General features: G+C 44.8%; 1 protein-coding gene across 1 annotated transcript; it reads left to right on the top strand.

Moving 5' to 3' along the window:
• Window positions 1-31,656: 31,656 nt before the first annotated feature.
• On the top strand, window positions 31,657-59,729 carry ST8SIA2 (ST8 alpha-N-acetyl-neuraminide alpha-2,8-sialyltransferase 2; the record flags this gene model as incomplete). Its single annotated transcript, XM_081336959.1, has 6 exons — window positions 31,657-31,754; window positions 46,900-46,962; window positions 50,073-50,201; window positions 51,796-52,053; window positions 53,588-53,881; window positions 59,444-59,729. The coding sequence occupies 6 exons, from the start codon at window positions 31,657-31,659 to the stop codon at window positions 59,727-59,729; spliced, it is 1,128 nt and encodes a 375-aa protein (XP_081193085.1).
• Between the last annotated feature and the right edge of the window lie 12,211 nt (window positions 59,730-71,940).

Raw genomic sequence — 71,940 nt, forward strand, 5'->3', positions numbered from 1 at the left:
TTCCCAAAGAATATCCAAATAATCCCTTGAGAGTTGATGCTTTGGCTCATTTATCACTTAAAAGAAGTTCTTCCAATTTTTAATGTGCTAATTTTGGGGATGGAGATTTTTTTTTGGGGGGTGGGGTGGAGGGGGAAAGGGAAGAGGAGAGAGATTTATTTAAACAATGAGAACAATCCTACCGTGTGTCTGATTGAAAGAGACAAAAAAGAGAGAGAGAGAGAGAAAAAAAAAAAGGGGGAAGGCTGTGCTCAGTATATTTTGAGTACCGCATTCTGTATTTTTGCAAGCTTATATTTTCCAGATGAGTTTAGAAATCTGTGATGACGTGAAATTAAGTACTGTACTGTTTGCTGTAAATGACATTAAAAGTACTATTTTCATTTGTTGGCCGTGTCCTTCGGTTTGAGTCTTGCATTGCTGATGTTCCTTAACAGCCATTTCACTTTGGTCTCCTCTTGATATCTTAGAACAGGGGTTTCCAACCTTTTGAGTGCCAGGGACCCGTTCCGTGGAGAGAGATTTTTCCTCGGACCGGATGGAGTGTGGTTTTGTGTGCTGCCTGCATCCCATGGATGGGGCTTTGCTTGTTTGTGCAGACCAGTTGCTGGCATGCTGCGGCCCAGTACCGGTCCACAGACCGGGGGTTGGGGACCCCTGTGTTAGAAGACAATTATTGTCATTCAGGACAAGTGAAGGAAAGAATCATTCAAAGGTCAGAAGCAAGATCAAATCAGAGAGTAGAACAGTAGGCCTGCCAGTCAGGAAACAGCCAAAAGAAGAAAAACAAAGCGGAAAGCCTAATCCAGGGGTAGGCAACCTTGGCTCTTTTATGACTCGTGGACTTCAACTCCCAGAATTCCTGAGCCAGCCATGCTGAGGGGAGGGAGAGGTTTCCAAGCTGAGCCATGCTGGCTCAGGAATTCTGGGTGTTGAAGTCCACGAGTCATAAAAGAGCCAAGGTTGCCTACCCCTGGCCTAATCTAACTCCAGTTCCTAAAATTACAGGATGGAAGACTTCCATCCTTGGCACTCTCTGAGCTGGCTTGTTTTCTTGCAGACGTTTCATTACCCAAACTAGGTAACATCATCAGTGGTAGCCTGGCTAGCACTAGTGACTAGACTACTGCTTGTCTAGCTAGTCTAGAGACTAACACAGATGATGTTACCTAGTTTGGGTAATGAAACGTCCGCAAGGAAACAAGACCGCTCAGAGAGCACCGAGGATGCCACAATTCAACCCTGAGCTACAAATATTCTCCTTTATTGGTATTCCATAGAAGCAAGACAGAAAGGCGATCAAAAGGTGTATCCAAAATGTGATGTCTTTCCACTCTTCATTTATATCTGGTTGTTGGCTATAAAACGGTGATGAAGTTCCTTGCACAAAGGGAAGCCTATTCTTAAACCTTTCGAAAGGCCTATTTTAATGGGCCTGTAAAAGAGGCGTGAGGAATTATCCTTGCGTGCAGTTCATAGCATTACATGCTGCTGTTAACCCTGAAAGGTAGTCCAGACAAGAAGCACAATCAGAAGAGCTAGCTCTATCTTTGTTGTAAGGTTTCAGTAACAGACTCTTGCAGGGATGGAAGTATTCCCCCCCCCTCTTTTCTTTTGCTTTCTGGGAAAATAGGGAGGGTTCCGTGCAAACTATTTCCCATGCCCTCTTTCCTTCTGGGCGCTGAGATTCCATTTACACACTGATTGTCCCATCTGTGACACTCTCTCTGGTCTACCAAGGTCATTCCCGCATACCATTACAAACTCTGGTGCCTTTCCTACACAGTTGACCTGAATTTATCTCTACAATAAAATCATGAGAGGTACATTTATCCAATCACTTCCTTTCAACCTAGCTTACAGTTGTTCCTCATAAATCATGGAAGAGAAAGAGGGAGAGGAGGAGGAGGAGATGAAGGAGGAGGAGGAGGAGGAGGAGGAGAAGAAGAAGAAGAAGAAGAAGAAGAAGAAGAAGAAGAAGAAGAAGAAGAAGAAGAAGAAGAAGAAGAAGAAGAAGAAGAAGAAGAGGAGGAGGAGGAGGAGGAGGAGGAGGAGGAGGAGGAGGAGGAGGAGAAGAAGAGGAGGAGGAGGAGGAGGAGGAGGAGGAGGAGGAGGAGGAGGAGAAGAAGAAGAAGAAGAAGAAGAAGAAGAAGAAGAAGAAGAAGAAGAAGAAGAAGAAGAAGAAGAAGAAGAGGAGGAGGAGGAGGAGGAGGAGGAGAGGAGGAGGAGAAGGAGAAGGAGAAGAAGAAGAAGAGGAGGAGGAGGAGGAGGAGGAGGAGGAGGTGGTGGTGGTGGAGGAGGAGGAGGAGGAGGAGAAGAAGAAGAAGAAGAAGAAGAAGAAGAAGAAGAAGAAGAAGAAGAAGAAGAAGAAGAAGAAGAAGAAGAAGAAGAAGAAGAAGAAGAAGAAGAAATAATGATGGATGGATAGATAGAGAGATAGAGACAGACAGATAAGCAGACATGAGAGAGGGAGGGAGACAAATGGGTAGGATGTGGGTAGGGAGAAAATGCAACTCCTGTAAGTACTTTGTTCTCCCTTTTATCTCAGCTGCTACACTGCACACATTTCTCCAGGGAAGGAAAAAAAGGAGAGCTTTGTGATGGCCCAAAGTTGAGAAGACACCTCTTTGGGTTGCTAAGCAATTCCACGGTATCTTTTTTGACCTCATCCTCTGCCCCCCCCAGAAAGGTCCTTTTTGGACCTAATAGTAATCGAGCTAATAAGCCTCAGCAGCGGAACCAGCGGAGGGAAGAAAGAATCTGAAGGAGAGATCCCATAAAACGGAGAGAAAAAGATGAGCCCATTGCAAGAGAGCGACCTTCGTCCCTTACTGTGGTCCACAACCACCACCCCCTCCCCTGCCTTCCCTAATTTAGCCATGGCAATCACGCCAAGGGGTTGCCAGCTTCATTTGGCCCATTTGGGGCTTCTCCGTTCCAAGCCTTAATCGGCTTTCTTTGTTCCCTGAAATGCCAGCCTTGCTCGGTTCCACATGAGAGAAGCAGAGTGCTGGTGCTCGCTCTTCATTATGTCAGTACACAAAAGGTTTCTGTCTGTCTCTTTGGCGCTTCTTCACAAAGCAGCCAACCTCGGTGACCCCCCCAGGAGAAGCTGGGGCCGGGAATACACCTCTTTCTGATTTAAACCGGAGTCGTAGGGAAATAAACATTTGGAACTGTCCACTAAATCTGTGGTCAGGGGAAAAAAAGGCTGGGGAGGGTAGTTCTCCAAGCAAAGGAAAATTCTCTTGACTTCTTAGTAGCAAGATCTCCTCTTTGCGAGTCATAGTAGAGCCATAACTACGGGTAGCACTGATGAGGTTACCTAGTTTGGGTAATGAAACGTCTGCAAGAAAACAAGCTCAGAGAGCAGCAAGGACCCCATAGTCTCTTCCTTCCTTCCTTCCTTCCTTCCTTCCTTCCTTCCTTCCTTCCTTCCTTCCTTCCTTCCTTCCTTCCTCCCTCCCTCCCTCCCTCCCTCTCTCTCTCAATTACACTCCCTTCTAGCCCTGATGATGTTACCAAGTTGGGTAATGAAATGTCTGCAAGAAAACAAGCTCAGAGAGCAGCAAGGACCCCATATTCCCTTCCTTCCTTCCTTCCTTCCTCCCTCCCTCCCTCCCTCCCTCCCTCTCTCCCTCAATTACACTCCCGTCTAGCCCTGATGATGTTACCAAGTTGGGTAATGAAATGTCTGCAAGAAAACAAGCTCAGAGAGCAGCAAGGACCCCATATTCCCTTCCTTCCTTCCTTCCTTCCTCCCTCCCTCCCTCCCTCTCTCCCTCAATTACACTCCCTTCTAGCCCTGATGATGTTACCAAGTTGGGTAATGAAATGTCTGCAAGAAAACAAGCTCAGAGAGCAGCAAGGACCCCATATTCCCTTCCTTCCTTCCTTCCTTCCTCCCTCCCTCCCTCCCTCCCTCCCTCCCTCTCTCCCTCAATTACACTCCCTTCTAGCCCTGATGATGTTACCAAGTTGGGTAATGAAATGTCTGCAAGAAAACAAGCTCAGAGAGCAGCAAGGACCCCATATTCCCTTCCTCCCTCCCTCCCTCTCTCCCTCAATTGCACTCCCTTCTAGCCCTGATGATGTTACCAAGTTGGGTAATGAAATGTCTGCAAGAAAACAAGCTCAGAGAGCAGCAAGGACCCCATATTCCCTTCCTTCCTTCCTTCCTTCCTTCCTTCCTTCCTTCCTTCCTCCCTCCCTCCCTCCCTCCCTCTCTCCCTCAATTACACTCCCTTCTAGCCCTGATGATGTTACCAAGTTGGGTAATGAAATGTCTGCAAGAAAACAAGCTCAGAGAGCAGCAAGGACCCCATATTCCCTTCCTTCCTTCCTCCCTCCCTCCCTCCCTCCCTCTCTCCCTCAATTGCACTCCCTTCTAGCCCTGATGATGTTACCAAGTTGGGTAATGAAATGTCTGCAAGAAAACAAGCTCAGAGAGCAGCAAGGACCCCATATTCCCTTCCTTCCTTCCTTCCTTCCTTCCTTCCTTCCTTCCTTCCTTCCTCCCTCCCTCCCTCCTTCCCTCCCTCCCTCCCTCCCTCCCTCTCTCCCTCAATTACACTCCCTTCTAGCCCTGATGATGTTACCAAGTTGGGTAATGAAATGTCTGCAAGAAAACAAGCAAGCTCAGAGAGCACCCAGGACACCCCACCCTATAGCTACAGGTAATCCTTGACTTACGACCACAATTGAGCCCCAAATTTCCATTGCCAAGCAAGACAGTCCAGTGAGTTTTGCCCCCATTTTGTGGCCATTGTTCTTAAGTGAATCCCTGCAGTTGTTAAGTTAGCGACCTGGTTAGTTAAGTCATCCTGGCTTCCCCACTGACTTTGCTTTTCAGAAGGTTGCAGAAATGATCCCATGACCCCCGGGAGACCGCGACCGTCATAACTACGAGTCGGTTGCAAGCGTCCAAATTTTGTCACATGACCCCTGAGCCTGCTGCAACAGTCGTAAGTGTGAAAAGGGTCCCGAGTCACTTTTTTTCAGCGCCGTTGAAAAGTTCAAACGGTCCGGAAACAAAGGGTAGGGCAAGTTGAAGACTGTCTGTAAATGCTTTTTCTCCTCTTCTCAAAGTGTAGTTCCTTCTTCCTTTCTTCCTTTGTGGATGGGAGGAAGTGGGAAAAATCAGAGGGAGGATCTGAACATGAAAGACAAGCAAGGGCCTTTGGGGGGGGACTGGGGGGGGTGAGGAACTAAAAAAAAGGTCAAAATTGGTGCACAAAACATGTGGTCAGGGAGAGTCTTCGATGAGCTCTCGTGTGGGCACTGCTGAAGACAGAACATGTATACCTGCTCCTTGGCCCACTGAGTAACACTGCAAGGATCCACAATCTGCCCAGGATAATTGAGTCAAAACAATCTTCCCTTTCGGGGAAAAAAAAGAAAATCTGTTTCCTTTCAAATGTAAAGAGAAAGACGAGAAAAATGCTATAGCAATGTGGCATATGATACTGTCTCCCATATCCGTTACTCACTAGTGTTTGTTATTGGAGAACGTGCAAGAGGTAGGACCATTGGGCCGCAATGTCCACTCACCAATAGTCGACCAAGCCATTGCTAGGACTGACCCTGGTTTCACTGAGTAGGTTTCGCAACTTGTTGAAATAAGTCAAGAATCTTCTCTTTCTTTCCCCTTCCTTCCTTCCCCCTCTCTGTCTCCATCTTCCTTTCTTTTCCTTCTTCTCTTTCTCTTTCGTCTCCTTCTCCTCCTCCTCCTCCTTCTCCTTCACCTTCTCTTTCTCTTTCTCTGTCTCCATTTTCCTTCCTTTGCCTCCTTCTCTTTCTCTGTCTCCTTCTCCTCCTCCTTCTCCTTCACCTTCTCTTTCTCTGTCTCCATTTTCCTTCCTTTGCCTCCATCTCCTTCTCTGTCTCCATCTCCCCTCCTCCTCATTCTCCTTTTCTCCTTCTCCTTCTCTTTTTCTGTCTCCATCTCCCCTCCTTCTCTTCTCCTTCCCCTTCTCCTCCTCCTCCTTCTCTTTCTCCTTCTCCTCTTCTGTCTCCATCTCCTCTCCTTCTCTTCTCCTTCCCCTTCCCCTTCTCCTCCTTCTCTTTCTCCTTCTCCTCTTCTGTCTCCATCTCCTCTCCTTCTCTTCTCCTTCCCCTTCTCCTCTTCCTCCTTCTCTTTCTCCTTCTCCTCTTCTGTCTCCATCTCCTCTCCTTCTCTTCTCCTTCTCCTCCTCCTCCTTCTCTTTCTCCTTCTCTTCTGTCTCCATCTCCCCTCCTTCTCTTCTCCTTCTCCTTCCCCTTCTCCTCCTCCTCCTTCTCTTTCTCCTTCTCCTCTTCTGTCTCCATCTCCTCTCCTTCTCTTCTCCTTCTCCTTCTCCTCCTTCTCTTTCTCCTTCTCTTCTGTCTCCATCTCCCCTCCTTCTCTTCTCCTTCCCCTTCCCCTTCTCCTCCTTCTCTTTCTCCTTCTCCTCTTCTGTCTCCATCTCCTCTCCTTCTCTTCTCCTTCTCCTCCTCCTCCTTCTCTTTCTCCTTCTCTTCTGTCTCCATCTCCCCTCCTTCTCTTCTCCTTCTCCTTCCCCTTCTCCTCCTCCTCCTTCTCTTTCTCCTTCTCCTCTTCTGTCTCCATCTCCTCTCCTTCTCTTCTCCTTCTCCTCCTCCTCCTTCTCTTTCTCCTTCTCTTCTGTCTCCATCTCCCCTCCTTCTCTTCTCCTTCCCCTTCCCCTTCTCCTCCTTCTCTTTCTCCTTCTCCTCTTCTGTCTCCATCTCCTCTCCTTCTCTTCTCCTTCTCCTTCTCCTCCTTCTCTTTCTCCTTCTCTTCTGTCTCCATCTCCCCTCCTTCTCTTCTCCTTCCCCTTCCCCTTCTCCTCCTTCTCTTTCTCCTTCTCCTCTTCTGTCTCCATCTCCTCTCCTTCTCTTCTCCTTCCCCTTCCCCTTCTCCTCCTTCTCTTTCTCCTTCTCCTCTTCTGTCTCCATCTCCTCTCCTTCTCTTCTCCTTCCCCTTCTCCTCCTCCTCCTTCTCTTTCTCCTTCTCCTCTTCTGTCTCCATCTCCTCTCCTTCTCTTCTCCTTCTCCTCCTCCTCCTTCTCTTTCTCCTTCTCTTCTGTCTCCATCTCCCCTCCTTCTCTTCTCCTTCTCCTTCCCCTTCTCCTCCTCCTCCTTCTCTTTCTCCTTCTCCTCTTCTGTCTCCATCTCCTCTCCTTCTCTTCTCCTTCTCCTCCTCCTCCTTCTCTTTCTCCTTCTCTTCTGTCTCCATCTCCCCTCCTTCTCTTCTCCTTCTCCTTCCCCTTCTCCTCCTCCTCCTTCTCTTTCTCCTTCTCCTCTTCTGTCTCCATCTCCTCTCCTTCTCTTCTCCTTCTCCTCCTCCTCCTTCTCTTTCTCCTTCTCTTCTGTCTCCATCTCCCCTCCTTCTCTTCTCCTTCCCCTTCCCCTTCTCCTCCTTCTCTTTCTCCTTCTCCTCTTCTGTCTCCATCTCCTCTCCTTCTCTTCTCCTTCTCCTTCTCCTCCTCCTTCTCTTTCTCCTTCTCCTCTTCTGTCTCCATCTCCTCTCCTTCTCTTCTCCTTCCCCTTCTCCTCCTCCTCCTTCTCTTTCTCCTTCTCTTCTGTCTCCATCTCCCCTCCTTCTCTTCTCCTTCTCCTTCCCCTTCTCCTCCTCCTCCTTCTCTTTCTCCTTCTCTTCTGTCTCCATCTCCCCTCCTTCTCTTCTCCTTCTCCTTCCCCTTCTCCTCCTCCTCCTTCTCTTTCTCCTTCTCCTCTCCTGTCTCCATCTCCTCTCCTTCTCTTCTCCTTCCCCTTCTCCTCCTCCTCCTTCTCTTTCTCCTTCTCTTCTGTCTCCATCTCCCCTCCTTCTCTTCTCCTTCTCCTTCCCCTTCTCCTCCTCCTCCTTCTCTTTCTCCTTCTCCTCTCCTGTCTCCATCTCCCCTCCTTCTTTTCTTTCCCCTTCCCCTTCTCCTCCTCCTCCTCCTTCTCTTTCTCCTTCTCTGTCTCCATCTCCCCTCCTTCTCCTTCTCTTGGTTTCACCTTTCCTCCTCATTCCCAGGTCAGTGGAGTAATTAGAGGGGATACATTTTCAAGTACAGCCTTCCGTTCCCCTCTCCAGATTGTACAATCTGGATATAGGAAAATTGGTTGCATTCAGGGAAAACAAGCAAATATGAATGGAACCTCATCGATCGGATGGCATTTGAAGAAAGAGAGACTCTCATGTTAAATAGATCGCCCATCCAGTTAGTCTGCACATTCTGTCACGTGCTCACAAGCAACCGCATTAAAATCAAGAACATGCGTTCGCTGTTTCCACTTATCCACACACATCAACAGACACTGAGAATTCGGAAGTCGGCTCTCATCCAGATATTCCTTCTTAATGCACCAAACATGCTCCTGAATCTAATTAAGTTTGAAGTTATCATTGTTTCTATCACGTTAAGCTCCCACTTGGCTCTTGACAGCATGGCGCGCCAAGTCAACAGCAAATCTTTTAAAGAGAAGCAACAGATTTTTGCTTCAATTAAAAATTCATTAAAATGCAAATTAGCTTGCCATCTCCCCTCCCCTTTGGATACTTTACTCAGTGTGGCATTTTTAATCGCAGAGGGAGATAAGTGGCAGATTTAACAAATGGGGGGTGTCTCTCAAGGTTTCTCCATGCACATACAACATATTAAATGTATATAGTATATTAAATTGAGGGTCAGTCTCTGTCCCCCACCCCCCACCCCCATGCACCGTTTCCATTTTATCTCAGTAAGACAGATTTTTAAAGTTAATTGCACTGAGACTTGCCAAGTTGTTTATCATCCTGCTGCAGATCTTTTAACTTCAGTTCGATCCAGAAGCTTTATGAGAGAGTTAGCCTTCAGGATGTCTTTTTAGCAAATGTTCTATTGCTGGCACATGGACCCACTCCTCAAAATATTATTTCAGTTTCCTCACCCTGGCAGCACTTGACAAGTGCAGCAACTGGATCTTTTAAGTCATGTTCCATTTTTCTGCATTTGTTCTATGGCGGCTCTCTGGGTGGTCCGTTAGGATGCCCTCTGAGTAAAGGCAGAGGAGTCCTAGTGGCTTTTACTCCGCTAGTTATTCCTGGGGTCGGTGATCATCTCTGTTTCAAGGCCATTGAGCCTGCGCTGTCCGAAGACATTTCCGTGTGATCATGTGGCCGGTGTGACGTCACAGAGAGCGGTTACCTTCCCACCTGTGGTACCTATTGACCTATTTGCATTTGCCTGCTTTCAAACGGCTAGGTGGGTAGTTAATGGATCAAGGGCTATTATGGGATAGCCCAAAGGATATCACTCTGGAAAGCTCAGAATCGAGCTATTAACCAGGTTAATAGCTTTGGCTCAACCTCCACAAGTTTATTCTTGCAAGTACAAAAATGAGCACTGAAAATCCCATATACAGTATATATTCAGTATATATACAGTATATATTCAAGATACTCTATTCTTAAGCAGGTAAAGTGCTGCTGTTTAACCTGCAGTCATTGTTCTCCCTTTGATTTCCAGGCACAGAGGGAAGGACGAGAAACAATGGTTGGAAACTGATCAAAGAAAGAAGCAACCTGGAATTAAAGAGAAACTTCCTGACAGTGAGGACAATCAATCAGTGGAACAGAAGTTGCCTCCAGAAATTGTGGGTGCTCCATCACTGGAGATTTTAAAGAAGAGACTGGACATTCACCTGTCTGAGATGGCATAGGGTCTCCTGCTTGAGCAGAGGGCTGGACTAGAGCAGGGCTTTTTAACCAGTGGTAAAGGTACCACCTGTGGTACATTGTCACCTGGCAGGTGGTATGCGACCATCCTAGAAAAGTAGTAGCGGGGGAGAGGAATGAGCTGAACTGGTGGCAGCACCGCACAAGCCTGAGCGAGAGACGGCTGGAGCTTCAGGGCTGTCAAGGCTCAGCAGAAGCGCCAGGATCAGCGCCAGGCTCCAGCAGGAGCTCAGCGCTGATCCTGGAGTTTCAGCTGAGCCCAGAAGAAGCGCCGATCAGCTGGAATGTTGCAGCATCTCCAGGGTCTTGTGATTTACATTCAGATGCTTGGCAACTGATTCATATTTATGACAGTCACAGTGTCCCAGGGTCATGTAAAATGACCAAAATCTGCTGCAACCACCAAGCAGATGGGGGGAATAAAAACCAAATACCCCCCCACCCCACCCTGCTGCCAATCCTCAACAGAAATGCTCACAACAGTGAAAACCTTGGACAGGAGGAAGAGTGTCGCCGGGCGGGCGGGCAGGTGTCTTGCCTGGCTGTGGCTTGGGGGGCACTTTTTCCAGTGCCATTGTAACTTCGAACACTCATTAAGTGAACTGTTGTAAGTCGAGGACTACCTGTACTTCATCACCTTTTTCCTCTTTTTTTGGTCACGTTTTTGACACCTTGCTAGGCGACTGGTGGTACTCGGATGTTGCCATATCCTAAAAGTGGTACAATGGGTGAAAAGGTTGAAAAGCCCTGGACTAGAAGACCTCCAAGGTCCCTTCCAGCTCTGCTCTATTCTATTCTATTCTATTCTATTCTATTCTATTCTATTCTATTCTATTCTATTCTATTCTATTCTATTCTATTCTATTCTATTCTATTCTCTATTCCATTCCACTATTCTATTCTATTCTATTCTATTCTGTTCTGTTCTGTTCTGTTCTGTTCTGTTCTGTTCTGTTCTGTTCTGTTCTGTTCTATTCTATTCTATTCTCCATTTCACAATTCTATTCTATTCTATTCTATTCTATTCTATTCTATTCTATTCTATTCTATTCTATTCTATTCTATTCTATTCTATACATTATTTTACAAATATATTAAGTAAATTAGTTTAGCCTTGTTTTAGTTCATTGTCAATAAGCCCTGGAGAAACATTTGACTGAGAAACAATGAGTGAAACTTCAGAATAAACAATGCAATTGCCATCGCTTTTATAGACCCTGGACAAAATTTGTTTTTTTTTTACTTGCTGGGCCCAACCTGCTGTGAATTTCCCCATATTCACACTTTTTGAATAATGGAAAGCTATCCACTTTTGACATGGCAGAATATTATCAATCAATTATCAAGTTGTGTTTATTTCCCCTCTCTTCACATTCGCTGTCGTGCATCATCCGTGGAGTCAAGCAAACAGACATTACAAAGCAGCATAATGAAAAAGCCATAAAGCCACACCGGAATGGTATGAAATATTTCCCTGGGCGAATAATGTAATCTTTCGGAGTCCCAAACAACAACAAAAAAGTGCTTATTGCACTCTTTCCATGTTAGCTAAGAGCCTTTGTCTGCATCTTTGGAAATGCCAAATATATTGCCAGGAGTCTGTTTTCAGATTTCTGTAAAATACCAGGTTTATTCTCTGCAACTCTTCAGAATTTGGGGGTTGGGTTGATTTGAAACATGCATGTATTCTGGCTTGCTGATCTAGGGCAGAAATGGAATCATCTCCTCCTCCTCCTCCTCCTCCTCCTCCTCCTCCTCCTCCTCCTCCTCCTCCTCCTCCTTCCTTTAAACTTCTAGAATGAAGCCACCTTCTCAGCTTTGCTGTCGGCCAAAAATAAGTCATTATTGGTACATGTTTCTGGAAGTAGCTGACATACCAGCAGGTGGGTTGGGCTCTGTGTCTCCACATTCACACAGTGTGTTGTTATCCACTAAGAGCCTCCACTTCAGCATGTCAGTTTTACATTTTGTCCCTCCCACTCTCAACCTACTGAGGGTCCTCCAAGTAGTATAAGAGAGGTCAGATCCTTCAGCCATATCCTCCTTTAACGTTATTCCTCACTCAGTGGTCTCCTTCCTCCATCTTTTAATTCGATTTTGTTCTTGTGTACCCTCAAGAATGTTTGTTCTTGCCATACAAGCTGTGCCTAGATCTGTGCCCAAGTCCATTCAAAGGATGTCAAGGGTCGTTCTCTAGCTTAATTCTCTCAGCATCTGCTGCTACTTCTCTCCTGATCTTAGGTGGGCAATGCCAGCAAGAGGATCTATTTTCTCAGTTGTGCAGGCTTGAGACGGCCTCTCGCTAAGCATGCTGCTTCACTGACAGCAATATCAACTCGTTTTCCAATTTGGGATAATTTCTTTTAAGGACATCTATGGAGATTCTTCATCATCCAGGCATGGCTGGCCCAGAGGTGTTTTTTTCAAACAGCAGCTGTACTTTCTTTCTTTTTTTTTCCTTGATGATGACAGCTAGACCTCTACATCAAATGGAAAAAGAGCCCTGGGTCTTCCAACCAACACGAATGCCAGCTGTACATGTACAACATATAACCCATTCAACCACATCAGTTGCAATACCTGGGCTGCTGGCTCTTCCCTGAGTCCCTCGGGAAAAGGGCGGTATATAAATCGAAATAAATAAATAAAAATAAATAAATAAACCTAATAGTAGTGTTAACCTTGGTTATTTCTTTGTGGCCTTGAATGTAGTAGAAACCCAGCCAGTTGAGCTGATTGATGGCTTAATATCAGTTATGTAACTTGGCCACAATGGGTAAATTTGGTGATTAAGTCAAGCACCTTGAGGGAACCCATAGCCAGGTATGCACTTATGTATATCTTTTTTCCCCCCTTGCTGATGTTTCACTTTTCATTCAAGAAGCATCCTCAATTCCCCAGCATTCAGTCAGAATTGAGTACTTGAGGGGTTGGCATAGAGAAGAGGGGTTCAATTTATCTTCCCTAGGGCAGGACAAAAAGTAATGAGTGGAAGGCCATCAAAGAGAGATCTAACTTGGAACTAAGGAAAAATGAGAACAGTTAACCAGTGAAACAGTTCGCCTCCAAAAGCTGTGGATGTTCCATCACTGCGAGTTTTCAAGAGAAGATCAGACAAACTTTTGTCCGGGTTGATACAACATCTCTCATTTGGGCAGGAGGCTGGACTAGAATACTTCTTAGGTCCCATTCTGATGATTCTATGATGGCCACTACCTTGAGTTTTCAATTGGCTTCTGAGGACACCCTGACAGAAGCTTGGTGCTGTTGAAGGAAAAATCTTCATCAGGGTCCAGTCCAAGCCAGGAATAATCAAAATGGAGACTGCTTTAGATTGTAGTTTATTGAAGAGGAGAGCCAGACAGAAAGATGGCTGTGGAAAAAGTTGACCACAGGGAGTGGGTTTTTATACCTTCTGGGCTTTTGTTTGGAGTTGTCCCTGTGGCATGAATTTTGACCTGAGTCTAAGTGTGCCTTTCTAGTATTCTGATGGTGGTGGATTAGTCTTATTATGTCCCAAAGGTCATATCCTGCTTCCCTGGCACTGTGGCTGATGACGGTTGGATTTTTTGGTGTGAGGGATTCTTGATTCTAGGGATCTTTCTTTCTAATCCCAGCTTCCTGACTCCAATCTTTCTGACAAGATGATCACATCTGCATTTCTGCAGACCTGGTTTCTGTTTGGGGCAGAGAGACTTGGTGTGTGTGTGTGTGTGTGTGTGTGTGTGTGTGTGTGTGTTGGTTTCTGCCTTTAAAATCCTTTGGGGAAATATAAAGATAAAGGTAAAGGTTCCCCCGCACATGCGTGCTAGTCGTTTCCAACTCTAGGGGCCGGTGCTCATCTCCGTTTCAAAGCCGAAGAGCCAGCGCTTGTCTGAGGACGTCTCCGTGGTCATGTGGCCGGCATGACTAGACGCCAAAGGCGCACGGAACGCTGTTCCCTTCCCACCGAAGTGGTTCCTATTTTTCTACTTGCATTTTTTACGTGCTTTCAAACTGCTAGGTTGGCAGAAGCTAGGACGAGTAACAGGCGCTCAGTCTGTTACGCAGCACCCGCCAAACTGCCGACCTTCTGATCGACAAGCTCAGCGTCCTAACCAACTGAGCCACCGTGTCCCTGCCCATATATTACATCTGTGCAATTGAGTCCTTGGTGCAGGATCAGGACCCACAGCTTTCTCATTTCTAGCCTGTTGCTGTAACCGCGTCCTAACCCGCTGAGCCACCACGTCCATCTGGGGAAATATATTCTGCCTTTTTAATATTTCCCAAAATATTTCTTTCTCTGGAGACTTCCCACAGTGTGTTAAGTTTTGTCCCATTCTGAGCTCCATATTTTAAAAGACACCAGAAAAGGATCAGAGAAGAGCAAGAAAGGATTGGACTGAAAAATGAGCTTTGCCAGACGTCTAATAGCACCTTTTCCAACCAGCCGCTTTTACTAAAAAGCGTCCATTTTAATGAGTTGCAGCTCTTACCTCAGATGCATAAAGTGGCCCCATGATGGGTTTTTAACACATTAGACTGGGTAATTGATAAGGTATTAGCTATCTGTCTCACAGGTAGCCTTCATCAGCATAACTGCTTGATCTTCTTTCTCCTCCCTTCCCTCCCCCCACCTCATCCCAATTTAAATCCTCTATCAGTCCTCCGGTCTGCATCTGAGGAAGTGAGCTTCTGTCTTTTCATCAGACTTGTTAATCCAAAAAGGTGTCATGAGGCCCCATCTGATTTCTTGCTGGCCTAGAGGGCCCACAAGGTCCCTTCCAACCTTATTATTCTATGTTCTTTTGGTTCATTCTGTTTAAGCAGGAGCTGGACAGTTCTCTATGAAGAAAGTTTTAATTTGGATTGCTGCCTCAGCAAAAACAGAAACAAAACAAAACAAGACGCAATGGCAAAACACTTCCAAAAAAAAAACTTGCCAAGAAAAGTGCAGGAATTTACCCAGGCAGCGATCAAGAGTCAACATTCACTGGAAGACACAATAAAGAAATAAACTCACAGCTGGGTGGACTTAATGTTCTTAAGGGCACCTTCTGAGTCTCAGATTCTGTGGGTTTATACCTGTTTATGGCAAGTCTTAAATTCTTCTTTAATTTCCTAAAAGATTTAATTGCTAAGTAACAAGATAATTATAACAAGTCAATATGCTTGCAATTAAGCTTCATTTACCATACATTAGGAACGCCTTCACAACAATTAAGGGCAGTAATGAACTCTCAGCAGTGACTGGATTTACACAGAGAAATTACGAGGACTTTTACATGGCTTCCAAACACATACCCTCTGATCAACATTTACTCCAGAGGCTGTAAAGAATTTGTTTTTTGATGTCTGACATATTGACATCCTCACTTATAAAAGCAAAGTGGAGGGTGAAGGGGGGAGGAAATTGCCTCTTTTGTATAAATTCCATGCTGGTGACAACTACAGCAATGCTGTCAAAATGTGTGCGTTAGGTAATTGTGACATTTGTGTGATTATGTCATCATGCATGGTTACAACCCCAGATTGGCAGTGAAGACTTTTCTTTTAACCTCCAAAGGAGGAAGAAAGTGCTCCTATTTCAAAGAGATTTATCAATGGTTGGGAGCCTTCACAATCAGAATTAATGTGACTTATTGAGTTGAGCCCCTCCTGCAGGCCTCAGGCCATTTGCAAAATACAATTCGTCTATCTTTTTTTTTTTTAAGTGATGTTTCCACGATGCAGGCTTTGAAGAAAGGCTCCGTCGGTTTGGAAGGACGTTAATTTATTTTATTAAATGCGCTTATTCATTAAATCGTTACGCGACCCATCTCCCCTGTAAGGCAACTCTGGGTTGGCTTAACGTCTATGGAGATTCTCAGGTCATGGTTGTCCCAAGGGGGCTTTTTCAGTCAGAACTGAAGAAGCTTCTTGGACGCGAAGTGAAATGTCTTCAAAGAAAAAAAGAAAAGAAAAGAAAGTCGGGTTGCCTTTTGAAAAAGCACCTTTGGGTCTGGGTGGCTCACAGATGATTAAAAAAGCAAATAGAAAAGTAATTAAAACATTAAAACTGTGCAAAGTAAGGTCTTTAAAAAACTATGCAAAAAGCCTCGAACCATGAGACCGATGGAAGAGGGATGAGGTCTTCTTACCCCATCAACTAGCTCCAGTGGTGACTGCCCCACCGGTTGATTCCAAGCCAACTGGCAAAGCCAAGTTTCAGTATCCTTGTGGAAGGCCAAAAGGAAAGGGGTGGTTCTTACCTCCAGTGGTAGAGTGTTCCTTGATTCCTCTCACCCAATTTCTGTGGCCGGTGGGGTCCATAGCAGGTCTCTTCCACTGGTGCGAGTGGACGGGCTAGTCCCATTGGGGTGAGACAGCTCCTCAGATACCCCAGACCCATGGCATATAGGGCCTTAAAAGTAATAACCAACACCTTGAATTGAACCAGTGTAACCAATGCAGTGTCAAGCACCTGGGAAAGCAGGGGATTCAGGCAGTTTAAATGAGTATAAAGATTTATGGCAAACATGAGCTCTTTACAAGAATCTGGCCAACTAGCGGTCAAGGGAAATGAGCGGGAGATAAGAAAGGCATTCAAGGTGGGCTGGACTTAGATCTCTTGTGAGCTCGCGGGGACTCGTGACTTATGACGTGTTTGACCCCTCCCTCAGGCTCAGCCTGGTCATCTCCTACAGCAGCTTGCTCAACAGGTGTGCAGTTAAAGCTTGCTCGGAAGAGGAAAATCTGGCTAGATTGAATTGATTCCTTGCAGAAGAATGAGAAAATTGCCATCTTCATTGTTAAAACTGAGCTATTTTGTTTATTCAGTTATACAAGGTCAGGCAGCTTTTATCAGAGACTGCAAATCATCGTCATCATCAAAGTATTTTCCAGTCTTCGGGGACTCTAGGTAATTCTCAGCCTTTTCTTTCTTTTTGAAATTAGTTTTCTCTCTATGAAGGGAAAAAAAACACGAAATTAGTTCGTGAACGACTTGCAACCCGGGAATAGGGTTGCCTCCTCCTGGATTTTTCCAGCGATTTGCCAATGGTTTGGCATGCTTAAAAACTAAATCAGAACACTGAGCAACAATAATAAAAAGATTAAAAACACACACAAAGTGAATTAAAGAAATAGATCAAAAACACAAGAGCCACATTGGAGCACTTTAATGCCTAATATGAAAGAACAGAAGCAATTTATTTATTTATGCCTTTGTGTGTGTGTGTGTGTGTCTAGAGAAATCTTTCCTATCGGTGTACATCTGTTGCCCTCCGGGGTAGGGATGCCCAAACCCATAGTCCTCAGCCAGCTATTGAGTATGAAGGCCACCATGTTGGGAAAGCTGGACCTCTACATTAAAGGGAAAAAGAGCCCTGGAACGTCCAACCAACATGAATGTCAGCTCTACAAGAACAACATATAACCCATTCAACCACATCAGTTGCAATACCTGGGCTGCTGGCTCTTCCCTGTTAAGTAAACCTAATAGTGTTAACCTTGGTTATTTCTTTGTGGCTTTGTGTGTAGTAGAAACCCAGCCAGTTGAGTTGATTTATGGGTTATGCAACTTTGCCACAATGGGTAAATTTGGTGATTAAATCAAGCACACTTTGAGGGAACCCATAGCCACGTATGTACTTATGTAAAGTCTTGAGTTTCTGGTGTGTGTGCATAGGGGGGAGGCAGGTCAAGATCAATGTATCCTGCCACATAGAAAACAGTAGGGTTGGAAGGGACCTTGGAGGTCTTCTAATCCATCCCCTGTTCCAGACAAATGGCTGTCCAGTCTCTTCTTGTAAACCACCCACAACTTCTGGAGATAAGCCTTTCCCCTGATTTATTGTTCTGACCGTCAGGAAATTTCTCCTCAGCAATAGGTTGGTTCTCTCCTTGATTAGTTCCCATCCGTTACTTCTTGTTCTGCCCTCATTTGCTTTGGAGAATGACCCCCCACTTCTGTGTGACAGCCTCCCAAATATTGGAAGACTGCTATCATGTCACCCTTAGTTCTTCTCTTTATTAGACTAGACATAGTTCCTGAAATGGCTCAATGTACTGTATAGTTTAGCCTTCACTCTCCTTATCTTTGTGATTCTTCTCTGCACTCTTTCTGAGGCTTCAGTATTGTGTGTTTTTTTTTGTACCAGGATGACCAAAACTGGACACAATATTCCAAGTGTGGTCTCACCAGTGTGGTATAAAGGGGTACTATCGCTCCACTTTTTTTTGATACTATCCTTCTGTTGATGCAAACTAAGACTGCATTAGTATACAGTATGCATACCTTAAATATACTACACAGCTCTCCTATTCTATATAAAAGGAATGTTCTTGTGTGACACAAGTGGGCCAGTTCAACTGCACCCTGTTTAGGTTGAAATTTAATAATTTAAAAAAAAACCTCTTCTTTTTAAGCTATCAAAGTGAAATGATATATTTTTTTAAAAAAACAAGAAGGGGACAGATTTGGAGCGTTGCTGTTTTGTTCCTGATAATAGTTTCCTTCCTTGATCCCCAGATTCTTGGGGAGTGGGGAGCAGAGATTAAGGGAGCCTTTTTAATCCCCCCCTTCTTTATCACCCTTGGCGCCATTGGTGATATGTGCATGATATTCTCAAGATACTTAAAAAACTTTAAAACGAAATCAGAATGTAGAACGGTAAAAGCACAGAGTAAAATTAACATTCAGTAAGTAAAATGGAAATAGCTGTGCATAAACGCTGGCCATTGCGGTTTATAAATCACATTATGGTTTAGCGATGCACGAACATTACCTTTTATATACACTGTATAGTCCAGATCACAAGAACGTAGAAGGCTTCTACTGTGGATTGCCCTGCTTTGCTAGATTTGAACTGTTTTTCAGGAAAAAAAAGGGGGGGCAGTCTCACAAACACCGCATGATCTGGATCAAGAAAGGGAATTTGATCATATGGTTGTGTGTGTGTGTTGCACACACCACCACTTAGCATGCTAGATGACCCATCTGCTAGCATTCTCTCCTCTGAAGCCTCCTTCTGAAGCTTGCCTTCAGAAGTTGTGGGTGCTCCATCACTGGAGGCTTTCAAAAAGAGACTGGATAACCATTTGTCTGAAATGGTACTATATGGTCTCCTGATTGACCAGCAGGTTTGGACTAGAAGACCTCCAAGGTCCCTTCCAACTCTTATTGTTCTATGTTCTAACCTCAACTGGGAAAGTTTCCCTGGGAGCAATTTCTCTGGAGGAAGAAACTGGGGAGAATCTAAATTCTACTGGGACTCAACAGAAGTATTAGAGCAGTGATGGTGAACCTTTTAGAGACTGAGTGCCCAAACTGCAACCCAAAGCCCGCTTATCAATCGTTGGGTGCCGGGTGGGCATGGCCCATTGGGTGGGTGTGGCCCATTGGGAGAGCAGGGCTGCGGTGGAAACCGCAGACAGGGTGGGAATTAAAAAGTTCAATCAATCTATTCCAACTTTGTGAGATAATTTTTTTCCCCCGCGAGAAGTTGAAATTCATTGATTGATTGAATGAACCTTTTTTTTTGCACATGGCGGCAGAGGCTTAAAGCAAAAAGGTTTTATAAAACCCAGCTGAAGGCCTAGGACTGGGGCGACGCCGCACGTGCCCACAGAGAGGGCTCTGCGTGCCACCTGTGGCACGCGTGCCATAGGTTCGCCACCACGGCCCTAATTCATTAAGTGTAAACGCAATCCCACTCTGCCCAGGCGAATTGCACCCGTGTTCTCTTCTCCTCTGAAAGCATTTCCAAAGCTGATTCTCTTTCATCCAATGGATTGAGAACTGGTAAGGAAAGGCATGTTTCAATTATTAAAGGCACTATAATGAATTATTCTTTTAGTTTGCCCTCCAGTCTGTAATTGGGCAAGGCATTATGTGGTCTGGATTTAAAGATGAGTGTTATCTTTACATACAAGCTACTCTCCTTGCCTGGTTGCCCATGTGCCTCAGATATTCTGGAACTGTGTTTCTTTTGGGAGATGTCTGTCCTTTCAGGAACCAGTTCAGTGGCAAGTCCCTTTTGCCATCCTGGCTGTAGGACTGCCTTGCCATTGTTTGAACTGTAACTACGCAACAGAGCATAATAAAAGAGGCAGGAGTTACTTTCTCTCTTAGTACTGATTAAATTCCTAAAGCGAAGGACAGTCTTATTATTAAGAAAAATGTGTAAGGACTCTGCTCAGATCAAGATGTTCCTTGCCTGTATCTTCAAGAGAAGTTTGATTCCACCTGATTCTGTAGCGATATTGCCAGTATTTGCAAACACCCATTTCAGTACAGTTCTCCTTCCCAGCTGCTATCATTGTCTATCAGGAATCTTGGTTGCTAGTTTTAGAAATTGATGGGTGTCACAGGGCGATTGTTCGTGTTATGATTTTACAAGTGCAAAAAGAGACGGGTTAATCACAGTCTTCTTCACATATCAAAAGAAGTCTTCCTTTGGTTGAACTTGTCTCTCTTTCTGTGGAGAATTGTTCACTGCTCCCAACCACATCTCCTGCTCCCTAAGAATCATGAATGGTCCTCTAAAGTCAATGCAGCCTTTAATCACTAGGAGGCAACTGAAGTTAGAACATTGTTGTTGTTGTTTTGTCTCTGTCCTTCTTAAAGGAATAGGAATAGGAATATTCTTTATTAGCCAAGTGTGCTTGGACACACAAGGAATTTGTCTCCAGTGCATAAGCCCTCGGTGTACATACAAACAACAAAGTGATAGGTTATAGATCATAAATCATAAGATACAATCATAAATCATAAGACACAAACAAGTGATAAATCATAAGATACCAATAGGAGAAGGTAGCAGGAAAAATGAGAAGAAGATGGAAAGGATGAGAAGATGACAAAAACGAGAAGATGAGAAGGATAATCGCAATACAGACCTACTACAAAATATCTTAGAATAGAATAGAGCTGGAAGGGACCTTGGAGGTCTTCTAGTCCAGCCCCCTGCTCAAGCAGGAGAACCTGTACCATCTCAGACAAGTGACTGTCCAGTCTCTTCTTAACAACTCCCAGGGATGGAGCACCCACAATTTCTGGGGGTAAGCTGTTCCACTGGTTAATTGTCCTCACTGTTAGAAAGTTTCTCCTTAATTCCAGGTTGCTTCTCTCTGTGATCAGTTTCCAACCATTGTTTCTCGTCCTTCCCTCTGGTGCTTTGGAGAATCATTTGACCCTCTTTTCATTGTGGCAGCTTCTCAAATACTGGAATACTGCTATCAGGTTACCCCTATTTCTTCTTTTCTTTAGATTAACCAAACCCAGGCCCTGCAGCTGTTCTTCATATGTTTTAGTCTCCAGGCCTTGGATCATCTTAGTTTCTCTTCTCTGAACTTTTTTCCAAGGTCTCAACATCTTTTTTGTAGCACGGTGACCAAAACTGGTTGCAGTATTCCAGGTGTGGTCTCATTAGGGTTTTTATAAAGTGGTACTAATATTTCACGTGATCTTGGTTCTGTGCCTCTGTTTATCCAACCCAGGACTGCATTAGCTTTTTTGGCTGCTGCTGCACACGGCTGGCTCATGGTCAAGTGATCGTCCACTAGGACTCCAAGGTCCCTGTCACAGTTACTGTTTTTGAGCCAGGTCTCACCTAATCTGTATTTATACCTTTGATTTTTTCCTGCCTAAGAATCTTTAAGCATAAGACAGTGCTGAGGGATTTAAGTGTTTAGCAGAGTGATGGCACAAGGGAAAAACTATCTTTGTGTCTCGTTGTCTTGGTATGCAATGCCCTGTAGTGACATTCTGAGGGGAGAAGTTGAAATAGTTTTTTTTATGTCCAGAATGTGAGGGGTCTATATTATTTATTATTTATTATTTATTTATTAATTTTATTTGTATACCGCCCTTCTCCCGAAGGACTCAGGGCGGTGAACAGGGCAGTGCTTGTTAAAAGACAAAATACAAAATACAAAAATTAAAAGAGAATTAAACAAAATGCCCGCAACTCTTACGATTAATTAAAACACATTAAAATAGGTTAAAACACATTAATAAAACCCAACCACATCCCATCAGGCCAGGCCAGCTTGTTCGAAGAGGTGAGTCTTTAGATCGCGCCGGAAGGAGATGTTTTCTCAGAGAGACAAGGCAGTTCTGCCTGGCAAGTCAATATGTGGACTCTTCCGTGAAAAAGAATTCTCTTCTCCTTTGTCCGTCTTCCTCATCCTTAGTACTTTGAGACAAAACGTATCTATGAAGACGCTCTTCAAGAGGCAACTGGACTTTCTTGTTTTTCTTTGAAGACGTTTTGCTTCTCATCCAAGAAGCTTCTTCAGCTCTGACTGGATGCAGTCCAGTTGCCTCTTGAAAAAGCACCTTTGGGACAACTATGACCTGGATGACTGAGAATTTCCATAGACATATCTATGGAGATCTTTTCAACCAGTGTTTATAGGTGAGGTTTTCTGCATCTCCATCCCCCTGTTGAATAGCACTTGATACAAAGGTCAAGAGCCAAACCATTAATCCCACATACATCAGTACAAGAGGGCTCATCCTTGTTGCCGCAGTGTAATTAGTGCTTTGATCTAATTATGTCAAATTCTTCAAGGCTGGCAGGATCAGGAAACACACACATACACACACCCGCCCTTCTCACAAATCCGAATTTCTGGAATGAATTTCCTTGCTAATAAGATAATTTCTTGGAACTTGGAAGTTTGCCAAAGCAACGCATGTCTATTAAGGTGGAACCCTTTGCATCTTCTGTCAATGCTCTCCCTTCCCTTGGACGAAGGCATCTTTTCTATAAGGGTTCTTCTCACTTGTGTAATAGTCTTAATCTCCTCCTCTACATTCCTGGGGCCTGTTGGGTGGTCCATCACAAAGTGAAGAGAGGCAGAAAAAGAGGAAAGGGAGAAAACAGGATCCTAACAGAGAAGATGCAAAAGTAAGAAATGTTGAGGGTGGGTCCAAATGGAAGGCAATTCAGGGTCCACACAGTTGAATATTTGTAGTTCAGGGTTGAACTGTGGCATCTTTTGTGCCCTCTGAGCTTGGTGGTTTCCTTGCAGACATTTCATCCCCAAACTAGGTAAGAGCCTTGGTGGAGCAGTGGGCTAATGCCTCCTTAAGTAACACCAGCTGCCTGCAATTAGTGCAGGTTCGAGTCCCACCAGGCTCAAGGTTGACTCAGCCTTCCATCCTTCCGAGGTAGGTAAAAATGAGGACCCAGATTGTTGGGGGCAATAAGCTGACTTTGTAATAATGCCGCTTGGGGGGTGTGTGTGTGAAAGCCCTAATAAGCAGGCATATACATAGAATGAAGGCTACTGCTAAGCTTGTAAGCCGCCCTGAGTCTTCGGAGAAGGGCGGGATATAAATGGAATTAAAATAATAAAAAAATAAAACTGAATAACAGAGTTTGAAGGGACCCCTATTCCACTTCAGACGAGTGGCCGTCCAGTCTCTTCTTATTCTCTATCAATCCTGAACATCAAATCTCTTGTTCTTTTCTGTGGGCACCAAGGAAAGGGCAACAAACATGAATATTATCTGCTAGGAGGAAAGAGGGAAGAGGATGAGTTCCTGAAAACAGCCTCTAATTTAGGCCAATTTAATTCCGTGTCGACACAGCTTTAGTGGCCTTTGCTTAATGGGGTTTCCCCATCACATTAAAGCAGGGGTGTCAAAGGGCCAGCCCACGGGCCGGTTGCATCATACGGAGGCCGCGCCCACCCCAGCAATGCAAAAAAAAAAAGTTGCGATACGTTGCAACACGTCACATGATGCAGCGAGTTTGACACCCGTGCATTAAGTACATGGCTTTAGAAAGGCAAGCGGCTAATATAGAGGGCTGTATGCTTCACACATATACAAATGCCTGCTTACACACACACACATGCACACAAAGTCTCCACACACACACACACACACACACACACACCTACCATTTTTTGAGCAACAATTGCATTGCTGTTCTTTATTATTCTTTCTCCCCGCCTGGCCATATTGAGATGTAAAGGGCCAAAGATGGAATCTGCAAGAGCCAGCAGGATCGTTCAGCCTTTCCATCACCTTGGTGTGTTTGACTGATGCCATCCTAAGTGAGAAACTGGCCCTTTTTTCCCTGACTCCATCTTTCTCCACCCCCACCCACCCCATTACACCCCGTCTTCCCCGATAATCCCTCCCTGAGAAAAGGAGAAATAACACCTTCCTGACTTTGCAGAGGAGAAATGAATGCTTTTCACAGCAAGGAGAAAGAATCTTCCCAAAGGCATTAAATGTAAGGCAGATACACACACACATACAGTACATGCCCAAACAGACAAGTCTCAAAATGTTACTGAAGAAAAAATTGGAGGGGGAGGAGGAATCTAGAATTATACAGCAACTGTTTTTATCTGGAAGGAAGGGGCAAACAAGCAATAGCACTTAAACTTATATACCGCTTTGCAGTGCTTTACAGCCCTCTCTAAGCAGTTTGCAGAGTCAGTATATTTTCCCCAACAGTCTGGGCCCTCATTTTACTGACCTCGCAACATGGAAGGCTGAGTCAACTTTGAGCTGGTAGAGGATCGAATTCCTGGCAGTGGGCAGAATTAGTCTGCAATACTGCATTCTAACCACTACGGCACCACGGCTCAAACCTATGGACCACACACAAGCAAGCAAAAGCCTTGGTGGAGCAGTGGGCTAATGCCTCCTTAAGTAACACCAGCTGCCTGCAATTAGTGCAGGTTCGCATCCCACCAGGCTCAAGGTTGACTCAGCCTTCCATCCTTCCAAGGTAGGTAAAATGAGGACCCAGATTGTTGGGGGCAATAAGCTGACTTTGTAATAATGCCGCTTGGGGGGGGCGAAAGCCCTAATAAGCAGGCATATACATAGAATGAAGGCTATTGCTAAGCACATTTGATTTGTGCTTAGATTGTAAGCCGCCCTGAGTCTTCGGAGAAGGGCGGGATATAAATGGAATTAAAATAAAATAAATAAAATAAAAAATGTGAAGTTAAGTGGCCTGGAGTCATATTGGTGGGCAATTTTGGAACTGCATCTCCAGCAGATCCGGTTAGAGAAGGATACATTGAAGGTGTTTATTCATAAGCTCCCTTGTGTAAACACCAAAGCTCTGCATTTTGTTACTGCTGAAAGTTAACAGGATTTGGATGACTCTTGGCACTTGCTAACATTTGAGAACTGAGCTGCTGGGATTGTTTTTTCTTGTTCCTCAACTGTTCTAGATTTTTTTTAAAAAAAAATTCTTGGTTTGGACCAATGGAGGTTTAGAGTTAGAAAAGGATCTTAATGAGTAAGCCACAGCCTCTTTGTGGTCAAGAGTTTCCCATGGCAAGCGTCTCCTTTAAATTTCAACCATTCCCATAGCTTGTTCATTCTGCTTTCAATGGGGCATTTTCATGGATACCTGATGCATCGTCAACTTCCTTGTGGTCTTCTGTTTGTCTGTCTCAGTCTGTTTCCTAACACAGAAAACCTGAAACAGGAGAACAGAGGCCTTCCAGTAAAAGAACAAAAAATAACAAAATGTGTATAATTTTCACACATCCACCTCATATATATATATATATATATATATATATATATATATATATATATATAAAAGGTAAAAGGTAAAGGTTCCCCCGCACATGCGTGCTAGTCGTTTCCGACTCTAGGGGCCGGTGCTCATCTCCGTTTCAAAGCCGAAGAGCCAGCGCTTGTCCGAGGACGTCTCCGTGGTCATGTGGCCGGCATGACTAGACGCCAAAGGCGCACGGAACGCTGTTACCTTCCCACCGGAGTGGTCCCTATTTTTCTACTTGCATTTTTACGTGCTTTCGAACTGCTAGGTTGGCAGAAGCTGGGACGAGTAACAGGCGCTCACTCTGTTACGCGGCACTCGGGATTTGACCCGCCAAACTGCCGACCATCTGATCAACAAGCTCAGCGTCCTAACCCACTGAGCCACCGCGTCCCTATATATATATATATATATATATATATATATATATATATATATATATATATATATATATATATATATATATATATATATATATATATATATATAAAGAAAAAGTGAGATTAGATCACCCTTCTTTTGTAGCTCGGAGACCTTAAACCTCCAAGTTTTTTTTTTAAAGTGCCCATTTGCCCTTTTCCATCTTTTAAAGGTTAAAATGTGTGCAAAAGAGCATCAATAAAATTTTTAAAAAGATCATTTTTTTAAAAAAAAAGCTACACAGAAATTCTCCCAAAAAGCTACTGGATGTACCAAGAGTCCAGTCCAGCGGCAGACAAAGAGGCTAGTTGACGCAATGGCAAAATTAGTCAACCACAAGACTCTGCAGGATTTAATCCCTGACGATTAATAAGGGGACAAACAAGGCATTTCTCTACATAGTTGAAGGTCCAAAGGATCTGATAAGCCAAATAGGCAGAGGCATAAAAAGAAGAGCCCACCCCCCTGAAAAAAAACTTTTCCCCCAAATCATATAAGGACTGAATAAGGGACGCGGTGGCTCAGTGGGTTAGGACGCTGAGCTTGTCGATCAGAAGGTCGGCAGTTTGGCGGGTCGAATCCCGAGTGCCACGTAACAGAGCGAGCGCCTGTTACTCATCCCAGCTTCTGCCAACCTAGCAGTACGAAAGCACGTAAAAATGCAAGTAGAAAAATGGGGACCACTACGGTGGGAAGGTAACAGCGTTCCGTGCGCCTTTGGCGTCCAGTCATGCCGGCCACATGACCACGGAGACATCCTTGGACAAGCGCTGGCTCTTCGGCTTTGAAACAGAGATGAGCACCGGCCCCTAGAGTCGGAAACGACTAGCACGCCTGTGCGGGTGGAAACTTTACCTTTTATAAGGACTCAATAGTGTTGATGGTTCTCTCTTCCTTTCCACACCCGTAGAATGATTGTTCCCTTGAAATATTGCCCCGCTATAATTTCATCCTTTTTATCAGCAGTTCATTTCTTTGCTTAACTGTTCCTCCCCTCCCACTGTTTATGATAATTGAATAATGCTATAAAAGAGAAGGATGGCCTCAATTCCAGCTTGATTCCCGGGGGTTTCACAAACTGTGAAGTTTTGCTTGCACAAAAACACAGAAGGGACTTACGTATTTGGTCACTGCTCGTTTTCCAGGACTTACTTATTTATTTATCTTTGCAATTTCCTGGTATTGCAGCAGTACAAGGACTCTTGATGGTCTCCCATCCACATATGAACCAGGGTTGACCCTGCTTGGATTCGGAACTTGGATAAAGATTTTAAGACACCACGAGCTAAGGCTAATTGTGCTACTCTGAGACACCAGCAAAGATGAGAACGGACAAAAGCTTTTTCTCGTCTAACCTTTGGGTTCTCCTACCAGCTAAACTGGAGGCTTGCAAGCAGAAGATGGAGACTTACTCTGTTCCCACGGCTAGTCCTCTGCAATGCCTCTTGGGAGGTTAACCATCTCCAACCTGGTGTTAAGTCCAAGTTTTTGAGATTACAGGTAGTCTACGACTTATAATCACAGTTGAGGGTCACCATCAGGTCTTATGAAACCACATCCCCCGGTTTATACAGAAGGTGAAGAACAAATACTTTATCAAAGAGGGGGGGATCTATCTTTCCAATCAGTTCCTGGAATGACCCCTGTTCTTACAGCTTCTAAGAGAGAAAGGAATAAAATCTCCTTATTCAATTTTTTTTTTAAAAAATTATCCTGCCTAAACTCCACTCTACCCATTCATGCCTATACCTCTGATCTCTTAAGATGTCGATTAAAGTCAAGAAATCCACGACTCCTCACAGCGCTTAAGCTGCTGGCCGAACATCAGAGCACTATACAAAAGTGGATGGAAGCATGGAGTAGCTATACCTCCCAAGATATTTCTGAGCATATTAATCCTAATAGTATACCTCCAGGATTTAATCTACCCCGACACGTATGGGTGACATACAATAGAATTAGAACGACTCATGGGGTGTGTGCCGATTCTCTGTATAAATGGGGAAAAGACACCTTCAGCACAATGTGATTGCGGGGCTCCCCGACAGACTATCCAACATATAGTGAGGAAGGGAATGCACTAATAGAAGATACCCAGGAGATTTTAAGGACTTCCTCTGCGTAATGACGGCAGCTACTGACTAGATCTCCAAACTCGACATTAAACTCTGAAATGTTATTTTTGTTTTCCTCTTAGGTTTTATAATTGCTTCTTTTTTTAAAAAAAAAAAATTGTTTTAACTGTTTTAACTTGTAAATATGAAGTGCTTTTAATTCGGTGTGTGACCAGCCATACGCTAAATAAATAAATAAATAATCCTGCCTCTATAAGTAACTAAGGAGGTGAACATACCTAATATTTCCTTCCTCCTCCTATTTTCCCTATAACAGCAACCTTGTCAGGTGGGTTGGGCTGAAGGAGAGTGATTGGCCCAAAATCATCCAGCTAGCTTTCATGCTTCTTTTAGATGCTTGCTCCTGGGGAGGAAAGCCATGGCAAATCTAGACAGCACACTAAAAAGCAGAGACATCACCCTGTCAACAAAAGTGCGTATAGTCGAGGCTACGGTCTTCCCAGTTGCAATGTATGGCAGTGAAAGTTGGACCATAAGAAAAGCCGAGCGCCAAAGAATTGAGGCCTTTGAACTCTGGTGCTGGAGAAGACTCCTGCGAGTGTCTTGGACTGCAAGGCGATCAAACCGGTCAGTCCTAGAGGAGATCCACCCTGACTGCTCTTTAGAAGGCCAGATCCTGAAGCTAAAACTCAAATACTTTGGCCACCTGATGAGAAGGAAGGACTCACTGGAGAAGAGCCTCATGCTGGGAAAGATTGAGGGCAAGAGAAGAAGGGGACGACAGAGAATGAGGTGGCTGGATGGAGTCACTGAAGCAGTAGGCGTGAGCTTAAATGGACTCCAGAAGATGGTAGAGGACAGGAAGGCCTGGAGGAACGTTGTCCGTGGGGTTCCGATGGGTTGGACACAACTTTGCAACTAACAACAACAGTTTCATGGCCAAGGTAGGACCAGAACTCATTGTCTGCTGGTGATTTGCCTAAAGTCACCCAATGGTTTTTCAGGCTGAAGGCAGGACTAAACTCACCATCACCTGGTTCCTAGCCTGATGCTTGAACCACTTCACCAAACTTTCATTCAGTTTCTCCACGATGCCCCAGATCTCTCCATTCACCCCTTTGTCCTCTGATGGCCCAACCACCTACTTCCTGGGTGATTTTTTTTTCTGCTTGAAAATAATTTGAGGAAGTTCTTGGTGTTTTTTTTCCTCTTAACCCTTGATCTCCTTGGGATGCCCTCTTCAAATGTATTGCTGTAGCTATTTATGTTGCATTTGTGACGCCCATCACCCACTTTTTCTTTTTTTATATATATAAAATAAATCTTTATTTACATTTCGTGTTAAAAACACACCATACACCAAAAAAAAAAACAAAAAAAACATTTACAATATACAGAAAACGAAGAAATCGAAAAATTGAAAACCATTTCAAAATTTTCACATTATATCTACTTCTAAACTAACAATTATATTCCGCTCATTAAGTCTCTTATAACCATCCAGCTCCAAAGCTTATTCATTAACAAAAACTATATCACTTCATTTTTGACCAACCTCCAAGCCACCCTCATTTCTTTAATCTTTTATCCATCCAAATATACCATTTATTCCATGATAGAAATGCTGGTGTCTCTTCTTTACCCTTCAACTTCTTGGTCAATGTGTCTGCTTCAGCACAATCAAGTATTCTCCTAATTATAACTTCATCCGGCGGGGTATGATTTGCCTTCCAAAATTGAGCATACCCCATCCTTGCCGCCATTAAAATATGTAAAACCAAATACCATATTCCCCTCTTAATATTTCCAGGCCTGGAGCCAAGCAGATACGTCTCTGGTTTAAGATCAACTAAACACCCTGTGATTTCCTCTATCCATTTTTGGATCCTCACCCAATATCTAACCACTTCCGGACATGTCCACCATAAGTGGTAATATGTGCCAATCCCTTTACCACACTTCCAACAATCGGCCGACAATCCGGGGAACATTTTTCTCTTCTCCTTTCTGCACTCCTCTTTTGGATTTAACTTTCCTTCCCGAAGGAGGCATTTTAGAGTATCCCTGGCCATCCTGTCTCATGCTGGATTTGGCTGACCCTTTCATGCATTGTGGAACGCAACTCTTGTGGGGGAAGGCCTTCTCTGTGGGAGCACCAGCCCTTTGGAACCAGCTTCCCCCTGAGCTTCGGATGGCCCCGGACCTCCGGTCCTTTCGCCGCGACCTCAAAACTTTTCTCTTCCATCAGGCTGACCTGGATTGATGATGGGTTTTTAAATATGTTTTAATTTTTAACTGTAGTTAATTTATTTTGGGGCTGTTATTTAATTCGTTTTTTAATTTTTGTACTGTTGTTTTTTATTGTTGTAAGCCGCCCTGAGTCCTTTGGGAGATAGGGCGGCATATAAGTCCCAAAAATAAATAATAAATAAATAAATAAAAGGCGTCTCTAGCCAATAGGAAGACACGCAGTTCTTTGGGTTCGTTTCTACAGTTGCTGTCCTTTTTAAAGGACCCCCCCCCACCCCAACAGGTGGCCAGGTTGGAACCCCCCTGTTGCCCGTTGGCTACAGGTAAGAGAGTTGCGAGTCCCTTTCCTGTTCCTTCCAGAAGGCCTACAAGTCTTCTTCCCCTAAACACTAAAGCGCAGCATCGAACGCTTCCTGGAATTGGCACTTGTGTGAAAAATGGCCGCGAGTCGATTTTTTCCCCCCAGTGATGTTGCAACTTTGAACGGTCACTAAATGAATAGTTGTAAGTCAAGGACTACTTGTAATGAGGATTCCGGCAAGGTCAAGATAGCTGCAAAGCTCGATCCCAAGATTGTTACGCCTCTGAATGGGCTGCTGTTGGGTTCCCCCAGATTGATGGGTAAGCGTACATGAGAAAGAGAGAAAGAGAGAGAGAGAGAGAGAAAGAGAGAGAGAGAGAGAAAGAGAGAAAGAGAGAGAGAGAAAGAGAGAGAGAGAGAGAGAAAGAGAGAAAGAGAGAGGGAGAGAAAGAGAGAGGGAGAGAAACAAAGAAGAGAATGAGGGAGAAATAGAGAGAGAGAGAAACAGAGAGAGGCAGACAGACAGAAAGAGAGAGAAACAGTGAAAGAGAGAGAAACAGAGAGAGAAACAGGGAGAGAGAGAAACAGAGAAAGGGGGAGAAAGAAAAAAAGAGAAGAGAGAGACAGACAGAAAGAGAGAGATAGAAACAGTGAAAGAGAGAGAAACAGAGGAGAGAAACACACACAGAGAGAAACAGAGAAAGAGAGGGGGAGAGAGAAGCAGAGAAGAGAGAGAAACAGAGGAGAGAAACACAGAGAGAAAAACAGAGAAAGAGAGAGAGAGAAAACAGAGGAGAGAAACAGAAAGAAAGAGAAACAGAGAAGAGAGAGAGAGAGAGAGAGAAGAGCAGCGAAAGAGAGAGAAAGAAAGGGGGGGCTGAAACTTTGCAAAGGGGCGTCGCAGAGGGAGGAGAAAGCAGCGAGGGGGGGGAGGGAGGCAGAGAAAGCCGCGCAGGGGGATCCTGAGACAGAGAAAGAATTCCGATTCATCCTGGACGGAGATGGAAGTTGGATTTACCGGCCAGAAGATGCGGTGAAGGGGGGAGGCGTGGGGAGGGGGGGCGCGGCTGCAGGGAGAGGGACCCTCGGCAAGCAGCCGCAGCTTCCAGTTTCCAAACTCCAGAGCTCCGAGACCCCCTTCCTTCGGGAGCGGAGGGCGTTCGGGATCAAAAGGAAAACCGCCCCACCTTCTTCGACAAACCCCACCACCACCCTCCCCCCCCCCCCCGGCAACACACCGTTTTCTGCAGTTCAGCCTCCTCCCCCCCCTCCTCTCCTCCTCCTCCTCCTCCTCCCCCCCTCCTCTCCTCCTCCTCCTCCTCCTCCCCCCCTCCTCTCCTCCTCCTCCTCCTCCTCCTGCTCCTCCTGCTCCTCCAGCCGCCACTCGGATCTTGTCGCGGCCGGGCTGGCCCCGGAACCATGCCGCTGCCCTGCCGGAGCTGGACGCTGGCGCTGCTCACCCTGCTCGTGGGAATCCTGCTTTTTGCGGACATCGCCGAGATCGAACTGGAGATCGGGTACAAGAAGTGGCGCGCGAGAGGGGCAGCCCACCCAGGCAGCCGCCCACCTAACCCCGCATCCTCCCCGCCAGCCAGGGGTCTCTTCTCTTGGGGCTGCTTAAGAACAGTTTGGGAGGCAGGGGAAAATCCGGAGGGGGGCGGGATTGGGGGGGGTGGCTGTGTGGGGAAGCTGATAAACGGGGCGGGGGGAGGTGGGTGGGTGGGTGGGTCAGACAGGTGGGGGGCAAGGGAGCGGCTTGGCTTGCCTAGGCAGCAGGGGGGCCCGGGGAGGTAGGTGGGTGGGTGGGTGGGGGACACAAAAGACAGGCTGCTGGAAGAAAGGGGGTGCCAAGAGGACTTGGGGGAAGGGCGGGGAGGGGGCGCCGGAGTTTTCTTTGTTTCCAGCGCCGCCTGTTCTGCCTCGGCGGCTGGAGGAGGGAGGGAGAAAAGGAGCTTGCGGGGAGGTGGGGGGGGGGAAAGACGCTTTCCTTTTATCACACACAACCCCCCCCCTCCGGGAGCGAAGAATCGGCGGCTAGCCAAAGCAGGGAAGGTTTTTTTTGGGGGGGGAGGGCGCGCGCGAAGGGGGCGTGGAGGAAACCACCCCGCCCAGCGCGCTCCTCAATTGCGATTGTTTCGGGAAATTCGCGTGGCCGGTTGGGGGGGGGGGCCCTCCGCACCCCACTTCCCGGGCTCCACCTTGGCGTCGGCTTCCACTGCCGGCCAGGGAACCTCGACAGTGTTCCTCTGAGCAAGTGCAGAGTTCAGCTCCTTCTGGCCGGGGCAGAACCATTCCGGGACTTCGCCAAAGACGGCCGATCAGCCCCATCCCCGCAAACCCCACTTTTAGTTGCCTTGGCAACCCCTCCGCGCTTAGACCCCTAAAATGGGGAAGGGAGTCTTTTTGCAAGCAAGGGAGCTGACGACCCCTGGGAAGAGTTTGGAAAAGACCCTTAACCTTAGCCCAGGGGAGACCTAGTCTGTGCGCCCCGAACCGGGCCGGCAACCTGCGTTCGCACCGGGAGCTAAGCCCGGCTCGTTTGAACGGTGGTGACTTGTTTGGTGGCTTCACGTGATGATGTGTGAACCCCGCCGGTTTGATTAGTTCATTGTTCAGCGGATTGTGCAGACCTACCTACCCTTCCCACGACGCCTCACTGCCACCACAGAATTTAGCACAGAAGCGAAAGTGAGTTAAGTAAACGAGATGGGATTTGCATGGCAGCCCCGTGCTTATATAGTGGCTTTAATTTGGGTGGGATTCCGGCGCCCCGCCCCCCGTTGTGACTTCTATAAAACCACAGTTAAATCAACCCTGCCTTAGTTTGACTAGCAACCCTATCTTAGAAGGAAAGACCAGTAGCTCATACCCAGGCAGGGCTAGTAAAGGACCGGCTGTGGACAATAGGGTTGGGAGTCCAACCCATTGAGGAAGGCTGGTGGCTTATTAAGGCCTATTAACAACAGCAAGGAATGAGTCAAGAATCTGGGAAAAATAATTAGCTCTCAGCAGGATCCTGGAAGTGACAGGAAAAAAAACCCCAGTCAAATGGTTCTTAGTCAGCCTTGTTTGGAAAAAGGCACTTCTTGGTATCTATGAAGATGGAGGTAGAATTCAGGAGGGGGTCACTTGTGGTCCAGAAGAGCAATTCAATGAATGAGAAAAGCTTCAAGGGGTGTCTGTCAACATCCAGAGCACTTGTGGCTCTGGAAAACCAAACAGAAGCATTGTTGGATCAAATCTGATTTGGGACTGGGGGAACTCAATATCTCAGGTTTGAGTTTCCACCACACCCTTAACTAGAACAACAGAATGACAGAATTGGAAGGAACCTTGGAGGTCTTCTAGTCCAACCACCTGCTCTGGCAGGAAACCCTACACCATTTCAGACAAACAGTTGTCTGATCTCTTCTTAATAACTTCCAGCGTTGGAGCATTCACAACTTCTGGAGGCAGGTTGTTCCACTGGTTAATTGTTCTAACTGTCAGGAAATTTCTCCTTAGTTCTAGGTTGTTTCTCTCCTTGATTAGTCTCCATCCGTTGCTTCTTGTCCTGCCTTCTGATAATTTGGTAAATAGATTGACCCCCTTTTCTTTGTGGCAGTCCCTCAGATATTGAAACACTGCTATCATGTCACCCCTAGTCCTTCTTTTCATTAAATTCCAGCAACCGTTCTCTATATGTTTTAGCCTCCAGTCCCCTAATCATCTTTTTTGCTCTTCTCTGCACTCTTTCTAGAGTCTCAACATTATTTTGACATTGGGGCGACCAGGGCAAGAAGTTTTATTATTCCATGTTGCTTAACACTCCTTGGCAAGGGTGAAGATTTCATGATTTGGGGTTTAGTCTGCTCTGCAAATTAAGTCTCTTTAGGCAATGATGGCTTGGTGTCTTGTGTGAACCCAGGACTTGGGTTAATTGAGTAACTAGGTTAAATGTATCATGAGGCAGCCCAGAGGGACACCAGGTTTTACAGCTCAGTTCTTCTGTGTGAGGAAGATGGAGAAAGAAAAGAGCGTATTTTGTCTTGCTGGTGGACTGGTTTCTATAAGAAAGAGGAATCTAGGTACATGTAAAAAGAGGGTGTTTTTTCTGTCCCATGGTTGTGGCTGCCATCTTGACTTTTTTGACCCCATTCCTGCAAACAAAAGTTCTTGAACCTTAACAACGTCCTGGGACCTGGTTACCTGCCATCAGCCTGGTTTATTGGGATGAACCGCGGAGGGGTAACATTGGAGATCGAAGGAGGACTTCGAAAGGTGGAACAACTCAGCTCTGTTTGGACAATTCTGGAAGGTGAGGGGTCTTCTCCAGAAGTTTTGAAGGTGATCGTGGCAGAAGTCAACTGCTGTTCTTAGAGAGATGACTTTTATCTATGGCAACCGCTCGCTCCATCGTCTTAGGTGAGCAGAAAGAACATGCAGGTGAATAAACAGGATGAGAGCAATGGAGGGGCCTGGAAACTCCTACACACCCCCACACCCCGACACACGGAGAGACTCAGAATTGGCAGCGCTCTGTGCTCTAGTCGACAGGAAAGAAGGGAAGGGAAGGGGAAGGGGAAGAAGAAGGGAAGACTGGAAAGGGAGGGGCGGAGAGGAAAGCAAGAGGGAAAGGGAAGGGGAAGGAGATAGAAGGAGAAAAGGAAGGGAAAGGGAAAAGGGAAGAGTGGAAAGGGAGGGGAGGAGAGGAAAGGGAGATGGGAAGGGAAGCGAACCCTTTCACTGGCCTCTGTTGTTGAGCGACTTTTGCTTTTAAACGACATGCTTCGCCAAAACTAAGGCAAGGAGTGAAGGCAACCCCGAGCAAAAAGTGGTTAGGACCACGAAATCTCTGCCCCCCCCCATCTCTGATCCTCTTCCTCCCTCCCCTTCTCTCTCTCTCTCCTCTCCTTCCGAGCAACAGCTGCATGGACGGAGCAGGATTTCCAAATGACTTTTTGGAAGGAAACCGAGGCCTGTGTAGAAATGGGTCAAGGGCCAGACTTAGCCTAAGAGCTAAGGGTTGCCAGCCCCTCTCGTGAACCTGTGAGACATCTACAGATGGGTCTGAGAGCTGATTTCCTTTCAAGCGCAGTGCCTTACTTTGAATTCAGAGAGAAAGCACCTGAGCTGTTAAACTCAGCGCTTCCCCAACCTGGAGAGTCATTGATGGTCCAGGTAGATCAAGTTGGGGAAAATTTTCATGGCTAGGAGCATGATCTATTTTGCCAAGACATCAGAAACATTTGCTAAGGGATCTAAGAAAAATCCAGGTTGCTTGTAGGGATGTTTGTAAGAAAGGCCATTTAAGGAAGCAACGTCATCTCTAACACCGTGGGTCAGTGGTGTTCGCATCAGCTGGTTCGCACCAGTTCGGCAGAACCGATAGCTAATTTTGGTGTTGCCCGGGCCCAGAACGGACTTCCAGAAGCGGCATCCACACAGAGAACCAGCTGTTCACCTATTTGAATCCCACCCCTGGCTAGGAGTCCCCGAAGGTGACACAGGTTTGTGGTGGTGGGGGTTTCACAATAACCTGGGCTGTCAGGGACAGCACCATGCCCAGGTTGCAAAACTCTAGTCAGCTTCTGAGGACAGCTGAAGAGATGACAGAGGACAATTTACGACCCCAATTGAGCCCAAAGTTTCCATTGCTAAACGAAACGTTTGCTTAAGCCAACTTTGCCCCATTGGATGACCTTTCTCGCCACCGTTGTTAAGCGAATCACTGCAAACGTTAAGTTAGTAACACCGTTGTTTACTGAAATCTGGCTTCCCCGGTTGAGTTTGCTTGTCGGAAGGTTGCAAAAGCTGATCCCATGATCGGGGACCCTGCAACCGTCATAGATACGAGTCAATTGCCAAGTGTCGGAATCTTGATCCCGTGACGCTGGGGATGCTGCAACGGTCGTAAGTGTGAAAAAATGGTCCTAAGTCACTTTTTCCAGTGCCGTTCACTTCCGCTCTGGTCACTTCCTGTGTGAGAAGTAGTAACCCTTGACTGTATTTCGGTAACCTGTCTGTGGTAAGCAAGACAGAGTAACCTCATCAGGATCACATTCGGCTGGAAGAGGTGAGGTTTTCCTTTTTTGAAACTCGGTCTGTTAGGATGGATGGTGTTTTCTATAAATGATGTTAAAGATGCCTTTTTCAGGAGGCAACCGGGCTTTCTTGTTTTTCTTTGAAGACGTTTCGCTTCTCATCCAAGAAGCTGCTTCAGCTCCATATGCTGGAGGGTTTGTGTTGTTCCCCTCCCAAAATGTTGGAAAACTCTGCTTTTGATTGTCAGCAGGAATGGCTGGAGAAGATCCAAGGAAGAGGGGGAAAAAAGGGAAAAAAAGAAAAGAAATTTGAGAGCTCCATGTATTTAAGAAATACATAAAAATTGGGCAGGGAATCCAGACTATTGAAAGGAAAATAACTTGGTTTGAAACTTGTGGCGAACGTTTGAATTATTACTACCATTATATATGTTTCTGATGTCTTATAAAGCATGCTGTTTTCCCTCTGTATTTTCCCCCTTTCCCTGTTCTGGAAAGCTGAATCTATAGCATATGAGTTGGTTTTCTTTCCCAGTACTTCCACATGCGACATTGGCTTCTGTGTGGTTTCTTATTTGCTTGGGATGAATTTCTCTTTGTGTTCAGAGCAATTCATCTTTTTTCTGTTTATTTTCTGAAAAATCTTTACCCTTTTGATTCAATGGAACAAAATGGGTGGAATGGGTGTACGGCCCATTGTCAAGCTGGTGTAAAACCAACAGCTAAGACGAACTAGTGGAAACAACGCTTCAGATTGGATCGGAATATTTTTGGATGTTGACTTATTTAATTATTCATTCATTCATTCACTCATTCAATTTCTATAGCAAGTGACTCTAGGCAGCGAGCTAGATTTAAGACCCGTTATGCCCATTTTTACCTGAGACGATGTAAAAGCTTTCATCTTGTGTTTATAATGCTAGTTTAACCTTCAGTTGGAACAGGATACTTAAGAGTCTAATAAAAGAAGAATAAAATAAAATAAAAGAAGAAGCAGAGGTATCCATAAGGAGGGGGTTAAAACAGTCAGGATGGCTGCCACCACCACGTGATGAAAGCCTTAACCTTTTTATATATACAATGTGATGTTAAAAAAAGGTGGGCTTTGATCATATGGTTGGCCACCATCTTGACACTTTGAGCCCTGCCCTCTTGCAGACCCCCATGACAAGAAAAGGTCAAGAAAAATTGGGTGATGCTTAAAAATCCACTTTTTTTCTACGAAAGTGAGAAATTTTCACCTTCAGAAGGAAGGAAGGAAGGAAGAGAGGGAGGAAAGAAGGAAGGGAAGGAAGGAAGGAAGGAAGGAAGGAAGGAAGGAAGGAAGGAAGGAAGATCAAATTGCCAAATCAATATATGAAGGAAGATTAACTAGGTTGGGAAAACAGGAAAACAAAATCATGGTTGGATTCCAGGCACTGTCACAGTGTGTTGACTGACCTATTCTCCAAATCACCTGCGGGCAGGACAAGAAGAAAGGATAGAAGCTTATCAAAGAGAGATCCAACCCAAAATTAAGGACAAATTCCCCCACAGTGAGAACAATTAACCAGTGGAACGGTTTGCCACCAGAAGTTGTGGGTGCTCCATCACTGGAGGGCTTTAAGAAGAGAATGGAACAGCCACTTGTCCGGTATGATATAGTGTTTCCTGCTTTCACAGGGGTTTGGATTAGAAAAATCTCCAACGTCCCTTCCAACTCTGTTATTCTGTATTTGGTATTCTAATCCAATCCTAAAAATAAAGTGAGAGGATTAAAAACAACGATCAGTCTATGAAGTGGTGAATAGATGTGTTAGAAAAAAGGATGCTTTGCAGAGATGAAAGAACTGGAGAGATTTAATGAACGGGGTTGATATAAATCAGATTTTGTTTGATTTCCTTTTCTTATCTCTTATTTTTCATTCCTCTGGTTTGCTTCTTCTCACTTGTCTTCTACCCTTTGCATAACACGATTTACTTCAAAAGGGAAAAGTGTAATGCGTATCTAAGTTTATAAGTATGATTGGAATGTAGTTAAATGTATGGCTTCACCTCTGCTTTTTTCCGACCCTGTGGATTTCTTTTTATGTTTACACTTTCAAGGCAAATACCTATTTTTTTTGTACAGAATAATGTGCTTTATTATGGGTATACATTTGAGAACTCAAATCACAGTTGCCCCCTGAAAGCTTTAATGTAGCTTTCGGAGCCCCTCCTAATATAATGGTCACTAAATTGTAATGTTTAATGTGACAGAAAGGGGAAGGAATTGTCAGATTCATGGGGAGTACCCATTAGCTGTCTCTAATGTATTGTAAATGACTTTAATTTAAATTAAATGGAGTTAAACCCACATTCTTATCCTGAACCCAGTATGTTTGGGAATTTGTCCAATGCCTATTCAAAAGCCAAAGGTGGTGTTTAGATTGAAAAGTGATGTGTGTACCCTTGCATTTGAGGGGGGGAAGGGACAGAAAGAGATGGAGGGGAGAGAGAGAGAGAGAAAGAAAGAGGGAGGGGGAAGAGGGAAAGAGACTGAGTGGGGGAGAGAGAGAAAGAGAGAGAGAGAGAAAGAGAGAGAGAGAGAGATGGTCTACAGGGGGGATATGCAACCTTGACAAATTTAAGACTCATGGACTTCAACTCCCAGAATTCCCTTGCCAGCCTGGCTGAGGAATTCTGGGAGTTGAAGTCTATAAGTTTTAAAGTTGCCAAGGCTGGACATCAGTGATCTACAGCAAGCAAACAACAATACCTTGTTGACGATGGCTAATTTCAGAAAAAGCTAGGCTGGGTTGGATCAAGACAGTAGCTGAATGAGGGTTCCTGGGAAATCCCCGGGTTGTAATCTAATCCAATTGTAAAGCACTTCCATGCTGTGGCCAAGAAAAAAATATGTAGACCCCCACATGAAGACCCCAGTTAATGAGAAACTCAGAAGAAGAGATGGGTCGATCTGAACACTGGAGGTAAAAGTCAGGAGTCATTTGCTCCATCCTGCCTGCTTGCAGACGTCTCAACTGTAAAATGCTGGTCTAGGGGCATCTTTTTGTTTGAAAAGCTTTGGGGATCACTGTGAATCAGAGAGCATCCTAGTAACCATTTGGAACTGTTTTCCCAGAAGCTCTACAAAAATTGTCACTGAATTTTACCTTTTAAAGACAGGAAATCATTGGATGATGTACCCCCTTTTCTTAAGCCAATGAAGGAGAACCAATGATGTCACCTTTGTGCCTTCCCTTCTCTCCTCTCCTTTCTCCCTCCCCTTTCCCTTTTCCCTTTTCCCCTTTCCCCTCTCCTTCCTTCCTTCCTTCCTTCCTTTCTTTTTCTTTTTCTTTTTCTTTTTCACTTCTCTTTAGGATGAAACTCATGTCTTCCTAGGAATGTTTCCTTTAAGTTAATGCTGGATGCACAGTATGCCCCTGGTTATTTCTTTATTTATAATCAACATACCTTTCTCCTTCTCCTTTTTTATTATTATTATTATTATTATTATTATGGAATGGTACAGTATGAATGATGCTGTGCATAATGGAGGTTATCGAAAGGACAATAACCTCCCACTGAATTAAGTGGGAACCATAACTGAACAGCCCAGGATGTGATGCGGAACGCACGGTGGCCTGTTCTGTTCTAACAATCCCAGCATAATAATGAAGCCGCACGTTCCCCACCCTAACCCAGGAAACATGCTGTTCGAGTGCCGACCCATCCTTCACCTCTTCCCTTTCCCTTCTCTTTATTCGGTTTCCTTTAGCTCTTTTTAAAAGGGATTCCAAAAGTCTTAGGGACACAATTTCCACTCTGCAAGGGTCCCAGAACAGGAGAGGATAGGATTGCGAGGGGGTTTTTTTTTTCCCTTTTTCTTAAGTAGGAATTTCTTAAGAAATCCATTGTTCCTCTTTCCCAGAGATGCATGACACAAACACAGAGAGATTGGGTTTATCTGAGATAGATAGATTGGTTTGGATTAGATTGTTTTTTTAAAAAGCATGACATAAAAAGAGAAAGGGGGAGAAAGGGAAGGAAGTCAGTCCTCCTAGCACCAATTCTTAGGTTCGTTTTGCCCCATTTTAAGCTTACGTTTTTGAGTTCTAGTTCTAGCTCTTTTTGTGGCCTAGCACGCGGTTACAGCAACAGGCTAGAAATGAGAAAGCTGTGGGTCCTGATCCTGCACCAAGGACTCAATTGCACAGATGTAATATAATAATAATAATAATAATAATAATAATAATAATAATAATAATAATAATAATAATAATAATAATAATAATAATAATAATAATAATAATTGTATACCGCCCTTCTCCCGAAGGACTCAGGGCGGTGAACAGGGCAAACATATAAAAGTACAAGAATACAAAAATTAGAAGAGATTAAACAGGGTGCCCAAAAGCTTACAACAGTAAGTTAAAATACATTAAAACAATAATAAAACCCAAACCCATCACCCATCAGGCCAGGCCTGCTTGTTCGAACAAGTAGGTCTTCAGATCGCATCGGAAGGAGCGAAGGTTGGGTGCCATATATGGGCAGGGATGCGGTGGCTCAGTTGGTTAGGACGCTGAGCTTGTCGATCAGAAGGTCGGCAGTTTGGTGGGTCGAATCCCGAGTGCCGCGTAACAGAGTGAGCGCCTGTTACTCGTCCCAGCTTCTGCCAACCTAGCAGTTCGAAAGCACGTAAAAATGCAAGTAGAAAAATAGGGACCACTACAGTGGGAAGGTAACAGTGTTCCGTGCGCCTTTGGCGTCTAGTCATGTTGGCCACATGACCATGGAGACATCCTCGGAGAAGCGCTGGCTCTTCGGCTTTGAAACGGAGATGAGCACCGGCCCCTAGAGTCGGAAACAACTAGCACGCATGTGCAGGGGAACCTTTACCTTTACCTTAATATATGGGCAATGTTTAATTTCTCTCTTTATGGGGAAGGAAATGGCTGATACACACAACATGCTTAATCCTAACTGCAAGTTAATGACAGAATTGCATCCTACAGACAAAGAAGTATGTTATGACTTAAGGTAATGACCCAGTTCCCACAACCTAATGAGACAAGGCTGGATTCACACAACATACAGAACTACAAAATATCCTGCTAGACTTTAGGAATTCTCTGAATCAAAGCTCTTTGGGATCCCAATAAATCATTGCTTTCTTTTATGTCCACCAAAGAGGATAAAAAGTGCCTTCAGATTGATTACATTCCCATTATATATTTGAACTTATGATTCAGAATTGTATGGACAACTGGAGCAGTGGCTAAGAAATTTTGGGGAAGAGCGATTTTGGCTTATCAGCATGGAAAACATTTCCAAGACAGAATCCTTAGACTTCTCCATTAGGAAGCCCATCATGGCTTGTGCCAAAGGTGCTTTTTCAAAAGGCAACTGAACCTTCTTGGTTTTTCCTTGTAGACCTTTCAGTTCTCGTCCAAGAAGCTTCTTCAGTTCTGACTGAAGGGTGGGGAATGGAAGGATTTATATTCCTTGCAGTCATCTGGTCGTTAGCACTCTTTCTGAGGTTTACCTGTGACCTCAGGGTCACCCAAATAGTGCAAATGGGGGTGGAAGCTTCTCGGAACTGCTGAAAGGACTGTCTATTGTTGTAGTTAAAGGTAAAGGTAAAGGTTCCCCCGCACATGCGTGCTAGTCGTTTCCGACTCTAGGGGCCGGTGCTCATCTCCGTTTCGAAGCCGAAGAGCCAGCGCTTGTCCGAGGACGTCTCCGTGGTCATGTGGCCGGCATGACTAGACGCCAAAGGCGCACGGAACGCTGTTACCTTCCCACCGTAGTGGTCCCTATTTTTCTACTTGCATTTTTACGTGCTTTCGAACTGCTAGGTTGGCAGAAGCTGGGACGAGTAACAGGCGCTCACTCTGCTACGCGGCACTCGGGATTCGACCTGCCAAACTGCCGACCTTCCGATCGACAAGCTCAGCGTCCTAACCCACTGAGCCACCGCGTCCCTATTATATTGTTGTAGTTACAACAATATAAATACAGTATACATCCTTCCATCCTCCATCATTCAGTCAGAACTGAAGAAGCCTCTTGGATGAGAAGTGAAACGTCTTCAAGGGAAAACCAAGAAATCCCAAACGGCCTTTTGAAAAAGCACCTTTGACATGATCATGACCTGGATGACTTAGAATCTCCGTAGAGAATCAGGGGCTGGGTTAACCAACATCCAGATTGAACACCTGCCCATCACTGCATTCGAACTACAGATAGTCCTCAATTTGCGACCACAATTGATTCCAAAATTTATGTGGCTGAGTGAGAAATTTGTTGAGCGGGTTTTACCCCATTTTGCGACGTTCCTTGCCACGTTTGTTAAATGAATCACTGCACTTGTTAAGTTAGTAACTGTTCTGTACCAGCCTGCTACCGGCCCTGCAGAAAAGGCAACCCCTTTACAAACGGCAAGAGGCTGGAATTACGTCTGCCAAATTTATTACTACAAAAAACAAACAAGACACGAACCAAGATACAGGAGCTTTGAAACACTATCTGAGTGGTTGCTTTCAGCAAACCAGCCCTCCCCACACATTCCCTTTATAAAGAGTTCAGGGCGTGGCCTCTCTCTGCCTCCTTCCGAGAAGCCCCACAGCCTTCCTCTGTTTACTCCTACTTGACTGCCTCCTGCGTCGGGCGTCCTTGAACAGGGCCAGCTGTGGGTCATCTTCATCCACACTGTCAGGCTCACACAACTGGGTCTCCATGGTGACCAAGTGGGAGGGGCCTGCCTGAGGGCTATCATCAGCAAGATCTTCAACCCCCTCAGCAAGGTCTTCAACACCCCCCTCCTCTGAGTCGTCCGACCCAACTGCCGAACCCACAGGCTGACCCTGAATCACAACAGTAACCTGGATGTTAAGTGGATCTGTCTTCCCCATTAACTTTGCTTGTCAGAAGGTCGCAGAAGGTGATCACATAACCCCGGGATGCCGCAGCCATCATAAATGTGAGTCAGTTGTCAAGCATCCGAACGTAAATTGCCTGACCATGGGGATGTGAAAAATGGTCATAAGTCACTTTTTTCCAGTGCTGTTGTAACTTTGAACAGTCACTAAATGAACTGTTATAACTCAGGGACTACATGTAAAGGAAGGGGTTAAAATCTATAAAAAGATTTCTTAAGCCAGCTTCATTTCAAGCTGGTTTACGCTTGGGAAACTAACCGCTGAAAGCCGCAGTGTGGAAAAAAAACAAAAACCTTTAGGGAAAGATGTAATAGATTTGAAAGAAAGCAGTCTTGACGAGTGGATGAATATAAGCAGAGAAATGAAGGGGTATGTCTAGTTATGAATGAAAGGTCTAAATTGTATCTGAGAAAGTATGAATTAGCATTCGCCAGACTATTATGAGTATCCATGAAAATAGGCATCTGTAAGTTGGTAATAAAATACATGTTACATTCCAGTGAACGGTGATCATGAAAGGACCAGTAATCAGTTTGGGGGGGGGGGGAAACGGAGTGACATTCTGAATTAATATAATTGGAGATGAGAGACGCTTTGTTAGGAACCATGATTAAATGGGTGTACAAAGTGTAGCAAAGAATCTTTGGGCTACTCAAAGACCCAAGAATGAATGAGAATTACATTGTGAGCATCTGCTTAAATACTGCTTCAGATATATAACTCGGGCGATACGCACAAGGAAAACGACTTCTTTCATTGTTTATAACGAAAATATGGGAGAATTAATGAGCAATTCAGGAGCGATTCTCAATGTATGAAGGGGCATTAATTGACAGAGCCAAGAGTGAATTTGGAGCGAAATGGACATGAAAGTAATTGGAATGAAAGGAGAATGTCCAGCGGACTAGAAGAAAGCTGCTTTTCCCATGTCTAGATCAAACCTGAAACTGCCAGAATAAGGCCACTTTTTTGCTTTATTGCTGGCTAAAGATAAGTCATTATTGGCACATGTTTCTGGAAGTAGCCGACATACAGAACTCAGGGGCTGCCACAAAGAAGAGGGAGCCAAGCTATTCTCCAAAGCACCTGAAAGCAGGACAAGAAGCAACGGATGGAAACTCATCAAGGAGAGAAGCAACCTAGAACTAAGGAGAAACTTCCTGACAGTTAGAACAACTAACCAGTGGAACAACCTGCCTCCAGAAGTGGTGAATGCTCCAACACTGGAAGTTTTTAAGAAGAGACTGGCCAGCCACTTGTCTGAAATGGTACAGGGTTTCCTGCCTTAGCAGGGGGTTGTACTAGATGACCTCCAAGGTCCTTTCCAACTTATTATTATTATTATTATACCAGCAGGTGGGTCAGGCTCTGTGTCTCTCCACATCCACACAGTGTGTTGTTATCCGCTAAGAGCCTCCACTTGAGCATGTTGGCTTTACATTTTGGCCCTCCCACTCTCAACCTATTCAGGGTCCTCCAAGGGAGGTCAGATCCTTCAGCCTTATCCTCCTTTAAAGTTATTCCTCACTCGATGGTCTCCTTCCTCCATCTTTTGGTTCAATTTTGTTCTTCTGTACCCTCAAGAATGTTCGTTCTTGCCATTGATTTAAGTCGGCAGGCTTGGGGCATGTATCCCAAGAAGAAATGAAATAAGAAGAAATAAGAAATGATCAGAGTAAATAGAAGAAACAAGAAATGGAATTTAAATGCTGGGAGAAACAACAATCTCAGATATGTTGATGATACCACTTTGATAGCTAGGCACGAGGAAGTCTTTAAAGAAAAGTCTCTGGTTGAAGGCAAAAGAGATAGAATAACAGAATAATGGAGTTGGAAGGGACCTTAGAGGTCTTCTAGTCCAACCCCCTGCATGAAACCCTATACCATTTCAGGCAAATGGCTTCCAGTCTGTTCTTAAAAACCTCCAGTGTTGGAGCACCCGCAACTTCTGGAGGCAAGTTGCTAATCAAATTATGTCAACAGGTAACACCAATGCAATGCAAATAGGTAGAGAAGTTGCAGCGATGGGAGATTTTTATCTGACTGGCCTCAGCTATTCACTAGAGTGATAACTAACCACTAATAAAGAGTCACCTGCTACTTGGGAGAAGGACCATGATGAACTAAGATGAAATATTAAAGTGTGCAGGCATCACACGAAGCAAAGGTATGTGTTGTCCACCTGGATCATCAGAAAGAAGATGATTTAATTAATGCCTTTTAGCTGTGATGCTGCAGACAATTGTTGAGAAGACCTTAGCTGCCAGAACGAACAAATAATTCAAGACAAGCTGAAGTAAAATCTACTGGAAGCACTAGTAAATGAAGCTCACCAGAAATACTAACAATGGAAAAGTGACAGGATTTGAAGCTTATGTTTTGGGAGATGTAATGAACAGGTGAGAGTGATTGGAAAGGTCCCTAGTGCAGAGGGGGGGGACCCCAAAGCCAATTATAAAGAGGCCAATAAAAAAAGAAAGAAAGAAAGGCTATATCTTTGAGAACACATCCAGGAACTTGTATGCACCCAGAGAAATGGATTCTGGCTGACAGGTTTGGTCAAATGAGGAGTTGGAAGTGATTCAGTGAGTGAAGAAGAACCCCAGAGCATCTTCAGGAAGAAGAAATGCGAGTTCTGTTTGGAAGAGGGTGAGGAGAAAAGTGAATCCCCCAACAGAATGAATGAAATGTGAAAGTGAAGAAAGAGAATAGATAGAACGCTTATGGTGGTGTTATACTGTAAATGTTTTGGGTGGGCATACATGAACATGGCATGTTGTTGGCTAAGAGCTCAAATAATTTTCAGGGAATGTTAGATAGCGTGTATCATGCAACAAGAGAACCGGTTTGTTCTAGTGGCTAAGGCACTGGATTAGGAATGAGAATATCTGAGTTTTGGTCTTTCCTTAAACCATCTTGATCTTGGCCAGTCACTCTCTCTCAGTGATACAAAAGCAGAAGTTTTCCATCCATCTATCCATCCATCCATCCATCCATCTACTCTATCTATCTATCTATCTATCTATCTATCTATCTATCTATCTATCTATCTATCTATCTATCTATCTATCTATCTATCTATCTATCTATCTATCTATCTATCTATCTATCTATCTCTGTGTGTTGCCATAGGTAAAACCTATCATCCACAAATCTTTTCTTATTGACTATCCATAAGTCCTAATAAGAAAGACTCTGCTTCCATCCTAATACTTAGCTTTCTAGCTCAGCCAACCTTGATTTTGCAATTGGGAATTTCCAGAGAAGGAGATCTTTCCCTCCAGGTTGGGGTGCTGGGGCTTCAGTTCACAGAGGGCCAGCTCCGCTTCTGGGAAATTATGGGTTCGGGTTGGAAATTGTGAGTAGAAGATGCAAGGGAAGGCTAAACTAGATGAACTGGCAAAATTATCCTGCTCGCTTTTCTGTTCTCATTGGGTTCACTCCTATTGATTTCATTGGAAGATACTTCCAAGTAAGAGTCCTTTGGCCAACATTCTCGATCAATTCCAACAAAGGATTGACCTGGATTGAATCATTTCTCATCAACCTGCTTGCTTTTCATCTTGGTTAGAAGATGTTTCATGGGATCCTTGAAGGACGGGAGAATAAAGAAAAAGTCTTTGAACACAAAAACGTATCTAAGCATCTTGTCTCCAAATGACGAACTCTGCTACACAGGGCAGAAGGAATCACTATGAGCAGTTGATAAATAATACATTTCCTTTGTTTTGCAGGAATTCTGGGGGCCGAGGTGCAGTCCGATCAGCAGTGAGCAGTTTACACAGCAGATCTAATAGGTTCGTAAAATAGACGATGTGTTCCTTTGTTTTCTGCCCGAAGGGGCTATTCATCTCCTTCATTGTGTCATTTTCTCCTCTTCAATGTGTTTGAGGAGAGATGCTTTATTGACTTACTCTCTAGATCTGCTTTTTTTCATGTTTCTGGGCATTTTCTGCACAGAGAGTAAACAGTATATCCCTTTAGGCCATGTTTGGTTAATTATGGTTTGTAACTAAGCCAAAATTTGCTGATATTATACTAAGCCACTATGGTTCTAGAAAACCATGGTGAGCAGGCAAATCCAGCCATTAACTGGTTGAGCGAGTTGAAGACAAATAAACAGCTGGATCTTTCTTGGATCCAAATGCATCTCAGCCGTTTCTGAAGTTTTCTGCATCTCTGTGTGATTACCCCTTCCATTTAGCATCCGATGGGTACAGGCAAGTTGTTCTCCACAACGAGAACAAACAACAACATTTGTATCTTGCCTTATGTCTTCAGATTTTAGTTTCAAAGAAGTCCTTTGTTTATATTACCAATATACGTGAGAAGTTTTGAAGGCAATTTAGTCTTGCAGGTTGACACTGTGGCAATCTCATAAACAGATACAAATGTGTTAGCAATATGTTCCCTTTTATCAAAATGGAGGGGAAAAAGGGACAGTTGTATCTTGAGTCATTGACCTGAAGAAGTGGCATTCAGTTACTGGTCAACAAATCAGCACTGGTTGGGGGACAGTTCTCTAAGAGGGTGAAGGTTCGTTCTCCGAGCTTCTGGGTTGGTTCCCAAACATTTTGTTACCTGGCTAGGTAACATCTTCAGCGGAGTTTAGAGGATCTCTGTGTTGGTGTTCTTCTGTTTATAAGGGCTTCAGGTGCGGGTGTGTCAAGCGAGGGTCTTGTGATGGGTCAGGTGTGAGTCACCAGTGAGAGGCTTGTGGTGGGTCTTGTGATGGGGAGGTTGCATCAGGTCCGGGCGATTGGGAGGTGAAGAGCTGGTTGGGGGGAGGGCTTGTGCGGCTTGGTTGAGAGTTGGTCCATTTCTGGTTGGCCGTGCAGTTAATTTGGATCCTGAGGGGTTTGTAGGCTGGTTGTAGGTTGATGTGTCTGCTGATGGGATTGCTTGTTGACCTGATATAACTTCCCCTCACAAGACCCATCACAAGCCCCTTGCTGATGACTCACACCTGACCCATCACAAGACCCTCACTTGACACACCCATACCTGAAGCCCTTATAAACTGAAGAACACTGACTGACATCCTCTCAACTCCACTGAAGATGTTACCTAGCCTGGTTCAGGAACCAACCCACAAGCTCGGAGAACGAAACTTCACTGTCATCCTACACCCGAGCTACAGATATTCACCCTTACTGCATAGTTCTCCAAGCTCAGCTGTTGATCAGAAAGGGCTGGTGGTTCTCCCTAAGCTCTTCACTCACAGATCAGTCAAGCGATTCATGCTTACAGCATCCTAATGTCCAGATAGTCAGATCAGCCTGAGTCATCCTCAGAGGCATTTCAAATCGAATTCAGACAATCTGGGAAATAAAGAACTGGTTATGTGGAAGGGATTCATGTAGCAACAGATGTACTCTATGCATTATTGCTTAAGTCTCTTGGTTTGCATTGGACAATCTTACCTAGCCTGTTCCTTCCCAGATTTGTTAGGATTGCAATTCCTGTGAAGATCAGCTTGGGCCAAAGTTGCAAATATTGCAAGATGTCAGGTTGAGGACGATTTGTGCCTCACCCAATACATACAGTAGGATTGATTGCTTTTGCATGTTTGACCAAAGAAGTGAATGGGTGAAGAGATCCCTGGAATATAGGAAGCAAAGTACGAGAAGAAATATGCAAAGTTTGAATTTAACTCCACACTTTCAACTTGACCTGTAAACCCAAAGTTACCAATTTAAATATACAGGGGTTTTGTTTTTTTTTACTCTTATAATGATAAATCTGGGCTTCTGCAGATTCATTGTCTGCGAAAACAATGTTCCAAATTGCCTGAGGGAAAACTGCTTGCACAAACAGTGTACATTAATTTGCAAACAGAGTAAATCTCTTCAAGAAAACGCTTTCCAAACTGCAAACAAATTATAACACATTTTGTTTTGTTTTGTTTTTTTAAAAAAATCAGTGTGATAAAGGAAATAGACATGGAGGTGAGAAATAGAGAAAACCTAAATTGACTGGTTGCGAAAGAGGTAAAATGGGGAGGAATCAAAACTGACAGAGTCACTGCTCCCAATGACACAATAAGAACCCATCAGGATGGTGTTTGTTTGGCTGTCATCAGAAGAGAAATACGAAGGAAAAACCCAGCCAATTTCTAACTCTGTAGCTTCAAGTAGCTCACTTCTCAGGAATTGCAGGCTGATTAGCATAGGTTATTAGCATATTAATAACCTCCCTCCCCCCCCCTCTCTCTCTCTCTCTCTCTCTCTCTCTCTCTCTCTCTCTCTCTCTCTCTCTCTCTCTCTCTCTCTCTCTCTCTCTCTCTCTCTCTCTCTCTCTCACTATCTGTTCCCTTGGTTGCTTAATGTATTTATGGATAATTTTTGAAAGAACACTTATGGTGGTGTTATACCGTAAATGTTTTGGGTGGGCATACATGAACATGGCATGTTGTTGGCTAGGAACTCAAATAATTTTCAGGGAATGTTAGATAGCGTGTATCATGCAACAAGAGAACCGGTTTGTTCTAGTGGCTAAGGCACTGGATTAGGAATGAGAATATCTGAGTTTTGGTCTTTCCTTAAACCATCTTGATCTTGGCTAGACACTTCCTCTCAGTGATACAAAAGCAGAGTTTTTCCCCCCAAAATTATAGGGACTTTATCTACCTATCTGTCTGTCTGTCTGTCTGCCTGCCTGCCTGCCTGCCTACCTACCTACCTACCTACCTACCTACCTATCTATCTATCTATCTATCTATCTATCTATCTATCTATCTATCATCTATCAAAAATCTATTCATCTATCTCGGTCTGTCTGTCTAAAATCTATTCATCAATCTATATATCTATCTCTATCATTTCTCTGTCTAAAATCTATCTATCTACCTACCTACCTACCTACCTACCTACCTACCCATCTTCTTTGCTCTCCTTTTTCTCTCCAGAACGGAAGGGACACTAAATGGGTCTTCATCTCCATCTGTTGCTGAAAAAAGTAATGACAACATTAAGAACCATGAGCAGGCGGTTCAATCCCAGTGGATATACAATCAGACACTGTCATTGACCATCAGGTATGGGGAACGGCCTGCGGAGACAAATGTCAGCCGCGGTTGACAAATGACAGGCAAAGGCCAAGTGGGTGCTAGTTATGTGGTGGACAAGGGTAGAACAACCAGGGGTGGAATCCACTGTTAGTTCATGGGATGAGTTTGGGCCTTCCAAACGACGGATGGGTTTCTAATCCCCCTCTTGACAAATGGCCCCACAGGCAGCTTCCTTAACACAAATGGTTTTAAAAACAAGCAGAGCAAAATTGCTTGAAAAGCTCCTGGGTAAAAGCCAGGATAGGTAATCCTTACTTACCATCATTTATTTAATGACTGTTCAAAGTTACAAAGGAACTGAAAAAAGTGACTTATAACTGTTTTTCACATTTATGACCATTGCCACATCCCCGGGGGTGTTTGTCACGTGATCAAATTACGGAAGCTTGGCAACTGACTCACATTTATGATGGTTGCAGTGTCCCGGGGGGAGGTCACGTGATCCCCTTTTGCAACCTTCCGACAAGCAAAGTCAGTGGGGAAGCCAGGTTCACTTAACAACTTTGTTGCTAACTTAACAACTGTGGTGATTCATTTAACAACTGTGGCTAGAAAGGTTGTAAAACGAGGCAAAAATACTTAGCAACTGTCTTGCCCAGCAACAGAAATTTGTGGCTTGTAAATTTGTGCTTGTAAATCGAGGACCACCTGAGTATTGTACAGTTCTTCTTAAAAAGCAGAGAGCCCAGTTTCTAAGCCAAAATCGACTTTCTCCAACCTGATGCACGATCACGGCTGCCATCTTGACTTTTCGGACCTCCACCTCCTACCCCTACTTCAGATATCTTAAGGCTTCAGTTCCCAGAATTCCTGAACAAATATGTCTCAATCTTCCCCCTGCTCTCAAAAAAGAAGAAATACAGTACTTATATTCGTGCCCCCCCATCCCCGGAAAAAAAATGCCTTCATATTGTGGAATGTATAAAAAGAAACCATTTGCAAGCACCAATGAATTACTTCCTGCTTTTCTTCCATTGTACCCTTCTGTTTGGATAAGTCGGAGTCCCTCAAAGACTTGGATGGCTCCAGGCTAGAAAACCTTGTTGACAGAGCTGGGGAAATGATTTTTGCATGAAGTGCACATAGATTATGCATGCCGAGAAGTATTAGTATTACAGAAAAGGCCTCGGAGTTGAGCTGAACGCCTGATGAATACACATCCATGTAGTTGGTCAAGAAGAGAGGCCTAGCTTTCAACTTCTTGGGGGTTTTTTGCCTTTTTTGGGGGGGAAGGAAGGAAGGAAGGAAGGAAGGAAGGAAGGAAGGAAGGAAGGAAGGAAGGAAGGAAGGAAGGAAGAAAGAAAGATGTGGAAGTGGAGAGCAAGAGAGGAAGGAAGGAAGGAAGGAAGGAAGGAAGGAAGGAAGGAAGGAAGGAAGGAAGGAAGGAAGGAAGGAGACGTGGAAGTGGAGAGCAAGAGAGGAAGGAAGGAAGGAAGGAAGGAAGGAAGGAAGGAAGGAAGGAAGGAAGGAAGGAAGGGGAGGAGAGGGAGGGAGGGAGGGAGGGAGGGTTAGGCAATATTCCTGAACCATAACGGCTCTTTCTGTTCTTATCTTCTGAAAGAAAACACATCCTGAAGTTTTTGGATGCCGAGAAAGACATCTCGGTGCTGAAGGGAACGCTGAAACCAGGAGACATCATCCACTATGTGTTTGACAGAGACAGCACCATGAATGTTTCCCAAAATCTCTACGCCCTCTTACCAAGGACGTCCCCCCTAAAGGGCAAGCATTATCGGACCTGTGCCATCGTGGGCAATTCGGGCATCCTGCTGAACAGCGGCTGCGGCAAGGAAATTGACACCCACAGCTTTGTGATAAGGTAACAGTTTATGGGAAGGGCAGAGTGTCTCCTCGGTTCCAAGCAAGATAGGACAGTCCTTGGATGGTAAAGAAGCAGGCTATCTTTTAGGAAAATTTCTTTCTCTCCTTCCTTCTCTCCTTCCCTCCTTCTCTCTTACTAACGTACCACCTAACTAGGCTGCTTAGTTCCTTATTGGCTCCTTCCTTAATTCTTTTAAACTGGGAGCCTAAGGAAGCTGTCGACAGATGGGAAAAAAAAGGCTTGGACCGTGGAAGCTGCGCCATCTAGAGCAGGAGGCATCAGAGTGGCCCAAGCAGCATCATGCCCAAAGGGGTAGAACTTCGGCACAAGCCTACAAGAGCAATAGACTTATATACCGCTTCACTGGGCTTGACAGCTTTCTCTAAGCGGTTGACAGAGTCAACCTATTGCCCCCAACAATCTGGGTCCTCATTTTACCGACCTCGGAAGGATGGAAGGCCGAGCCAACCTTGAGCCGGTGAGAATCGAACTGCCAAACTGCTGGCAGCCGGCGGTCAGCAGAAGTAGCCTGCAGTACTGCATTCTAACCACTGTGCCACCAGGGCTCCTATGCTGTGTTTCTCATTTGGAGGCAAGTAGTAAGAGACCCGCAGGCCATCCATGGATGGACCTTCATAAGTGGTGGCCACCTAAGAACCAATCAAGCGTAAGAACATTATTCTCTATCTGGTTTTTGCAAAATTCTTTTTTTTTTCCTTCTTTGAATGAAAGAAGAATTATTAAGGGAAAATAACACAGGAGAATTTCTCTCCTTTGCTCTAGATTAGGGGTCCCCAACCCTCGGTCCATGGATGGTACCAGCCTGCAGCCTTTTGAGATCGGGGCCATACAAGTGGCAGGCGAGCGCATGAAACTTCATTTGTGCATGTACAGTATGAAGTTATGCATTCGAAACCATCCCCCATTGCCACCGCTGCTGGTCCATGAAAGTCAGAAAGGCTGAGGATTCCTGCTCTAGAATGTAATATGTACTGTCCTTTTTTTTTTAGTATTTATGACTTTTATTATTTTATCTAAGTATAAAATATAAGGGAAAATAAAAATCGGAAATTAAGGGAAGGACAAGAGGGGGAAATAAAATATCGGGTACAAGGAAAAAAAGAAAAAAGCGTTGACTTCCAAGTCTTTTTAGCACAGTAGAAGATAACATTACAACCTCAGCTTTTTTGCTTTGACACATTAGTATATACTAGCCGTTTCTGTGACAACAAATCTCTCTAATCAGCACAACCAAAGTCAATGTTTCATATATCTTTTTCATCACAAGCACAAAATCCAGAAGTGATTTTCATATTAAAGAAAAAGTTAATTAAATATATTCTCCTCTTGGAATAAAACAATCAATTCCTGCTTTTTCTTCCTTGCTGTGGAAATAATACGCATTTCTGTTTGCGCTTAATAATCTTTATAAACTATCACCATTTACGTTAACAAAATCCACCATATTCTTTCAGTTTCTTTAACCTTAATGGGAAACCTGAGCCTGTCTCCTAATCATTTCCATTTCCAGGTGCAATCTAGCCCCGGTGCAGGAATATAGCCACGACGTTGGAATGAAGACCGATTTGGTCACCATGAACCCGTCCGTCATCCAGCGTGCCTTTGAGGACCTGGTGAATGACACTTGGCGGGAGAAGCTGCTTCAACGTCTTCATAGCCTCAACGGCAGCATCCTTTGGATCCCGGCATTCATGGCCAAAGGGGGAAAGGAACGGGTGGAGTGGGTCAACGAACTCATCCTCAAGCATCACATTAACGTCCGCACGGCCTACCCATCCCTGCGTCTCTTGCATGCTGTACGAGGGTGAGCAGTTCTCGGGCTACAGACCATGAAATAAAACAGGATGGGGATGAATTGGGGGAAATGAATCCTACATTTTAAATTTGGGACGGTTCCATCCTCTCGGTTGAGACAAAGCAGAGGAGATGTAGGGAAGCGCTGCCTTTATATTCGTGCACTGAACTGTTAAAGGGAGGATAAAAGTGAGAATTGAGTCCTGGAGCCAGGGAAAAGTGTGAGAAATTAGCTCAGAATAATATCCCTGCCGCTCCTGCCTCGACTTGGATCCTTAGGAAAGAAAGACTCTCGACTCCATTTGGTGCAAAAAAAGGTATACTTTGTAGTTTTAAGATATGCCCTGTTCACCGCCCTGAGTCCTTCGGGAGAAGGGCGGTATAAAAATTTAATAAATAAATAATAATAATAATTAAGAGCCAAGGGGTTACAGCATAGTATAGCAAAGCCAGAATTAAAGGTTTGCCCTCAAAAGATTCCCCAGTTAACTTCCCCTGTTCCCTTCCTCCCCCTTCTTATCTCCCTATTGTCCAGTTACACTCCAAGGAGTTGTTTTGGTAACAGTCTCTGCAATGGAGGGCTTAAATGGGGAGCCGTTAATTCCATCCCCAGGTTTCCGGCTTTGGGACGGTGAGCCAATGTCCCTGGAAGGCACAATGATTTATTTATTTATTTATTTATTTAAATTCCATTTATATACCGCCCTTCTCCGAAGACTCAGGGCGGCTTACAAGCTTAGCAGTAGCCTTCATTCTATGTATATGCCTGCTTATTAGGGCTTTCACACACACCCCCAAGCGGCATTATTACAAAGTCAGCTTAATTGCCCCCAACAATCTGGGTCCTCATTTTTACCTACCTGGGAAGGATGGAAGGCTGAGTCAACCTTGAGCCTGGTGGGACTCGAACCTGCGCTAATTGCAGGCAGCTGGTGTTACTTAAGGAGGCATTAGCCCACTGCTCCACCAAGGCTCTACTTGGTTTCTCTTCCCCCCCCCCTCACAACAGCCCCTCCCCCCCAATCGTTGGTGGCAGGCAGGCAGGCACCTAGCCAAGCCAGGCTGAAGTGCAGGACGCCCCTTCTGACAATCACCTTGATTCCGCTTGATACAACTGATAGGCTTTCGGGATTGATTGTCGGGAGGCCAAGTCAGGAAAAAGATGACATGAGGATTCTAGGAATGCAGGAAGTCCTCAACGTGCGCACATAATTGAGCTCCAACTTTTTGTTGCAAAGTGAGACAGTTGTGGAGTGAGTTTTGCCCCATTTTCGCCACCTCCCCTTGCCACAAGCCGTGAAGGGACTCAAGTCACACAGTCATTAAGCAAACCTGGCTTCCCCACTGACTTTGCTCGTCAGAAGGTGGCAAAAGGGGATAACGTGATCCCACCATCATACCTATGAGCCAGTTGCCAAACATTCAGATTTTGATCCTGTGGCCACAGGGATGCTGCAACGCTCGTAAGTCTGAAAAATAGTCATCACTTTTTCCAGTCCCTTTGCAACTTTGAACGGTCGCTAAATGAACTGTTGTAAGTTGAGGACTACCTGTGTTACTTTTTCGGATGATGTAGAATAAAAGAACAGAATCCTGAAAGTTTCTAGGAGTTCCTCTCTACCCCACCTTATAGCAAGCAAAATCAAGGTGGGATTCGAATAGAATAGAGCTGGAAGGGACCTTGGAGGTCTTCTAGTCCAGCCCCCTGCTCAGGCAGGAAACCCTATAACATTTCAGACGAATGGCTGTCCAATCTCTTCTTAAAAACTTCCGGTGTTGGAGCATTCACAACTTCTGGAGGCAGGTTGTTCCACTGGTTGATTGTCCTCACTGTCAGAAAGTTTCTCCTTAATTCCAGGTTGCTTCTCTCTTTGGTCAGTTTCCAACCATTGTTTCTCGTCCTTCCTTCTGGTGCTTTGGTGAACAACCTGCCCCCCTCTGCCTTGTGGCAGCCCCTCAGATACTGGAACACTGCTATTGTGTCTCCCCTTTTCTTTAGACTGGCCAAACCCAAGTCCTGCAGCCATTCTTCATACATTTTTAGTCTCCAGGTCTTTGATCGTGTTCCATGAGATGTAAATGGAAAACCTGATTATTAAAGATCCATAATCTTTCCTGATTATGAAGGCCAAGACAAGCCTTGCAATTCCTCGAAGCTTCCCTTTTTCCTTTTCTGTGAAAGACGCTTTTGGGTTTTTAGGTTACATTTGGAGGGCTTGCAAATTTATTCTGAATAACTTCTGTGGTGTTTCTGAGCTCATGTTTCTTACTAAAATGATAGATGGAGCTATCCCTGGTGCTGTTTTCCTATCTTTCCATCATTTTAGGGTTTCCTGATATGTAAGAGCCCTCAGAGAATTTCCTTCCTGGCCTTTTCCTTGGGATTTAATGCTGGAAATGTGGGCAGGGAGGGAGGCTGGCTGGACGAGAGGAGTGGACAATAAAAGACGGGACATTCACATGTACAGTATTCCCTAGTGTCAGCCCAACTAGATAGACTACATCATAAAATCAACTCTACAGGGGAAAAAACTAGAACTATGCTTTATTGAGATAGACTACAAGCAGTCGTCAACTTACAACCCCAATTGAGCCCCAAATTTCAGCCACTAGGTGAGACATTTGTTAAGTGACTTTTGCCCCCTTTTACGAATCTTTCTTGCCACCGTGGTTAACTGTGTTAATAATTCAGTTGTCAGGTGGATCTGGTCTCCCCACTGACTTCGCAAAAGGCGACTGCGCGAACCCAGGACACTGCAGCTGTTGTAAATATGAATCAGTTGCCGAGAGTCTGGATTTCGATCACGTGACCCCGGGGATGCTGCAATGGTCGTAATTGTGAAAAACGGTCCTAAGTCACTTTTGGGCAGTGCCGTTGCAATTTCGAAGGGTCACTAAATGCACGGTTGTAAGTTGAGGATCACCTGCACAACAACGGAACCTTGTAGGTCTGATTGTGCTGCATCTCTTACGCTCCAGTGAATCAGGGAGATTTTTTACCGGAGTCATTTCTGAATATTATGTTGTCTCCCAGGACTTAAAAAATGTCCCAGCCCTCTTTACCTAGATGGAAAATCCTAGATCAGAGGTAAGCAACCTTGGCTCTTTTATGACTCTTGGACTTTAACTCCCAGAATTCCTCAGCCAGCTGTGCTGGCTGAGGAATTCTGGGAGTTGAAGTGCACGAGTCATAAAAGAGCCAAGGTTGCCTACCCCTGTCCTAGATAGAATAAGGTCACTTGCCTTATTCCCCACTCGGTCACCCACGTCACCAAATGGGTCATAGCACCCTGCTCCATGCCTGAGAATTTCAGCACAGTTCCATTCTCTTTTGAAACCAATTTGGAAAGCAAATTTCCCTTCACCACACTGAACTGGTGGCTTGTAGGCAGAAAGCCGTAGGAGGCTTTCCCGTATGGATAACTCGTAATTTAAACCCTGCTTGTTTCAGTTTAACTGACCTTCACAAGTCCCCTGGCACCCAAGGAACTAACCCGCTCCAAAATAAACACTTCCATGCAATTTGTATTTTGCCAACTAAGGAAGAAGCTTGGCTCAACCACCACAGCTCGCAGAAACCCCGTACCAAATAGCAGATGTCATCTCGTTGTTGTTGTTTTTTCCCAGCTGCCTTGGTCAATTCAAGTGATATATTTAATAGCAATGCCAAATGATACAGTTGATGGGTTGGCAGTAAGGACATAATGATGCCCTTTCCACCAGCCTTCTCATTAAAACCTGGAATCTTGCACAACAATGATGGCCCACACAGTTGAGGCCACATCGCTTACATGCTTCCAAAATTAATTAGCCGGTGTTATGGGCCCAGGTGTTTAGCCAAGAGGAGAAGGGTGGGCGTGGTGACAACAAGTCCTTCTTGAGGCTGATCAGGAATGGAACAGAAGTCAGGTTCTACATTTAGGCAGGAAAAACCAAATGCACAGGTACAGCATACGTGGTATCTTGCTCAATAGTAGCAACTGAGAGAGGGATCTTGGAGTCCTAGTGGACAATCACTTCAATAGGAGCCAGCTGTGTGCTGCAGCTGCCAAAAAAGCCAACACAGTGCCAGGCTGCATTAACAGAGGGATAGAATCAAGATCACATGAAGCGTTAATACCACTTTACAGCACCTTGGTAAGGCCACACTTGGAATACTGCATCCAGTTTTGGTCACCACGATGTAAAAAAGATCTTGAGACTCTAGAAAGAGTGCAGAGAAGAGTAAAAAAGATGATCAGGGGACTGGAGGCTAAAAAATATAAGAAACGGTTGCTGGAATTGGGTATGTCTAGTTTAATGAAGAGAAGGACGAGGGGTGACATGATAGTAGTGTTCTAGTATCTCAGGGGTTGCCACAAAGAATAGGAGAGTCAAGCTATTCTGCAAAGCACCTGAAGGCAAGACAAAAAACAACAGATGGAAACTAACCAAAGAGAGAAGCAACCTAGAACTAAGGAGAAACTTCCTGATAGAACAATTAACCAGTGGAACAACCTGCCTCCAGAAGCGGTGAATGCTCGAACACTGGAAGTTTTTAAGAAGAGACTAGACAGCCATTTGTCTGAAATGGTATAGGGTTTCCTGCTTGAGTATGGGGTTGGACTAGAAGACCTCCAATAAAAACCTTTTATTCATTAAATATGAATCTCAGTCAACTGAACACTCAAATAGACTGGCACTAATAGTTGACACGGGTTGCTGCCAGCATCCTAGGTATCAACCAGGTATCTCCTTAAAATGTATGATGATGATGTCTATTGCCTTTTGCTCACCTCATCCTCCCAGTGGTTGGCACTCATCACTGCTCTGTTATTTTCCTGTTCTTCATCTGCTGACATTCTCAATGTCTGCTGAAAACCTATAGTGATTTTTAGCCTCTAATGATTTTTTGTCTCTAAGCTGTTCCAATTTTTTTGGGCAGAAAGAGAGTAGAGTAGAGTAGAGTAGAGTAGAGTAGAATATTCTACTCAAGCAGGAGAACCTATACCATCTCAGACAGGTGAATGTCCAGTCTCTTCTTAAGAATCTCCAGTGATGGAGCACCCACAATTTCTGAAGGCAAGCTGTTCCACTGGTTGATTGTCATCACTGTCAGGAAGTTTCTCCTGAATTCCAGGTTGCTTCTCTCTTTGATCAGTTTCCAAACATTGTTTCTTGTCCTGGTGCTTTGGTGAATAACGTGACCCGCTCTTCTTTGTGGCAGCCCCTCAGATACTAGAACACTGCTATCATGTCTCCCCTATTTCTTCTTTTCTTCACACTGGCCAAACCCAAGTCCTGTAGCCGTTCTTTGTATGTTTTAGTCTCCAGGCCTTGGATCATCTTAGTTGCTCTTCTCTGAATTTTTTTCCAAACTCTCAACATCTTTTTTGTGATATGGTGACCAGAACTAGCTGCAGTATTCCAGGTGTGGTATTACTAGGGCTTTATAAAGCAGTAATATTACTCCACGTGATCTTGATTCTATAATGATGATTTTGTGTAAAGAAGTATTTCCCCCCCCCCAGTGGTCTCAAACCCATGCCAAAGGAAGTTAACCATTTCTTATATGATTTTTGTTCCTTTCCAGGTATTGGCTGACGAACAAAGTCTACATCAAGCGTCCCACCACTGGCTTATTGATGTACACCCTGGCAACTCGCTTCTGCAACCAGATTTACCTCTACGGTTTCTGGCCATTTCCCCAAGGCCCAGACCAAAACCCTGTTAAATACCACTACTATGACAGCCTGAAATATGGCTACATGTCCCAGGCCAGTCCTCACACCATGCCTTTGGAATTCAAAGCGTTGAAGGTCTTGCACCACCAAGGTGCCTTAAAACTCACCGTTGGGCCCTGCAATGGAACCACGTAAAAAGAGGCTTCTGGCAAGCCACTTTCCTGGAGGCTGTGCCCCATGGGAGGATTGGGGAGGGGAGGCTGGGTGGAGTGGTAGATGCAAGGTGGGTTTCCTTGGCTTGGGAGAAAGGCCCGCAGGGCTCTGCGTTGAATTGGAGCCAACATTTGGCGCAAGGACCAGAAGAGCTGGGGAAGAACCCTAAGAGAAGGTGGCCTTTGCCCTTCCCAGGCCTGGCAGCCACTGTGATGTGTATGGGTACTTTAGTGTGACAACTCAGTGTTAGGCCAGATGTTGTGCGTGGTCTAGAATTGGTAGGTAGGGCCCGTTTGGCTAAGAAAGCTGGGCGTTTCCCAGTTCGTGTTGTGTTCTTGGCTTAGTGGATGTAGGGGTAGGGATTAATCCTTAGAACTGCTGTTTTTCAAGCAGGGAGAGACACTGCAGGTCAGTTCTCAAAAAGCTACTGGCCAAGGAGAGCTGAACCATGCCAGGTGGAGACTTTTTTTCAACTGGGCTACCAGCTGGGCCCGTTCAGAAAGCAACAGAGCAAGGCTGGCAAAATTGACTCAGGATCCCCAGGCACAGGAAGCCTGGAGTTTCTGACATTTCCACTGGAAGGGAAAACATCAGGCCATTCATCGGACAGCGTGGCTCATTATTATTATTATTATTTTAAAAAATAAAAGACGGAAGCGGACTAAAAGGGGAGCATCGTTTTGTTTCCTGCTGCGGTTCTCCTCTTCCTTGGTAGAGATGCCCCATTCAGCGGTACTAAATAAGTGATGCCAGTTCTGGAGCATCCATAGGGGTGGCGTCAAAAGAGACAAGAGAGTGGCCATAACTGTACAAACTTCTTCTTCTTCTTCTTCTTCTTCTTCTTCTTCTTCTTCTTCTTCTTCTTCTTCTTCTTCTTCTTCTTCTTCTTCTTCTTCTTCTTCTTCTTCTTCTTCTTCTTCTTCTTCTTCTTCTTCTTCCTCTTCCTCTTCCTCTTCTTCCTCTTCTTCTTCCTCTTCTTCCTCTTCTTCTTCCTCTTCCTCTTCTTCTTCTTCTTCTTCTTCTTCTTCTTCTTCTTCTTCTGCCCTAGTGTGACTTGAAATTCGGGGGTTTCAATTTGTGAAAGCAAATTTGCAGGCTGGGGTTGGTTTTTTTGTTTTTTTGTTCCAACTGTTTTATTGTGCTTTAGCAGATTTGTTAATAAACTCAGTTTTAAGTCATTGTAGTAATCGGTGCCTTCATTATTGGAGGCCTGGCTTCCACAAACAGCAGATGAGAAATCGGTCTGAGGTTGGAATGGTACCCCATCCGGTGACAAATTCCTTGTGTGTCTAATCACACTTGGCCAAATAAAGTATTCAATTCCATTCATCCCTGCTCGAAAAACTTGCAGATCCAGAAGAATGTTTTGCACACTGAGCAGGAATGAAGTGATCTATAATAAAACACAGCAAAAATGGAAAGGAAGTCTAATCCATCTTTAATGATAGATTAATGGATAAATATCTCAGGGGCTGCCCCAAAGAAGAGGGAGTCAAGCTATTATCCAAAGCTCCTGAAGGCAGGAGAAGAAGCAACGGGTGGAAACTAGTCAAGGAGAGAAGCAACCTGGAACTGAGGAGAAATTTCCTGACAGTCAGAACAATTAACCAGTGGAACAACCTGCCTCCAGAAGCGGTGAATGCTCCAACACTGGAGGTTTTCAAGAAGAGATTGGACAACCATTTGTCTGGAATGGTATAGGGCAGGGGTCAGCAACCTGAAACAGTGAAAGAGCCACTCGGAACCGGTTCCCTCACAAAAGGAAAATCTGGGAGCCGCAAAAAATGTGTGCGCATGTGCGTACATGCGCGCATGCGCAGAACAGGGTTTGACTGAAGAGTGGAGCCAAGGCGAGATATGCACCTACCCTGCATATTTGAATTGATTGGTTGAACTTTTTTAGTCCCACTTTTTTTTTGGACTGCACATGGCAGAGGACTGGGAGCCGCAGGAGATGGCTGAAAGAGCCGGAGCTGCGGGTTACAGACCTATGGTATAGGGTCTCCTGCTTGAGCAGGGGATTGGACTAGAAGACCTCCAAGGACCCTTCCATCTTTGTTATTCTGTTATCTTGCCCCGTCTTCAGTTCCTCTCCTTTTCCCAGAAAACTGTCACAGAGCACTTAACATGGAGTTTGGTGACACACATGCCTCTTCTCTGGCTGGCAATGTAAAAAATGTGTGCTTGGATCACATTGCCTCTCATCCTTAGTCATTGGTTATGTTGGCTGGGGCTGATGGAATTGGAGTCCAATGATATTGTAGTACTGGAGGAAGGGGTGATATATTCTTTGTTTCTGATGGTGGGTGACTAGATACCTCCTCCCCGCAAAAAGGACTGAGACATTTCAGAAGGTGCCATCATGGATAGATGAACACATGAAGGCTACTGGACCAAGTTCCATTATTTCCTTCAACTGAAAAGAGTTTTCCAAGGCATAAGCTAGTTATTTTCCTGTGAACAAGAATGAACAAGAAAGGTTATTTTTCCCTAATGACCCTTCTTGTTCATATTTCCAACATATATTTGAGGTGCCTCCATCCATTCTGGATAATTTTTCTGCTGTCATAAACCAGTGGAACATGTAAAAAAAGAATATAATATAGGGCAAATTTCAAATAAGACCACGCCTGGAATACTGCAACTAACTTTGGTCACCATACTACAAAAAAGATGTTGAGTCAGAGAAGAGCAACTAAAATGATCCAAGGCCTGGAGACTAAAACGTATGAAGAATAGCTGCAGGACTTGGGTTTGGCTAGTCTAAAGAAAAGAAGAAAAAGGGGATAGTATTCCAGTATTTGAGGGGCTACCTCAAAGAAGAGGAGGTCACGTTATTCTCAAAAGCACCCAGAGGGCAGGACGAGAAACAATGACTGGAGAGAAGCAACCTGGAATTAAGGGGAAACTTCCTGACAGTGGGGACAATTAACCAGTGGAACAGCTGGCCTCCAGAAGTTTTGGGTGTTTCATCACCAGAGATTTTTCAGAAGAGACTGGATAGTCACTTGTCTAAGATGGTATAGGCTCTCCTGCTTGAGCAGGGGGCTGGACTAGAAGACCTCCAACATCCCTTCCAGCTCTATTCTATTCTATTTTATTCTATTCTATTCAATTATAGCAATAGCGTGGTTTCCTATCGTTCCAGTCAAGTGCAGGAAATCAGGAGCCAGGGGAGATTTATTTCATGCTAGAGCTCTCTACAAGAATCTGAACTACTAACAGTCCAAGCAAGTTGGCAGTAGATAAGAGTCAATGGAATTCAAGTTGGGCTGAACGTAGATCTCTTGTGGGACTCAAGACTAATGGCATGTTTGACCCCTCTCTCTGGCTCAGCCCGGCCATCTCCTATGATTCCATCTGTATGCTGTAACCAGCATTTTTAGTTAACTCAACATTTGTACACAATTCTATTTCAAATTCTGTCTTGAGTTGTTCAATACCATGAATTCTTTTATCTACTTTATCTACTTATCTACTTATCTTTGTCTACTTTATTTACTTATCACCATAAGTAAGAAAGCCACTGACAACTATATCCCGCTGTCATCGGTTGTTTTCTTGATAATACTTTAAATTTCCCTTGGGTCTTCTGTAGTTTTTCCTGTGGTCATGAATCTTCCTAAAAGAAAAAGATATATGAGATATTAATTTTCATCTTTAGTGAAATAGATTTTTATGGACTTTATCTCCTCAAACAGCGAGATGGGGGAGATATACATCAAAACTCTTCTTAAGCCCCATAATGACATTCCTAGTACAAGAATGATGTCTTGATTTAGAAAAGGCTATCGAGCTTGAATTTGTTGTGAATGGTTGAAGGACTTCCTAATCTTTACTAATAGATGCCTTCCTAACCAGCTGCTAGGGATATCTCTCTCTGATGCAGCTGTGTTCTCTTATCCAAAACCCATGGCTGAGATTGTCTTTGGATTTTTCTGATCCAGAGTAGTCGTTTTCCCTCTTCTCCTGACACAAGCCTTGTTATTTGCCTGATGAATACAACTAGGATGAAAACACAACAGGGGTGCTGACTATCCAGCTGTGTTCGGCATCTTCTCTCTCTTTCCTCAGCCACTTTGGTTTGTTCTGTGTGACCAATGTGACTGTCAGAAGAGAAACAATGCCCAGATCACTAAGGAAAGCCGTAACATCAAGAGGACTTTGGAAAGTTGTATCTTGGCCATTTGCAGGTTTGTGGACTTCAGATCCCAGAGTATAGCCACCAGCATAGCCACTGATGAAATTCTGGGAGTTGGAGTCCACACAAATGGACGTGGCCAAGCTTGGGAAACATTGCTCTAGAAACATCTGTCTGTAAGAATGATTCTGGTCTATGTCTTTCTCTAGTGATCATTGACGTAAAGATAAAGCATTCCCCTGTCCAGTCATGTCGGACTCTCTACTCATCTCTGTTTCTTAGTGTTGTTAAAAGACACTTCCATGGTCATGTGGCCGACATAAGTATATGCCAAGGTGCACGGAATGCTGTTTCCTTCCCATGGAAGTGTACCTATTTATCTACTTGCATTTGCAGGTTTAAAATTGCTAGGTAGCCAGGCGCTGGAGCAAGGAACGGGAGCTCACCCCATCACACAGCGTTCAGGTCTTGAACCTGGGCTGTCAGCTTTCCAGTTGACAGGTTCAGCATCTTTAACCACTGAGCCATCGCAACCCCCCCCACTAGTGAGCATAATGATGCTTTAATAATGGAGGTAGAGCGGGGCCTCCTTGATTGACTAGACAAGTACCAAACTCAGTAGAGAAACTATAGACCAGATGTCAGCATAGGGACCTGGCTGCCAGTTGGGACATGCGTTTTTACATACATCTGACATGTGAGACGTTCCAAAAAATGCTGGGCAGTGCGTATATTTACAGCTTCCGACAGATGGCAAAACCTGCTGCTCTAGCCATCTGTCAAAATTTGCCTTCTTCCCAGCAGACATTCAGAGGAGAGATTGATAGATGAGGTTCCTGCTGTATTTTTGTTTGTCCCATCGTGAACTGTTAGATCGGCACCATTCAGCACTTCTGCTAACAAAGTGGAGTGTAACTCAGCTATGCCGCTACACAGACAGAACAAATTTACACTGACCTATCTTTGCGTCATTTGCAGACTGGAGACAAATATCTTCAAATGGCTGACTAGATGTGTCCTAATTTTCTATACTTGGACTTTCTTTCTTTCTTTCTTTCTTTCTTTCTTTCTTTCTTTCTTTCTTTCTTTCTTTCTTTCTTTCTTTCTTTCTTTCTTTCTTTCTTTCTTTCTTTCTCTCTCTCTCTCTCTCTCTCTCTCTCTCTCTCTCTCTCTCTCTCTCTCTCTCTCTCTCTCTCTTTCTTTCTTTCTTTCTTTCTTTCTTTCTTTCTTGTTATTCTCCAAAGCACCCAGAGGGCAGGATGAGAAACAATGTGTCAGGACCCACCCCAAACCACGTCTTAGGAAGACAAAACTCTTGGAGCCAAATCTTAGTCCAAAAGGAATCTTTACTATGACATGCTTGGTTGTAGGAGGCGAGACAGGACTTAATATTTCCATGATGTAAACCCTTATAAAGAGTTCCCGGTTTAACCCCCCTTAATCCCCATTTGGTCAGTCCCCCATCCTTCCTCTCGTATCATCCATCTCGTGGGAAAAGGGAAGTTAGGACCCTTTTGTTTATTGCTCTCTTCCGTGACAAAAGCCAGATGCTAGCCCCCCCTTTTGTTTCCCCAGTTCAAAAGGCTTCTCCTTTCCTTTGAAATGCCTATTGCCGGTTCAATACACATCTATCCTCTTCTCTTCGGGAGATGGCAGAATCCATGGGATATGTTTGAAACATTCCATTTATGAATATGATATAAATGGATTCTGACACAATGACTGGAGAGAAGCAACCTGGAATTAAGGGGAAACTTCCTGACAGGGAGGACAATTAACCAGTGGAACAGCTTGCCTTCAGACGTTGTGAGTGCTCCATCACTGGAGGCTTTTAAAGAAGGGACTGGACAGCTGCTTGTCTGGAATGGGACAGGGTCTCCTGCTTGAGCATGGGATTGGACTAGAAGACCTCCAAGATTCTTTCCAACCTGGTTATTCCGTTAGTTATTCTGTTATCATCCTCCAAGTCCTGATTTAGAGGGAAGATTTGGAATCAGAATGAATTTGCAATAAGAGACTTTTTCAGCATTTGAATCCAGGCCACTCCATCCTGAAGTCATTCATGCACGTGGATTGGAGCGCAATTCCCACCTCCCTCTACTAATCCAGCTTTAAGTTGCCAGGTGGAAAGCGTTTCTTTGCAGTTATTCATTGGATAAAAGCTTTGCCTTTTGTTGAAAAATAGAGGTCTAAAGGTAATGTGGTAAGGTCAGCTTTGATAGGATGAAAGAGACTGGGGTAGCCTTCATTATCTTTGCAACCGCCAGCACATTGTAATGGACACCGGAGGCTTTCAAGAACAGACTGGATAGCCGCTTGTCCAAAATGGCATAGGGTCTCCTGTTTGAGGAAGGGATTGGGCTAGACTAGAAGATCTCCAAGGTCTCTTCCAACTCTGTTATTCTATATTCTGATAAACTAGGCTTCCAGAGTAGGCTTAACTTAATCGAGTCAACAATTTCCTGGATTTGCACAAGACACTGAACCAGACATATTCAAACAGGCATGGGTTTTGCACAAATTTCCAAACCCACAAAAGAACTAACCCTGGTTCAAATTAATCAGACTCAACTTCTTAAAAGAACACAGCTTGTCAGCTTTTAACTAAGTCAGGAGTGTCAAACTCAATTTCATTGAGGGCCGCATCAGCATTGCAGTTGCCCTCAGGGGGCCAGGGGGGCATGGCCTGGGTGGGTGTGGCCTACTGGGTGGGCATGGCTAGTGCGCGTATGGCCTACTGGGTGGGCGTGGCCATAGCTACATCATTCGCATCAAGGGTGCCTGTGGGGCCCTGGGCAGGAGTGGGAGAGATCTGAGGGTCTCTGGCAGGAGGAGGGTCTCTGGGCCAGGGCCAAGGCAGTGGGGGCCGTTCCCTCACTGTTTCCAGGATGGCTTTGCGGGCCACATGAAACCACTTCGCGGGCCGGATCTGGCCCCCGGGCCTTGTGTTTGACATGTCTGAACTAAGTCATCTGAGTTCATTGCACAAATGCCACCACAGGGTTGTTTGCTAACCTGATTAAATGTGCCGTGGGAAGCCTGCAGTTACCTTGTTGTTTTTCCTATTCATTTAGCTGTCTACATGACTGCATCTTATCAGCTCAGTTCAGCTCAGTGAGTTATCACAAAAAATCCACCTCAGATTCACCCGCACCCGTATGCAAGGCTACCCCAATTGCTAGATACCATTTCAGATGTGAAAACCACGTGTCTGAGTTGATTTAATCACTTAATCTCAAAAATAATCGATTGTTAGTGGAGGCCAGGGGGGGTGAAATGGCTCAGTGGTTAAAGCTAGAAAGCTGACAGTCCGAGTTTGAGACCCGAGCACCGCACAAGGGCGTAAGCACCCATTCTCCCCAGCTCTTGCTGACCTTGTAGTTCGAAAGCATGCAAGATGCAAGTAGATTATTTCAGACCTGCCCCAATGTGGTCCTTTAGGAAAGAAAAAGGCCCTCGACTCCATTTGAGGACCCAGATTGTTGGGGGCAATTAAGCTGACTTTGTAATAATGCCGCTTGGGGGTGTGTGTGAAAAGCCCTAATAAGCAGGCATATACATAGAATGAAGGCTACTGCTAAGCTTGTAAGCCGCCCTGAGTCTTCGGAGAAGGGCGGGATATAAATGGAATTAAAATAAAATAAAATAATAAATTTGTGGCAAAGGTATACTTTTTTTTACTAAAAGCCAAGTGGATTACAGTAAAACAGAGCCAGAACTGGAATTTAGACACCAAAGTTTGCCGGATAACTTTTCTCTTGTCCAGTTCCTCCCCTTGCAAGTCTCCCATTGTCCAATTAAAAACTTAAAGGTAAAGGTTCCCCTGCACATGCGTGCTAGTCGTTTCCGACTCTAGGGGCCGGTGCTCATCTCCGTTTCAAAGCCGAAGAGCCAGCGCTTGTCTGAGGACGTCTCCGTGGTCATGTGGCCGGCATGACTAGACGCCAAAGGCGCACGGAACGCTGTTACCTTCCCACCGTAGTGATCCCTATTTTTCTACTTGCATTTTTACGTGCTTTCGAACTGCTGGGTTGGCAGAAGCTGGGACGAGTAACAGGCGCTCAGTCTGTTATGCAGCACTCGGGATTCGATCTGAATTAATTGTTTCAGAAACAGTCCCAGAGTTTTGACCTTGGGCTGGTGAGATGGTGTCTCTGGAAGGCACAAGGAGCAGTTAGTCTTTCCCCTCCCGAGAGCTCCTTCTCCCCATAGTTTATGGCAGGCTGGCAGCTTGCAATGTGAAGCTGAAGCGTAGGACAGATTAATCGGTACCTTTTCAGTAGGAAGGTAACAGCATTCTGTGCACCTTGGCATTCATGTGGCCATCATAATCATCATGATGGCCACATGGCCACGGAAGCATCTTCGGCTAAGAAATGGAGATGAGCACCACCCCCTATAATTGGACATGATTGGTCAAGGAAACCTTTACCGTTATCTTTAGATAGCGGAGAGCAATTATCGCTCTTAGAGCAAATTTGACACAATTTGTTGCCATAATATGCAGCCCATCGCGTCACAAATGCCAACAAGGATAGGAAAAAAAAATAGGACGTACGCAGAGTAAATAAAGAAATAAAACAGCACTACCAACTCAGAAGAAATTCTTGGAAACTGAGCACACATTTACCTAGGGAATTCATAAATCCTAGCTCAACTCCAACGTTGAGCTAAAAAAAAAACTTGCCGCCCTTTCCAAGATTTCTCTACAGCTGCCACCATTTTGAATTGTGTTGTGGATGCAGGCCAAAACCTATTCCATCGCAGGAAGCTTTTAAGTTTGAGGGCTTGATATTGCTTCTGGCATCTTAGTGACTTTTGCTAAAATAGTTTAGATCTGGGCCGCGAGATGGACCGCCAAGTGATGCATCTCACTATTATCTCAAACAGGAAGCAATTCTTCCCCCCCTGCCCCCCCAAAAGCTAAGGAAATGCCAAATTTTAATTTAATTTAATTTAATAATATTTATATACCGCCCTTCTCCCTAAGGACTCAGGGCGGTTCACAGGGCAGAATAAAATGAAAGCCTACTATAACAACTCAATAGATTTGTTCTACTTTCTCGGATAATTCTGTTGCTGACAAGAGCTGAACTTCCAGGGACCTCCTTTATCTTTTCTCAGGGTTGATGGCTATAACTGTGAATGGAAACATCAGCCCAGTGAAAGTCTGGGAAAATGCAGGAGAGACATCTTTGAAAAGAAAGCACATGAGGCCAGGGGGGCATTTGCCCAGGTTCACCTGATGCGCCAGTTGCGCCCCTATCTGGATCGAGATGCCCTACGTACGGTCACTCACGCACTCGTTACCTCCCGTATAGATTACTGCAATGCTCTCTACATGGGGCTGCCCTTGAAGACCACCCAGAGGCTTCAGCTGGTGCAGAATGCGGCCGCGTGGGTAGTGATGAGAGCATCCCGATACTCCCATATTACACCCCTCCTGCGTGAGCTGCATTGGTTACCGGTTGTCCTCCGGGTGAGATTTAAGGTACTGGTACTTACCTTTAAAGCCCTACATGGCTTAGGTCCGGGATATTTGCAGGACCGTCTGCTGCCGGGAACGATCTCCCATTGCCCAGTGCGCTCACACAGAGAGGGCCTCCTCAGGGTGCCATCGGCTAGACAATGTCGGCTGGCGACCCCCAGGGGGAAGGCCTTCTCTGTGGGAGCGCCAGCCCTTTGGAACCAACTTCCCCTTGAGCTCCGGATGGCCCCGGATCTCCGGTCCTTTCACCGCGGCCTTAAAACATTCCTTTTCCATCAGGCTGACCTGGACTGACGACAGGGATTTTAAAATGTTTTTTAGTTTTTAACTTCAATTTTAATTTATTCTAATGGGGCTGTTAATTTAATTCTTTTTAACTTTTGTATCGTTGTATTTTATTGTTGTTAGCTGCCCTGAGTCCTTTGGGAGATAGGGCAGCATATAAGTCCCCATAATAAATAAAATAATAAATCTAAGTGATGGGCTCTACACAAAGGTCGGTTCTCAGACTTCGTCCAGCTCTAATGCAGGGTGAAGCAAAGCTGGTGTTTCCATAAGCATCAGAGCATCCATAGATTCTTTCCCTTGAATACACAGTGACAGAGTTGGAAGAGACACTGGAGGTCTTCTAGTCCAACCCCCTACTCAAGCTTATTAACTTTCAGAAGGAGAAGAGAGAGGGGATGTGAAATAGCTTCTGCTGCTTGTGTAAAAACCAGCTGATCTCGATGCTAGCAGCTCAGTCAGCTTCGGTTTTTCCAATGCATGAATGAGCGCCAGGATGCTGTGCTGCTTGGAAGCAGGATGGAAGTCAGCTCCACCAGCTGTCTTTGGGACTGTTCTTCTCCAGGAGATGGCAGGCTGGGAAATATCTCAAGGCCCATCTTGTCCAGAAAATGGGACAAAAGAGATACTGATGCTGCTGGGATGGGAATCCACACAAGTGTGTGTTCCATTGCAAACATCGGTACTAACACCCTGAATAACAGAATTTTTTTAATAAAACGTGGATCTCTCTCTCTCTCTCTCTCTCTCTCTCTCTCTCTCTCTCTCTCTCTCTCTCTCTCTCTCTCTCTCTCTCTCTCTCTCTCTCTCACTTCCTGCTAACTTCTGACATCCTCATTATCTCCTGCTGGCAAAGGCTGAAAGAGCCCCCACCCCTGTACTCCCTGGATGCTCTCCAAATTGCCAGATACCTCAACCACTTCTTTGTTGCTAGTGCCATGTAAACACTTAAGCGGGAGGGAAACGCTAGAACTAGTATTTGAAAAGGGCATCTTTTCCCGCACCTGGCATTATAGGGACATGTTGCTGAGAATTGTGGCATTCCTGTTACATATGGAATGCTTGAAATGGGATATGAAAAAAATCTTCCTTCCTTCCTTCCTTCCTTCCTTCCTTCCTTCCTTCCTTCCTTCCTTCCTTCCTTCCTTCCTCCCTCCCTCCCTCCCTCCCTCCCTTCCTTCCTTCCTTCCTTCCTTCCTTCACCTGCCGAAAATATATGCATCCATGCAAACACGTGTGCACAAAAATAGGCAGCTGTAAACTCCTAACCATTTTACCCCTATTTTTCTCCCGTTAAGCGCTCCAGAGGGTCATTATCTTTGCCTGGACAAACTGTACAGTTCCCGCTTTCTTAGGAAAGCTCAAAACATTCTTAAAGACTCATCTCACCCTGGATGTTCTTTTTTTGAACTATTACCATTGGGCAGACAGGATAATGAAAAACAAAGACTGAAAAATAGCTTTCATCCCAGAGCTGTAACCATATTAAATACCACTGTATAATGCAACACCGAAGTCCAATATTAGGGGCAGCGCAATGGTGAATAGAATGTGAAGTATGCGTGTATATAATGTATCTTTTTACTTGTGGTTTTTACTCGTGTGTAGTGTGCACTGTGGACAGCACTTAATTTCGTTGTGAGATACACAGTGACAATAAAGATATTCTATTCTATTAATACTGCATTATTAGTGTGAGTAGCCTGTGGCTCCCACACCTGCATGACTATTAAATATGTGTGTATCCATGCATCAGTATAGAAGCAGATAGTTATAAATTTGTGTTTGGGCAGGAAATGAAGCCACACACGCACACGCACGCCACAGATATCTGTACATCTGTTGTATGACCATACATTTACCGAAGGTCGTGTTTCTTTTCCAGGCATTTAAATGTAGTTTTAGGAAGAACAAAGAAAATCATGACTTCCAGAAGCTGCACTCCGCTTTTTCCCCTTTCTCTCTTGTGCCTCTACAGCAGGGATCCTCAACCCCTTGGCCACAGCCCACTACCAGGCCATGGCCTATTCAGAACCGGGCCAGGCAAGTGGCGTGCACAGCTCAACTTGCACAAGTGGTGGGACAGCGTGTGTGCACACGTGCATGCAGCTCAACTCACACAATTTGAGCTGCATGTGTGCATGCACCAAGCCACAAGTTGAGCTGCATGCGTGCGTGCCCTGGGTTGCCACTCGTGTGCCCTGGTTCCCCTCTTTCCCCCCCCTCACCAGCCAGGCCGCCAAGCTGCAGGGGTTGGGAACCTCTGCTCTACAGGATAT

The sequence above is a fragment of the Vipera berus genome (assembly GCF_964194415.1).
Source record: "Vipera berus genome assembly, chromosome: 12".
Classification (NCBI taxonomy): domain Eukaryota; kingdom Metazoa; phylum Chordata; class Lepidosauria; order Squamata; family Viperidae; genus Vipera; species Vipera berus.